The sequence below is a fragment of the Anolis sagrei genome, chromosome 3 (assembly GCF_037176765.1).
Source record: "Anolis sagrei isolate rAnoSag1 chromosome 3, rAnoSag1.mat, whole genome shotgun sequence".
Taxonomy (NCBI): Eukaryota; Metazoa; Chordata; class Lepidosauria; order Squamata; family Dactyloidae; genus Anolis; species Anolis sagrei.
In genome coordinates, this window is record NC_090023.1 from 176,058,041 (window position 1) to 176,130,129 (window position 72,089).

The following is a 72,089-nucleotide window of genomic DNA, read 5'->3' on the forward strand; positions in this document are numbered from 1 at the left end:
TGCAATACCGGCTAAAAAGGTAAAGGTAGTCCCCCGACATTAAGTCCAGTCATGTCTGACTCTGGGGTGTGGTGCTCATCTCCATTTGTAAGCCGAAGAGCCAGCGTTGTCCGTAGACACCTCCAAGGTCATGTGGCCGGCATGACTGCATGGAGCGCCGTTACCTTCCCGCCGGAGTGGTACCTATTGATCTACTCACATTTGCATGTTTTCAAACTGCTAGGTTGGCAGAAGCTAGGGCTGACAGCAGAAGCTCACGCTGCTCCCCGGAATCGAACCTGCGACCTTTTGATCAACAAGCTCAGCAGCTCAGTGCTTTAACCCACTGCGCCACCGGGGCCTCCCCACCGCTTACACTGCTTAGCAATACCGGCTAAGCAGTGTAATTTCCCCAATGGTGTAGGGTGCAGACACCCTGTGATAATGCGGCATGTCTCATTAAAAGCCACATCCACTGTTTTAGCGTGGTGAGATGTGTTCCACACTGGGCATGCATACGCAGCAGCAGAGTAGCATAGCACAAGGACAGATGTCTTCACTGTGTCTGGTTGTGATCCCCAGGTTGTGCCAGTCAGCTTTCGTATGATATTGTTTCTAGCGCCCACTTTTTGCTTGATGTTCAGGCAATGCTTCTTGTAGGTCAGAGCACGGTCCAGAGTGACTCCCAGGTATTTGGGTGCGCTGCAATGCTCCAGTGGGATTCCTTCCTTTGAGATTTAGGGAGGGAATGAAGCGGGGAACACCTTCCTGTCCCCCTCCTTCTAGACTGGGCGGAGCTTAAGCTCACGTCACGTCAAGCGGGACACGTCAGCACGCGGCGACGCCGGGGCCAACGAAGCAGTCGCGGCTCTTTTGCCCCCCCTCACCGGAAGTAGCGGCCATAGCTGCCGCGGGTGGAGATGCTACGTAGTTCCGGCGAGGAGCTGGCGGCTGAGGAGTGAAGGAGTGGGGAGTTGTGCGGGGGAGAGTCTGAGGAGGCCGGCGAAGGGAGAAGGTGAGGCGGAAAAGCGGCGAGGAGAAGGAGGCCGCGGGGCCGGGAAGAGGCCTCAACTTGAGCCGAGGAGAAAAGGTGGAGGGGAGGCGGGCGAGTGACACGCAGGCGAGGCGGGTGCCGGGAGGAGGGGGAGGAGGAGGAGGGGTCTGAGCAGGCCTTGGCCTTCTCTTCGGCTAGGCCTCGTCATTCGCTCGTCTATGTATATGCCTATCGTGTTTGTATTGCCTTTTTGGAACCTGCTCGCCTTTTCTTTCCTGCTCTTACGTGGCTTCACAGGCCTTTCGCCTATTCTTCAATTGCTCTCTCCTCCCCCTTGCTTTTTCTTTTTTGTCTTGAGTTCCTGTATTTTTTTAAAAAAAATCACAATTATGCGTCGCCTCGATGGCTCGAGAGGCGGAAGCGGGTACATAAACAAAATGGGAAACGGGATTGGGTTGCCTTTAGAAGAAGATACCACAATCTTGCCTCCCAGCAAGGGCAAGCAGCCAGCCCCTCTTCCTAACTTGTTTGGCCTTGACCTTCCTCTGAGGCCCCTTCCACACAGCTGAATAAAATCCCAGAATATCAAGGCAGAAAATCCCACATGATCTGCCTTGAACTGGAATATATGTCAGTGTGGACTGAAGGCACTTCCACACAGCCCTATATCCCAGAATATCAAGGCAGAAAATCCCACATCTGCTTTGAACTGGAATATATGTCAGTGTGGACTGAAGGCACTTCCACACAGCCCTATATCCCAGAATATCAAGGCAGAAAATCCCACATTATCTGCCTTGAACTGGAATATATGTCAGTGTGGACTCAGGGCCCTTTCCACACAACCCTATATCCCAGAATATCAAGGCAGAAAATCCTACATTATCTGCTTTAAACCTGAATATATGTCAGTGTGGACTGAAGGCACTTCCACACAGCCCAATATCCCAGAATATCAAGGCAGAAAATCCCATATTATCTGCCTTGAACTGGAATATATGTCAGTGTGGACTAAGGGCCCTTCCACACAGCCCTATATCTTAGAATACCAAGGCAGAAAATCCCACATTATCTGCTTTGAACTGGAATAAATGTCAGTGTGGACTGAGGGCCCTTCCACACAGCCCTATATCAAGGCAGCAAATCCTACATTATCTGCTTTAAACTTGAATATATGTCAGTGTGGACTGAGGGCCTTTCCACACAACCCTATATCTTAGAATATCAAGGCAGAAAATCCCATATTATCTGCCTTGAACTGAATATCTGTCAGTATGGACTGAGGGCCCTTCTGCACAGCCCTATATCCCAGAATATCAAGGCAGAAAATTCCATATTATCTGCCTTGAACTGGAATATATGTCAGTGTAGACACTTCTACACAGCCCTATATCCCAGAATATCAAGGCAGAAAAATCCCATATCTGCTTTGAACTGGGTTATTTGAGTCCACACTCAGATAATGTGGGAATTTCTGCCTTGATATTCTGAGATATAGGACTGTGTGGAAGGGCCCTTAGATAAGCCAGTTCAAAATAGATATTGTGGGATTTTCTGCCTTGATATTCTGGGATAGGTTTGTGTGGAAGGGCCCTGAGCTTGAGGGCCCTTTCACACTGCCTTTTGTCCCAGGATCTGATCCCATGACCTTTTCACTCAGCCATATAATTCATAATATCAAAGCAGATAATCCACAATATCTGCTTTGAACTAGTTTGGAATCATGGGAGTTGTCGTTTTATCAGGTCTTTCACCTTCACTGCCAAAGAGGGCTGATACCTCACCAAACTACCTATCGCACAATTCCATGGCATTTAAAGTAGCCTCAAACTGCATTCATCCTAACAGTGAAAATGCTAAACTAGTCTAACATTTAATCCGCAACACCACTGGCTCACAAGTCAGACCTTGTTGTATGCCTTAAAGTTATTCCCAATTTCCGGGGAGCCAATCCTGGGATTTTCTGGCCGAGGTTTGTTCAGAGTCGAATTGCCCATCTCTGAGGCTGACAAAGTGTGACTTACCCAAGGTCACCCTATGGGTTTCATAGCAGAGCAGGGATTTGAACCTTGGTCTTTAGTGTTCTGGTCTAATGTTCAAGCTACTGCCCCAAGCTGGGTTTTGTGTGACTTAGACCCCTCCCACACAGCCGTATACAGTCCACATTGAACTAGATTATATGGCAGTGTGGACTCAGATAGAATCATAGAATTAAAGAGTGGGAAGAGACCTCATGGGCCATCCAGTCCAACCCCCTGCCAAGAAGCAGGAATATTGCATTCAAATCACCCCTGACAAATGGCCATCCAGCCTCTGCTTAAAAGCTTCCAAAGAAGGAGCCTCCACCACACTCCGGGGCAGAGAGTTCCACTGCTGAACGGCTCTCACAGTCAGGAAGTTCTTCCTAATGTTCAAATGGAATCTCCTCTCTTGTAGTTTGAAGCCATTGTTCCGCGTCCTAGTCTCCAAGGAAGCAGAAAACAAGCTTGCTCCCTTCTCCCTGTGGCTTCCTCTCACATATTTAAGATAATCGGGTTGTGGATTATCTGCCTTGATATTCTGAGTTACATGGCTGTGTGGAGGGGCCCTTAGGGAGCTGGAAAGTCCATAGTTTCAATTATGAGTGTTCTGCTGGCCTGGGGCAAAGCAATTCTTGCTCAACTTCTCTTACCATCATTCCAGCTGCTCAAAAAGAAAGAAAGATGGGAGGGGATTAGCATTGGTTTCTGTGCTATTTCAAATCAGGGACAACACCTCTCTTGGGTGCCAACCATACTTTCTTTTGGGTTTGTAGTGAGGTTTTTGGGTTGTATGGCCATGTTCCAGTAGCATTATCTCCTGTCTTTTTGCCTGCCTCTGTATGTATGTATCTGTGGGCTGGAAAAAACTTTGTCTGTTTGAAGCAAGTATGAATGTTGCAATTAGCAAACTTGATTCTTTCTCCCACCCTGGACATTCTACAGAAATATATACACTCCACTTGCCTCATTTCCAACAGATCTTTGAACAAACATCTGAGGATGCTTGCCACAGACACAAGCAAATGTCAGGAGAGAATGCTACTGGAACAGCCCAAAAAAACTCACAGCAACCCAGTGATTCTAGTCATAAAAGCCTTCGACAACAAATACTTTATTTTGTTTCTCAGCATAAATATCATAGACACAGAAAGGGCTTGGGGGCACTGGCTTTCCCCCAGTTTTCTCTATTCTTGTCCAGCTACTTGTTGAACTTCATTTTATGGATTACCAAAATAATTTAGCCAAAGTGTAGTTCAAAAAGTCCTCTTTAAATGCTGTGTGTGAGTATCCTCTCTCCCTGGGCTGGTATTGGTTTTGTCGTTACACTAGGGTACCCTTATAGGTTTAAAAATGTGTGTGAGAAAATACAGGCTACAACACCAGCAATATAGTATGGCAGTCTATTGACAAGGAATTAGTTCAGTTGTTAGGATGTTATATGGTCGATATTCACAAGATGGCATTCTGTTTTGATGCTTGTGTATAAAACACATAGAAAATAACAGGAGGGTTTTGCTGTGAGCTTTGGAGTATAGAGGACTGGCAACTGTTACCCTTTGTTGTTGTACAGGCATCTTTGTTGAGAGGCTGTTTCAAGCTTTTAAATCATTTATGGCCTTTTGGCCCTCCACAAGTATTGGCCCACAACTTTAACTGTCTTATAATTTCTCCACATGTTTTGCTTCATATAGAGCTAGAAATATATTTCTCCACTCCCAGGAATTGTGTATATTGATTATTCAATGGCTTTCTTGGCATATTAGTTGGCAATATATTTATGTTCATCACATTTATACAGTAACAAGACAGCAGATCCAATAATTTTTCAGTACTTGCAATGGTGTTTAGAATGTTACGGTTTTAAAAGTCTGTTTCAGTACATGAACCCTGCATCAGAGGGATAACTGAAATAAAACACAGTAAAAGACAACACTAGAAAGCAATAGTGACATGGGTATCACTATTGCTTTCTAATGTTGTCTTTTATTGTGATTTATGATTACTTGTCATTGTCATATAACGGCTTCCATTAGGAAGCTTTAAATGATATCTTAATATTTCTGTCTGAACTTATTTTGACTTTCATAGTGGTTATTCTAAACCATTTTTCTGTCATTTAAGCTAATAGATAGACTCAATTGAAGATAATAAGGTATTGATAAGTTGTTTAGCATGCAATTTTGTGCTTTTTGAAGGAGGAGGTGTTGATTTGTTCCTGTTGTGTTTAAACATGTGAAGGATAGACAGTTCGGCCTGCTTTTTCTGTTAGTTTTTGGATGCCTAATTTACCAGATTTCTAGCTCATAGGTAAGTGAGATGATTGAAATTATCTGGTTCACAGCCAAGACTCTTAACTCTGTGTGTGCATTTTTCTAGGCAACTGATTTTCCACAATGTCCTTCTTATTTGAGTGGATCTACAATGGCTTCAGCAGTATGCTGCAGTTTCTAGGTAAGGCTTCAAATACTCAGATGTGAATAGTACTCTTGATCTTACTATTCATCCAAAAATGAAACTCTCCAATACTGGCTTTCACACAGGCAATGCTGATAATTGTGTGATTTGTAATCCATTCCATTACTTTACTTTTCTGCATACCATGTTACACATATAGCCATTACAGAACTGATTGAAGTATAATGGGCAAGTTCAGCATCCCTTATATAGAATTCCAAAATACTCCAGAATGGCTGAGATAGTGATACCTTTGCTTTTTGGTGGTTCAAAGTACACAAACTTTGTTTCATGCACAAAATTAATAACATATTGTATAAAATAAGGCGTAAATGAATTTTGTGTTTACATTTGGATCTCATCTCCAAGATATTGGATCTCATCTCCAAGATATCTCCAAATAAAGATACTCCAAAACACTCCTCTTGTCACAAATTTCGTATGAGGGATATTAAGGCTGTAATATTTCCTGCAAGATAACCTGTGGTTTGCTATTGATTCACACCCCTTCTTTGCTCCTGATTCACTTCATCAAATTTATTTGAATATATATAGGAGCGATTGGCAAATAATTGCATTAGGTGTATTTTATTGTGTTAGAAGCGACTTGAGAAACTGCAAGTCACTTCTGGTATGAGAGAATTGACTGTCTGCAGATACATTGCCCAGGGGGTCACTCGGAGGTGTTACCATCCTGTGGGAGGTTTCTCTCATGTCCCCACATGGGAAGCTGGAGCTCACCCTGTCTCGCAGAGTCAAACTGCCGACATTCAGGTCAGCAGTTCAGCCAGCACAAGGGTTTAACCCATTGCACCACCACGGCTCCATTATGCAGCAGCAAGAGGTAAAAATGCTAATAAACAAGAATCTGCATGCTTTGAAGAGAGAGTTTTCTCTTTTCACAAGTTTACCATATATGCTTTTTCAACTTTTTTGAATATTGTTTTTTATAGCATCTAAAATTTCCCGGTTTCATGAAAGCTCCAGAAATAATTTGAAAATATGGTTAATCTTATGTCACAGATTCAGTCTGTTTAATATATGCTGCTTTTCTTTTCTGCAGGATTATACAAGAAGTCTGGAAAGCTAGTTTTCTTGGGTCTGGATAATGCAGGCAAAACCACTCTTTTGCATATGCTCAAGGATGACCGATTAGGTCAACATGTCCCAACACTGCATCCAAGTAAGGGTTATTTAGCTCAACCCTATCCTTTTAAAATTGTTTTCCATTTTACTAGTATTTAAAATGTACCCCTTATTTTTAATAAAATGTCATAATGATACCTCTCATTGGAGAGTAACGCTTATAACGTCTGTTTGATTTTTTTTATTTACTGTGTTCTAAACATGGATAAGATTATATGCATATGTTTAATATAAAATCTACATTTTATTTGTTTTCACAAAATAATATTAACAAAAATTCCATGCTATATAAAAAGTTGAAAGATTTAATAACTTTGGACTCTAATGATCCTTAAACTTTAGTCTTGCGTGCCTTGAATGGCTTATCTGTTCTTAATCACTGTTACATTGGAGACTGTGCTAATATAACCTCCGCTTAATCTCATAAATAATTTCCCATTTTCTTCAGCATCAGAAGAGCTGACAATTGCAGGAATGACTTTCACAACATTTGATCTTGGTGGCCACGAACAAGGTAACAACTGTTTCCTTCCTAGGAATTTTTACTATCTGCACTTAGTGATCCTATAAAGAGTATCACAGAACTTCTTGTTATTTCATTCATTGGGGAGCTGCGACAGATTTTTTAAAAAATAAATTCTGTGAACTTTTTTCTTAATTACTTTTCTTTATGACAATTGAGAAGTGACCATAAGAATATAAACTTCTATTTCAGAAATACCAGTAATTTATTTAACGTGCATTTTAAATTGCTGGGGAAATATTTGAAGGATATGTTTATTTTCAAAATGATATACTCATAAAACAGCAGTAGTCATTTGATTCTGATGGCAAGGTGTTTTTTAAAAGTTACTCAGGGCACACAAACTGCATTTTTTCTCTCTGGGCATTGTAACTTGTGCTGCTGTTTTGTTGTTTCCCTCATAGCTCGCCGTGTATGGAAGAACTATCTACCAGCAATTAATGGGATTGTCTTTTTAGTGGACTGTGCAGACCAGGAACGTCTTCTGGAGTCAAAAGTGGAACTTAATGTATGTAACTCCCTACCAACACAAAAAACAAGTGCCATTATACAGCTTAGTCCTGATCTCTATGTAGTCTCTTTTTTGTTTCTTGCTAAATTAAAGCCATATGAGAAAATCCCAAAAGCAAACTTTGATTTTGCCATTTTATATAAAGGATGTCATAAGTTCTTTTTAAAACATTAAATAGGTTCTTTTATTCCACTTTTAGTGAGACAGGTTGCATTCGGCACTTCAGAGAAAAAGTAGACACAGACTCCAGTACTGGGTTTTATAATAATTATATTGGTTACATAGACAAAGGGGGAATATTGCATCAGTGTTTACACATATACTCTAATATTCATTCATTCATCAAGCATTCTTACCATTCTTCGTGTTGAAGATGATCAGCTTCTTGAGAGGAGGCGGCTGTTCATGATGGTGTTCAGTTGGTCTGACACACACTCTCTGAGAGAGAAGGGTCCTTTTATGTAGTATTTTCTGTTGATGTGGTTCTGAAAGTTGTAAATTACTGATCGACAGATTCCATCAGTTCCTGGACAGATGTTGATTTTGTTTAATTGGCTTTCCTTATCAAGGAGGCTTGTAAACATTTCTGTAAGGAGCCACAGTGTTGACTTCCTTACTTAAAAGAATTTCTTTGGCAATGTAAACAAGTTGTTTTTCCACCAAGAGTTCATCAAGTCAGAATGTCAATAGATAATTATTTGTCTCAAATCTCATCAACAATTTTAATTAGTCCACAAGTTCTTCACCTCTGTCTTGTAGTTTTCCAGGCCTCATTCCTTAGAATGGTATCTTCAGCTGCATTCGTACGCCTTTCATACAATCTCACTCAAACCATACAGCATATTTTATCATGACAAGGACACAATTTTGCTATGCCATTGTATAAATGTAACTTGAGCATCTGCGGGTCCTGGGACCAAATCCCAGTGGATACCAAGGATCCACCATACTCATTAGCAAGAAATCATTTTGGTAGTATTTACTGATGTTGTGGTTGGAATATTTACTGTGAATCATTGTTTGCATGCTGCATTATACATTGTAATGCACACATACTTTTTTTTTTCTCATAGGCACTAATGACTGATGAAACAATATCCAATGTGCCAATTCTTATCTTGGGTAATAAAATTGACAGACCAGAAGCTATCAGTGAGGAAAAACTCAGAGAGATTTTTGGGCTTTATGGACAGACCACAGGAAAGGTAAGAAATCAAAGTATGGTTCACAAAGGGGAGGGGGTTATGTATTGCAAAATCCATGTCTTTTCCATGCCTTTCTATTTTAAGGTTCACAAATTCTCATGACTATTAAACTAGAATAACAGGTAACAAGCTTTTGTGAAATCTGTGTGTTCTACAGATAGTTAGTTTATCTGTGTAATTTTGCCAAAGTTGTAATAAGGACACAGTGCTTCTGCACAGCTGTAAATGATCCAGTTTTGGGCAATGCGTTTTTCAAAGATGGAAAATAAAATTGAGGCAGTCTAACGGTTAGCAGGTTAAACTTTCATATAGTAGAGTCCACTTCATCAGATACATGAAGTATTTTCCTTGGTTGATGGGTATGTTCACAGGATTGTAGAGGGAAAAATAGTAAACACTAAGGACAAATGGGAGTGAAATGAAAAAAGGACTGCCTGTGAAAATTCTAGTAAAGCTTACATATACTGAAAAAACAAAAGTGGCCATTCACAAAGCAGTGACTGGTAATACCGTAGCATAACAAATAAGACGGAATTAACAACATTTCTGTTGTACAATTTTTAAAAAGAAGATCAAGGTCTTAATTTAAAGTTTACCATCACACTTTCAATATTTTCACTTCAAAGGCCCCCTTTTGAGGTATCTTTAAATAATGCCAATTTTCAGATTAACAGTAGTGACCTGGAAGAGTGAAATATTTTACGGCTGTATCCCTGCTTTTCCACTCTAATGAATGAGATTTGTCACAATTCGTTTAAGCCACATTGATTTCAGCAGTTATGTTCAAGGTAGTGGTAATGCTGAATTAGGTCAGACTGGTCTCAGGCAATTGACCTTCTTGAATTCATGGCATGAGCTCCCATTCCTACTCTTTCGTGAGATACATAAGTAGCCCTGGAGCAAATGGGGCATGAGTCTTTATTTGGGAGACACTTAGCTTCAGGTTTTCCTCTTCCTTTCTCTTGGGATGCACTAAATGCTTCTGGTAATGTCATTTTTGTGTTCTTGTGACTGTTGGATCACTGTCAGGCTGCAAGGATTACCGTACATACTCGAGTATAAGCCGACCTGAATATAAGTCGAGCCATCTAATTTTACCACAAAAAACTGGAAAAACGTTTTGACTCGACTATAAGCCGAGGGTGAGAAATGTAGCTGCTACTGGTAATCATCAGGAGGTTAAATGTTTTTGAGTATTTTCATAAAACTGTAATTTAAGATTCAACCAGTATTCTAACCTCCTTCAATGTAAATGTGCTTACCTATTCCCTATAATGATAGAATAAAATAATAAATGTAATAACATGTAATAAAAACAATAATAGAGTAAAGAATGGAAATTTAACAACAATAGTAATAATAATGAAGTAATAAATGTAATAATAACAATAATAGAGTAAAATAATAAATGTAATAAATATAACAATACAATAAAATAATGTAAATGTAATAATAATAGAGTAAAATAATAAAGGTAATAAAAGTAATAATAGAATATAATAATGTAAATGTAATAATAATAGAGTAAAATAATAAATTTAATAAAAATAATACTAATAGCAGAGTAAAATAATAAATAACCTTGACTCGATTATAAGCCGAGGGGAACTTTTTCAGCCTAAAAAAGGGTCTGAAAAACTAGGCTTATACTCGAGTATATACAGTATATCAAATCACTGTGATTAAGTGTCATAAGTAATTCTACTGTGTTTGCTCTTGACCCTGATCTTGAAATGAGCCTGAAAGCATCCAGCAGCTGAATCCCAGTGAATGAATTCTTCTTTGACCCTCTAGGGTAACGTGCCACAGAAGGACTTGAACACGCGCCCCATGGAAGTGTTCATGTGCAGTGTGCTGAAGAGGCAAGGCTACGGTGAAGGTTTCCGTTGGCTGTCCCAGTATATTGACTGATATTGGAGGGACAGCTCTAACTCCTGGACTGATCCTGTTCGCAGCTTCCTTATGGACTTTTCTATTAGAACGTGGAAGGCTCTCCAACCATATACTGGCATTGACCCAGGGACTCCTGTCTTCAGTTACCCCATATCACAGTGGTGACACAGTTCTTTTCCCTTTGTCTTGGAGATAACATTCTGTACACTGGTGCAAGTTGTCACATCTCTAGGGCCCATTGTTTCCACTGGAAACCTTGGCTTTCAGTTACAGTGGGGCCAGTGAGGTGGAATGCGGGACTCTGCATACAGCACTCTTTTAGCGGCTGGAAAAGAGAACATGTCTCACCACTGTGGCCAATTGACTTAAAGAAAGCAACTATATTTTTTAAAGTGTTCAATGTAAATCCTGTCCCTTTAGATTGTTTAAGTTAACACTCAACTTGTTTGGGCCAGAATCTGTTAAGATTTTTTAAAAATCTGATAATTCCCAAATGACCGACCCAAGTATCATGATATTTGGATAGAAAGTTGGGTTGAATTGCCCTATGAGATGGTGGTTCTGCCACACTGCTTGATGATGAAGATGGTGCTGTTGGGACTGATTTGTGCAATGGTCTTCCCTTTTTCTTGGATAGGGTTTTTAGTTGGGAAGGGAAATGGAACACTCACATGGAGACATACTTGTCTTAGCTTTCCGTGATGTCATGATATGTAGGAATCTATTCACCTTGGCCCGCCTCTAAATGTTGCTATCACTCTTTTGTCAGCAGGCTTTCCTCTTTGCAGCACCAGTGGGGAAGGACTTAGGATGCAGAATGTTTTGCATTTCAAGCAACTTGGGGGAAAAAACAATAGAAATCATGAATTTTGTTGGGTTACTGTAGCATTAAATTTTTCCAACCATTGCATATCATAATGCTGTTAATGTAAACTAACCGTGTTTCTTTTATATCCAACAGAGCTTGTGTTTGAAGTTTCATTATTTGCCTAGTCATCTTCATTTTCGGTTAAACACACAGGCATCCTCTCCATTAGGAGAGGACAATGGTGCTTTAGTTGGAATTATTTCTAGTATTCACTAGCAGATATAGTTCAGTCTATGACAGTGGTTCTCAACCTGTGGTTCCCCAGGTGTTTTGGCCTACAACTCCCAGAAATCCCAGACAGTTTAACAGCTGTTAGGACAGTGGTTCTCAACCTGTGGGTCCCCAGGTGTTTTGGCCTACAACTCCCAGAAATCCCAGACAGTTTACCAGCTGTTAGGACAGTGGTACTCAACCTGTGGGTCCCCTGGTGTTTTGGCCTACAACTCCCAGAAATCCCAGCCAGTTTACCAGCTGTTAGGATTTCTGGGAGTTGAAGGCCAAAAACATCTGGGGACCCCAGGTTGAGAACCACTGTGTTAGGATTTCTGGAAGTTGGAAGGCCAAAACATCTGGGGATCCACAGGTTGAGAACCACTGGTTTCTGGGTACATATGACTCGGAGTCCGAGAACGGTTGTTTGCTAACTCTAAAATGCAAAATGGCTGTGTATTGGCTACAGTGCTGTAGTCACTTAATTCTTTGAAAAGTATGGTATTGTTAAGACATGATGCTAAAACATACCATGACATGTTAACCACTGTGATCTAGCATCCTTCGTCTTAAGCATTGAACGCCTTCGAAGGGAATAAAGTCTCTAGCACAGTGCTTCTCAACCTGTGGGTCCCCAGATGTTTTGGCCTTCAACTCCCAGAAATCCTAACAGCTGGTAAACTCACTGGGATTTCTGGGAGCTATAGGCCAAAACACCTGGGGAGCCACAGCTTGAGAACCACTGCTCTAGCACAACAATTAAAATTCCCAGAAGTTTAGTGTGATATTGAAAATTAATTTCCTTTAACTTTCACGTTTGTCCCTTTTGCCCGTTGCTCTGACATAGCCCTTGAGTAATAAGTGACCACATGGAGTCCTCTGAAGTATGTAATGCAGCTGCTAAACAGGATAATTTTAGTGTTTCTCTGCCAGCAGGAAAAGCTGAATGTACTGCAAACACGATATGTTTAAATTGTACAGGTTGATACTGTCTGATGTGTAATGGTCGATGTACTTCCAAGGTAGTTTAAGCTGGATGGTCATTGGAAGAACTATGAGACAGTAAACTATTTCTGAAAGGGGTGCCTAGTGAACACCTATTTAGAAACGGGGGGTGCTGTTATTCATTCTAGATCTGTTTGCAGCAACTTTACCAAAATTGGCTGCCTATAGCATCATTGTTGCATTCACCTTCAGTCTTTGTAAATACCTTTGGGCTTTACATAAGAAGTTTTTCAATCACTTGTGAATATCTCATAGGGCGAAGTGCCTATGAATGTGGTGCCATGGAGTTGTAGGGAACATAACAGTCTACAGTAATCCCACCTTCACTCTTGATCAGATGCATATAATGTAGCATCTTCAGTACTGAGCACCTAGATTTCCCTGTCAAGGTGCTCGGAATAGATGGCTCTTCTTGAAATAATATGACACCTGGTAACTCTTATTGGAAATGGTATTCTCTGATTCCATGCTTTTAAAAAGACCTACCCCCCCCCCCCAAATAAAAATAAACAAGAGCTATAGGATTGATGCCCAGGAAAAGCACAGCTTTCTATGAAGGTGGTGTCCCAACCGCTGGAGGAAGCAATTGTGACTAGCTCTTAACTTCTCCTCCCACCCCGCTTGCCATGTGTATTGTCATTAGACAAATCTAACTCTTCACAGTGTATGGATATAAAGTTTAATATATTCTTTAGAAATTGGATTGCAGATTGGAGAATTGGGAGAAGAAGTATGTCATTCTGTTAGCAAAATGTTTTAACTTCCCATTTCTGGAAACGTGAAACATGTTTGCAGAGAAGGTTTGTCTGTATCCAAAACATTTTAATAAAAGGTTTTTTTTAAAAAAACAAACAAAACACAGTCATATTCACATGCAGTGGGCTGAAATAGTTACAATCCTGTGATTCATGGTAAACAAGGAACGGAATGTATAGTGCCTGGTCCTAGAAACATTCCAGATCCAGTACTCTTAAATTTGAAATCTAAGGAGAGAAATGTATTGTCGAAGGCTTTCATGGCCGGAATCATTGGGTTGTTGTAGGTTTTTTCGGGTGATATGGCCATGTTCTAGAGCAGGGGTCCTCAAACTAAGGCCCGAGGGCCGGATATGGCCCTCCAAGGTCATTTACCCGACCCTCGCTCATGGTCACCCTAAGTCTGAAATGACTTGAAAGCACACAACAATAACAATCCTATCTCATCAGCCAAAAGCAGGCCCACACTTCCCATTGACATACTAATACGTTTATATTTGTTAAAATTCTCCTTCATTTTAATTATTGTATTGTTTTTAAGTGTTTTTGCAATACAAATAAGATATATGCAGTGTGCATAGGAATTCATTCATGTTTTTTTTTTCAAATTATAATCCGGCCCTCCAACAGTTTGAGGGACTGTGACGTGGCCCTCTGTTTAAAAAGTTTGAGGACCCCTGTTCTAGAGGCATTCTCTCCTGACGTTTCGCCTGCATCTATGGCAAACATCCTCACTACCATAGATGTAGGCGAAATGTCAGGAGAGAATGCCTCTAGAACATGGCCATATAGCTCGAAAAAACCTACAATAACCCAGAGAGAAATGTAGTTAGTAGGCCACATAATGTCTCTTCAGGTAACAGCATATTAAATTGTTTATATACTTTAGGAGCTATATAGCAATTATTAATTGACTTTATAGTTTTGTCATTCATCATTTGGATATTTAAGTCTCACGCTGGCACAAATTTTTTGTTTCAGAAGATAAAATGCAGTTGAAAAAGCCCTTCTAAACGTGGAATTGCCTAAAAACAATGTATTCACATATTTCAACCTTGGTGTTGATTCACATGTTGGAAGAGAAACACGTATATTTGCATATGATACCTCTGTTATTTCCTGTCATTCAAGTGGCCATCTACAGAAGATGAAATCAAACCAATGAAGAGTCCTTAAAGCACACTTTGTGCTACACAATAAATCTTGGCAGTCCTATGAAAGCTGATGAAGGCAGTTCAGGACAATAACAAGTTGACTGTCTATTCTCTGTCTAGAAATCTGGCTGATTACACTAGATGAGAATGGCAGCCGTAAAAGTATTGGTCTTAAATTGAGAAAATAAGAAAATGCCAGTTGTATGCTGCAGTTTTAGGCCCAATTAATTAAGGGTAAGCCCTACTGAAGGAACACCCAGTGGTGCAGTGGGTTAAAGCGCTGAACTGCTGAGCTTGTTGATCGAAAGGTTGCAGGTTTGATTCCGGGGAGCTGCGTGAACTTCCGCTATCAGCCCCAGCTTCTGCCAACCTAGAAGCTTGAACACATGCAAATGTGAGTAGATCAATAGGTACCGCTCCAGCGGGAAGGTAACGGCAGTCCATGCAGTCACGTTGGCCAAATGACCTTGGAGGTGTCTTCGGACAACGCTGGCTCTTAGGCTTAGAAATGGAGATGAGCACCACACCCCAGAGTCAGATACAACTGGACTTAATGTCAGCAGAAAACCTTTACCTTTACCTAAGCCCAACTGAAATCAGCAAATGCCATGTATTCTGGGTTTTGATTGTTTTCTTGCTTTCTGGAAATGAGACAAAAAAAATAGAGCACTTTTTGATTTAAAAAAAGGCTTCAAAAAGTTTAGTTGCAACCAACTTACATGCTCAAAAGTAACTTCTAAAGTTTAAAGAGGACATGTTCCATGTTGGAGTGTGTAAGACAAAATTGCACCACACTTTAAGGGAGATGTTGACAAGCTGGAATGTGTCCAGAGGAGGGTGAGTAAAATGATCTTGAGAACACGCCCTATGAGGAGTGGCTTAAAGAGTTGGACATGTTTAACCTGAAGAAGAGAAGGCTGAGAGGAGACATGATGACCATGTGAGGGGAAGTCATAGGAAGGAGGGAGCACGCTTGTTTTCTTCTGCCCTGGAGACTAGGGCATGGAACAATGGCTTCAGACTACAAGAAAGGAGATTCCACCTGAACATTAGGAAAAAGCTTCGTGACAGTGAGCTGTTCAACAGTGGAACTCTGCCCCAGAGTGTGGTGGAGGCTCCTTTGGAGGCTTTTAAGCAGAGGCTGGATGGCCATCTGTCAGGGGTTCTTTGAATGCAGTTTCCTGCTTCTTGGCAGAGGGTTGGACTGGATGGCGCACAAGGTCTCTTCCAACCATATGATTATATGACTTCGGTCTTGTTCGAACTATATTTTTGAAGCAGCAGTAAAGGATTGCCAAGACTTACAGATCAACAAAACGGGTATACTTGTTTCAAGGCATTTTTAAAGTCATTGTTCTCGGTCTTTCTCCCATTCAACAAGTCAATGAATTGAAAACTTCCTTCCTTATCCTGAAATATAGATTGTGTTGGCAGTGATCTGTTTTTCAAGAGAATATTAATACAGAGCTGTTGAATACATTTGACACACAGCAATATCTTCGCAATGGTTTTCCTGCCCACAACCAGGAAATCCTATCCGATTTGTCATTGATCCTCTCCTTCGGGCTTGACGCAAATCTATCGTTTGCTAAAATATACAATGCTATGCTTTTCCATTTCTATTCAGCCAGAAACCAATAAATATTGGAGTTTAAAAATGGTATCACTGTTTTAAGTTTACAACCATTGGTTAAAAACCATAACTGATTCATATAGGGCAGGCATGGGCAAACTTGGGCCCTCCAGATGTTTTGGAGGGGGGAAAGGAAAGGGCCTGTGGCTTTGAGTAATTGTGGGAGTTGGAGTCCAAAACATCTGGAGGGCCCAAAAGGAAAGGGCTTAAGCGGTTGGGGGTGGAGGGAAAGGAAAGGGCCTGAGGCTATGAGGAATAGTGGGAGTCGGAGTCCAAAATACCTGGACGACCTAAAAGGAAAGGGCTTAAGCGTCTGAGGGAGAAAAGGAAAGGCCCGAGGCTGTGAGGAATTGTGGGAGTTGGGAGTCAACACTTGGAGGACCCAAAAGGAAAGGGCTTAAGCGTCTGAGGGGGAAAGGAAAGGACCCAAGGCTGTGAGGAATTGTGGGAGTTGGGATCCAAAATACCTGGAGGGTCCAAAAGGAAAGGGCTTAAGCAGCTGAGGGGGGAAATGAAAGGGCCTGAGGTGGTGAGGAATTGTGGGAGTTGGAGTCCAAAACACCTGGAGGGCCCAAGTTTGTTGTGGTAAGTCAGCAGGACCCTCGGAGCCCCCAGTGGCGCAGTGGGTTAAACCCCTGAGCCAGCAGGACTGAAGACTAACAGGTCACAGGTTCGAATCTGGGGAGAGTGCAAATGAGCTCCCTCTATCAGCTCCAACTCCTCATGTGGGGATGTGAGAGAAGCTTCCCACAAGGATGGTAAAAACATCAAAACATCCGGGCGTCCCCTGGGCAATGTCCTTGCAGACGGCCAATTCTCTTACACCAGAAGTGACTTGCAGTTCCTCAAGTTGCTTCTGACACGACAATAATAATAGCAGGACCAATTGTGTGTGGGTTGAAGAAAAACCTTATGGAGTTAATTATCATGTGCAGCTGGGAATGTAGGTCAACTAGCAAGACTGGACCACACACAATAGTGTATATCTGTTTGGGTTTTTTAGAATACAGTGTGGGTGATGGAGAGCTTTTTCCTCTGAGATCTATGTTCAAAGGCTTTGCTTTGGGGAGCAGCATGGAGAAGCCACTGAAGGAGGCTATGGTGGAATAGCTATTGACTAAAAAGGTTTATTTTTGCTCTCTCATTTGATGTAAGCCTTATTTTGTGTTACTTACAAAGACATTGCAAGTTTATGTTTCATCTCTGCTGAGTAAAGAGTAAAGATTTTTCTGTTCATTTTTCCTCTTGTTTGTGAGTATTGCATTTGGACTTTGGGCGCTGGGTAAAATCCGCTGCTGCGCAACAAAGTTTGCCCATGCCTGATATAAGGGCTCTTGGTGTGTAATATCACTTGCAGAAGGCGTTGAAACAAGGATGGGAACTTTGTGGTTGGCTTATTAAATTGTGGTTCGATTTGTGCCCACTGATTGTCCAAAATGCCTATTGACAACGATTGCTTTCAAATGCACTGCTGGAATAATATAATGCATTCTTTTGTACTCCCAACAACAACAAAACTATTTATATACCACTCTATCTCCCCAAGTGGGACTCAGAGCGGTTTCCAAGTAATATAATCAATATATACAAAGAAAACAGCATAAACATAAAAATAACAAGACAATATAAGCATTAAAAACCATAATAGCACATACTATTTAAAATAATCCTGCCTGTTCAAGGCAGTTTGAAAGGCCAGGACGGGCTAGTGCGATTTTAGAGGGCCTGGGAAATTAGGTAGAGTCTATGGCTGAACATTTCCAGGGCCTAATAGAAGACAGTGACCTGGGTAATTGGTAGAAAAAGATATAGATAATTTCAACAGTATCTGGGGCAGAGCTAGAACTAGTTGTTCTCAAAGGTTTGTTTAAACCACCAGGTCTTCAGGCTCTTACAAAAGGAGGTTAGATTACTGCAAAGCCCTCTACGTGGGGTTGCCTTTGAAGACTTCTTGGAGGCTTCAAATAGTCCAGCGAGAGGCAGCCAAGTTAATAACTGGAGTGGCGTACAGGGAGCACACAACTCCCATGTTACGCCAGCTCCACTGGCTGCCAGTTTGCTACTGGGCACAATTCAAAGTGCTGGCTTTGGCCTATAAAGCCCTAAACAGCCCTGGCCCAATTTACCTGTCCGAACGCATCTCTCCCTATGAACCATCATGGAGATTAAGATCATCTGGGGAGGCTCTGCTCTTGGTCCCACCACCATCACAGGCACATTTGGTGGGGACGAGAGACAGGGCCTACTCAGTAATTGCCCCTCAGCTATGGCACTCCCTTCCTGATGAGATCAGGACAGCTCCCTCCCTCTTGTCCTTTAGAAGGATAAAAACGTGGCTGTGGGACTGAGCCTTTGGGACTGTGCAATGAGGCAGTGATAGGAACCCTTAGTATACCAACCAAATTCAATATGGTGGTTGAGACAGTTTTAACTAGTGGATTTTAACGTCAAGATAAGTGATTTTAATGCTTTTGTATGTGTATGGTCTAATATGTTTCAGCACTGAATGCTTGCCGTTTATATGTTATAATAATAATAATAAAAACTTTATTTATACCCCGCCACCATCTCCCCAAGGGACTCGGAGTGGCTTACACAAAGCCAAGGCCAACAACACATCAATAAAACAAGAAAGCAATAAACAAAAACAATACAATTAATATAAATCACACATAAACATTAACACACAAGGATTAAAAAAACCTATGGCTGGGCCAAATGAATTGGTTTAAAATTAAAAAATAAACGCTGGGCATGAACAAGGTAGGATATATCTGGGAGGAGGGTTTTAAATAAAGTGAGGGGAGCGCAATCCAACGAATAGTTAAAGTGTATTCTTGATGCCGAGCATCTCCCCCCCTCCCAAGTATTTATAGTTCTGCCAAGGGCAAGGACACCAGACTACACAGCCAGGGACCCACTGCGGCCACCCGTAGGGGTCCCGGGAAGGCGGCCGGGCATGGGTCCCAGCCTCTGATCAGGGAAATGTAGTTTCCCAAAGGACATTGCTCCACAAATCACAACCTGGAAACCTTCCTTGGACTCTCTTGTTTGCCCTCTCCTATTGACTTTCTGCTCCACATCCCGGACTGTCTTCCTGCTGCAACTTTGGACACAAACTTCAGACCAGGCTTGCCTTAAAGAACAAGCAGCCTCAGCCTCCGTGCGCCTTCATCAAGAAGACTATGAATTTCTCCTGATAATAAAATGAATCGAATCTTTTTTAATAAACCTTTGCTGGGGATGGGGATGGGATTACCTCATGAAATGTGAAAATATATGAAATGTATGTAATGAAATATTATGTACTCTGGTTCCCCTCCCTGCCTCTCCTCTTTGACCCTTGCCCCAAAAGGAATGTGACCTAAGGATTACTGTGACAGGGAGGAAACCCTTTGTCCTCCCGAAAATGGTTCATATTTACATTTGCATGGGCCCGTGATTGATCCCTTCTCCTTGCATACTTTCAGAGCAGACAGTAAGCCAGGGAAGGGTCAACAGAAACTTAGGAAGGAAAGATTGATTGACTCATTTTTAGGTATTTGTTGATCCCCCTTGTTTACAAGGCCCTGAGGTCCAAATGCCATCAAAAGCTCCTTTTCATAATTCCTCCCAAATCCAATCATAAACCAGGAAACCCATTGTTCCCCTATCTGTCACCCCGCCGTGTAAAAAACAAAGCCACACAGATGCCCCAAAAGGCTGTCATTTCCTCAGTCTTTGTCAGGCTTCGTCCCGCCTCCTGGCTGCCAATTGGTCCATCTTCCAAGGCGCTAGGAAGGCGCTGATTGGCCCCCTAGAGGCAGCGGAGCCCGCTGATTGGTCAGGAGGCGGGGCGTGCCGCCAAGCCTCCTCCCAGCTGCTCCGCGGCCAGCCAATCAGAGCGAAGCCGGCCGGCAGAGGGCGGGCGGGATTTTGAAACTGTTTTCCTTTGTCTGTGTACTATAAAAATGCTTGGAAATTCTGTAAAATTATGCTTGAGGTGGAATGATCCCTGCAACTGCATCCTTTTCAGCTGAATCGCAGAAATAAACGCCTCGGTCACTGAACCTCTTCAGCCTCTGGTGAGATTAATTTTTAATATTTCTCGTTCTTTGGATTGGCTTTCGCTGGCTGCTCACCGAGGTCAACGGACCCCTTTAGCGGTCTTCAGGGATCTCTCCCGCTGGGAGACCCCCAAAAAGAGCTCGATATCATTCTGAGGACATTTTGCTGGATATTTCCTTATTCCGGGAAGGCACACTGGAACAGCCACGTTTTCAGGCTCCTCCCAAAGACTACCAATGTTGGGGCATGCCTGATATCCCTGGGAAGTGAGTTCCAGAGTCGGGGGGCCACCACCGAGAAGGCCCTTTCCCTTGTCCCCACCAATTGCGCCTGCGAGGGAGGCGGGAGTGAGAGCAAGGCCTCTCCAGATGAACTAAGAGATCGTGTGGGTTTGTACACGGAAATGCGATCACGCAGGTAGGAGGGTCCCAAACTGTTCAGGGCTTTGTAGGTAAAAACCTGCACCTTGAATTGGAACCGGAAAATGAATGGCAGCCAATGGAGCTCCTTAAACAGGGGGGTTGACTGCTCCCTATAAGTTGCACAAGTTAGTAACCTGGCTGCTGCCCATTGTACCAACTGGAATTTCCGGGCCGTCTTCAAGGGCAGCCCCACGTAGAGTGCATTGCAGTAATCCAATCTAGAGGTGACTACGGCATGGACCACCCTGTTGTGGTCCGCCCTGAGTCCCCTTCATTGTGAGAAGGGCGGAATATAAATGCTTTAAATAAATAAAAGAAATAAATGGGGCCTGTCTTATTTCTCCAGGAAAGGCGTTCCAGAGGTGGGGGGCCACCACCGAGAAGGCCCTCTCTCTCGTCCCCACCAACCATGCTTGTGATGCTGGTGAGAGTGAAAGGAGGGCCTCCCCGGAAGATCTTAAAGTTTGCGCTGGTTCATAGAGGGAGATGCGATTGCGACGATAGGCGGGTCCCGAACTGTTTAGGGCTTTATAGGTCATAATCTGCACTTTGAATTTGGCTCGGTAACTTATCGGCAGCCAGTGAAGCTGTTTTAATAGGAGCGTTGTATGATCCCTATAGTTTGCTCCAGTAAGGAGCCTGGCTGCCACCCGTTGTATTTATTTTATTTATTTACAGTATTTCTATACCGCTTTACTCACCCCTAGGGGGACTCAAAGCGGTTTACGCATAACTGGCAAAACTTCAATGCCATACATTGGACACTAACGCGACACAAATCCATAACAACCACAATAATAAAATCACAATTAAGCATAAATCATAGACAGTACATAAGCAATCATTAAAACAATAAATAATAAAAACAGTCTCGCCACTCATATTATCATTCTAGTCCGTGTCCTTTAAACTCTACATACATCTAGTGTCCAAAGGCCCGATCCCAAAGCCATGATTTTCATTTTTTTCTAAAAGCCAGGAGGGAGGGAGCAGATCTTACCTCAATTGGGAGTGTGTTCCATAGGGAGTGTGAGTCAATAACTCATGGCTATATGGATGGATGGTGATGAACAACGATTTTATTGTGACGACTTGGCCATTGTAATTATATGATTGTATTTTTGATATTTTAATGTGTTAGTGTATTATGGAATGTGATGTTTTTAAACGATTGCTTGTGATATTATTGTTGGAAACCGGCCTGAGTCCCTCCACGGAGGTGAGAAGACCGGTATACAACAGTTCTAAATAAATAAATAAATAAATAAAAGGTGAGGGGCCACCGCCGAGAAGGCCCTGTCTTTCGTCCCCGCCAGACGCATTTGCGCAATTGACGGGAGTGAGAGCAGAGCCTCCCCAGAAGATGCGTTCAGACAAGTAAGCTGGGCCAGAATCATATAGAGCTTTATAGGTCAAAACCAGCACTTTGAATTGGGCTGGGAGATGGACTGGCAGCCAGTGGAGCTGGCACAACAGGGGGTGGTATGCTCCTTGTATGTCGCTCCGGTTAGTAATCTGTTGCTCGTTGGACTAGCTGAAGTTTCCGAACCGTCTTCAAAGGCAGCCCCACGTAGAGCACATTACAGTAATCTATTCGGGATGTAGCCAGAGCGTAGACCACCGTGGCCAGATCAGACATCCCAAGTTACGGGTGCAGCTGGTGCACGATTTTTAACTGTGCAAAAGCTCTCCTGGCCACCCCTGAAATCTGGGGTTCCAGGCTCAGCGATGAATCCAGGATCACTCCCAAGTTGTACCAGTTGGAGCTTCCGGGCTGTCTTCAAGGGCAGCCCCACGTAGAGCACATTGCAGTAATCTATTCGGGATGTAACCAGAGCGTGGACGACCGTGGCCAGATCAGACTTCCCAAGTTATGGGCGAAGCTGGTGCACGAGCTTTAACTGTGCAAAAGCTCCCCTGGCCACCCCTGAAATCTGGGATTCCAGGCTCAGCGATGAACCCAGGATCACTCCCAAGTTGTACCACTTGGAGTTGGAGCTTCCGGACCGTCTTCAAGGGCAGCCCCACGTGGAGCACATTGCAGTAATCTATTCGGGATGTAACCAGAGTGTGGACGACCGTGGCCAGATAAGACTTCCCAAGTTATGGGCGAAGCTGGTGCACGAATTTTAACTGTGCAAAAGCTCCCCTGGCCACCGCCGTAACCTCGGGTTCCAGGCTCAGCGATGAATCCAGGATCACTCCCAAGTTGTACCACTTGGAGCTTCCGGGCCATCTTCAACAGCAGCCCCACATAGAGAATGTTGTAGTAATCTATTTGGGATGTAACCAGAGCATGGACGACCTTGGCCAGATCAGACTTCCCAAGTTATGGGCGCAGCTGGTGCACGGGTTTTAACGGTGCAAAGGCTCCCCTGGCCACCGCTGAAACCTGGGGTTCCAGGCTCAGCGATAAATCCAGGATCACTCCCAAGTTGTACCAGTTGGAGCTTCCGGGCCGTCTTCAAGGGCAGCCCCACGTAGAGCGCGTTGCAGTAGTCTATTCGGGATGTAACCAGAGCGTGAACGACCGTAGCCAGATAAGACTTCCCAAGTTACGAGCGAAGCTGGTGCACGAATTTTAACTGTGCAAAAGCTCCCCTAGCCACCCCTGAAATCTGGGGTTCCAGGCTCAGTGATGAACCCAGGATCACTCCCAAGTTGTACCACTTGGAGCTTCCGGGCCGTCTTCAAGGGCAGCCCCACGTAGAGCACATTGAAGTAATCTATTTGGGATGCAACCAGAGCGTGGACGACCGTGGCCAGATCAGACTTCCCAAGTTACAAGCTTTAACTGTGCAAAAGCTCCCCTGGCCACCCCTGAAACCTGGGGTTCCAGGCTCAGCGATGAATCCAGGATCACTCCCAAGTTGTACCATTTGGAGCTTTCGGTCTGTCTTCAAGGGCAGCCCCAAGTAGAGCACATTGCAGTAGTCCAATCTGGATGTAACCAAGGCGTGGACCATGCTGGCCAAGTCTGAAAGGCACCAATTAGGAGAGACTTGACGCTCACAAAAGAGGAAACTTTGATCCATCGATTTCCTGGGAGCAAAGTCCTGCTAAGCCTCAACCTTTGGCAAAGGAATGCTTGGAAAAGTGACTTGGCTGCGAGATCATAGGAGTTGTAGCCCTCTCTAAGCTCCTCCCACCTCCGCTCGCGTTGACTAGGAAAGAATCGCAGCCAATCGGAGGCGGCGCCTGAAGCACGAGCCCTTCCGACCAATCGCAGCCTTTTCCCTGGCACGGGGCAGCCAATGAGAGGCGGCCTCCTCACGACCACCTGACGCGGTGTGTTCTATTCTGGGTCCTATTCCGGATTTCAAAACAAAGGTCTCCTTTGAGGGGAGAGGCTTTGAGAGACTTGGATCCTGAGTGGAGGAGGCGGGCTGTGCACTCCATCGCGATGGGCAAGGGCCTCTCCTCTTCACGCTTTGTAAGTGGCTTCCGGATCTCTAAAGATCCCAGGCAGGGAGGAGTGTAGCGACAGAGGCTTTAAACAGAGGCTGGATGGCCATCTGTCAGGGGTGATTTGAATGCAATATTCCTGCTTCTTGGCAGGGGGTTGGACTGGATGGCCATGAGGTCTCCTCTAACTCTTTGATTCTATGATTCTATGACAGAATTCATGCAGTTTGACCCCACTTGAACTGCCATGGCTCCATTCTAATGAATCATGAGAGTTGTAGTTTTCCAAGGTCTCTCTTTCCCCATCAGTGCAGTCTCCTACTGAATCTTGTACCCTACTGGCTCCAGTTGCTTATCAAACCTAGTTCCTGATTGGATATAGTTTCCTGTTGGATCCTGTTTCCTACTGGATTCAGTTTTCTATTCCCAATTCGATCCATTTCACTGCCGAATCCTGTTCCCTATTGGTAAAGCTAAAGGTTTTCCCCAGCTCCTGGGGGGTGGTGATGGCCGACAGGGGAGCTGGGGGTGGTGACGGCCAACAGTGAGCTCTGGTGTAGACTGGTCCATGAAGTCACGAAAAGTCGGAAACAATTGAACAAATGAACAACAAAAAGGTTTTCCAATGATATGGAGTCTGGTCGTGTCTGACTCTGGGGGTTGGTGCTCATCTTCATTTCTAAGCCGAACAGCCGGCGTTGTCCATAGACACCTCCAAAGTCATGTGGCCTGCACGACTGCATGGAGCGCCGCTGGAGCGGTACCTATTGATCTACTCACATTTGCATGTTTTCGTACTGCTAGGTTAGCAGAAGCTGGGGCTGACAGCTGGAGCTCACACCGCTCCCTGTATTCGAACCTGCGCGCTTTTGGTCAACAAGCTCAGCAACTCAGTGGTTTAACCCACTGCGCCAACGGGGCCTCCAGTTACCTCTTGGTTTTTGTGGCTGTCACAAACCAGGACTGTGGCACAGCTGGCATTAGGATCACTACTGATCGAAAGATCATGAGTTCGAAGCCAGCTTGGGTCAGAGTGAGCTCCCGACCAAAATTGTGTAGCTTGTTGTTGACCTTTGCAACCCGAAAGACAGTTGCATCTGTCAAGTAGGAAAACTAGGTACCACTTTGTGGGGAGGTTAAATTAACTGATTTACGAGGCCATAAAAAATCTCCAGGAAGTATGCAAAGAATGAGGAAGTGACAGCTCCACTGGTGGCCAGAAGCTGGAAAGTTAATATCCTCTGAGTGTCTGTTTATATATGTTGTGTGTTTGTGGCATTGAATGTTTCCTATGTATATGTACATTGTAATCCGCCCTCAGTCCCGGGTGAGAAGGGCAGAATATAAGTGCTGTAAATAAATAAATAAATAAATAAATAAATGATTGAGACTCTAGGACAGTGTTTCTCAATCTTTTGGTCGGGACCCCTGGAGGGATCATGAAGTGGGTGTCAGAGGGGTCGCCAAAGAAATCAGAAAACACAGTATTTTCAGTTAGCATTTTCAGTATTTTCAGTTAGTCCTGGCCCAATTCTATTTTTGGTCGAGTTCAGAATGTTCTTTGATTGTTGGTGAACTATAAATCCCAGCAACTACAACTTCCAAATGTCAAGATTCTATTTTTCCCAAACTTCATCAGTGTTCACATTTTGGGCATATTGAGTATTTGTGTAGAGTTTGGTCCAGATCCATCATTGTTTGAGTCCAAATTGATCTCTGGATATAGGTGAACTACAACTCCAAAACTCAAGGACAATGCCCACCAAACCCTTCCAGTATTTTATGTTGGTCATGGGAGTTCTGTGTGTCTTGTTTGGTTCAGTTCCAACATTGGTGGAGCCCAGAATGCTCTTTGATTGTAGCTTAACTATAAAGCCTAGGAACTACAACTCCCAAATGACAAAATCCTGGATCCTCTCTCCAAATGTCAGCCCAGGTAGATGCAACGGTCAGGAGTGCTTACTACCAGCTTCAGCTGATATGCTAGCTGCGCTCCTTTCAAGATCTGGAGGACCTGAATATTGTAACGCACACACTGGTCACCTAAAGGTTGGACTTCTACAATGTGCTCTACATTGGGCTACTTTTGTACCAAGTTTGGAAACTCCAGAGGGTTCAAAATATGGCAGGTAGATTGGTTATAGGAACATCTAGGAGTGAGCATATCACACTTATCCTATAGTCACTCCACATCCTGCCAAATTAGTTTCCGGGCAAAGAACAAGGTGTTGTTTTTGACTTTTAAAGCCCTATATGGTTTGGGTCCATCTTACCTACAGGATCACCTTCTCTTGTACAATCCACCCTGAACACTGAAGTCCTCTTGGGGGGTGGGTGGTTACTCCAGCCTGCCAGAACCTGACTGACGACTGTCACTCAGAAGACCTTTTCGTCAGCTATCCCAAGACTTTGGAACGACCTGCCAAAAGAGCTCCAACAGTTAGATCAGCTATTGGAATTCAAGACACAAGTGAAAACCTATCTCTTCTGGCAGGCCTACACAGACAGTTTTAATGATGAATTTTAAACCTTCGCCTTTTGTTTAATTTCTGTTTTGTGTATTTTAATATGTATCTTTATTTATTTATTTATTTACGACATTTATATGTCATCCTTCTCACCCCGAAGGGGACTCAGAGCGGCTTACAAGATATATATATACATACCTTGGGAAGTCTGACTTGGCCACGGTAGTCCACGCTCTGGTTACATCCCGCCTTGACTACTGCAACGCTCTCTACGTGGGGTTGCCTTTGAAGACGGCTCGGAAGCTCCAACTAGTCCAACGGGCGGCAGCCATGGTACTAACAGGAGCAGGGCGCAGGGAGCATACAACTCCTCTGCTGTACCAGCTCCACTGGCTGCCGATTAGCTACCGGGCCCAATTCAAAGTGCTGGCATTGGCCTTTAAAGCCCTAAACGGTTCTGGCCCAACATATCTATCCGAACGTATCTCGGCCTATCAGCCCACCAGGACCCTAAGATCTTCGGGAGAGGCCCTGCTCTCCATCCCACCTGCTTCACAGGTGCGGCTGGCAGGAACGAGAGACAGGGCCTTTTCTGTGGTGGCCCCGCGGCTTTGGAATGCCCTCCCTATAGAGATAAGATCAGCCTCCTTGCTGATGGTATTTAGAAAAAAACTGAAGACATGGATGTTTGAACAAGCATTCGGCTAATCCGGTGCGATGAAGTTCATGATCAAGGACTGGCAATCACAGACAACGAAATTGGACTATGATTTTAATTAAGAGATGCATTGGTCTGTATTGGTGGCCCAATACTGTGTATTGTATATGTGTTTTATGTTTTTAATCTGAATATTGTTGCTTTTAAGTGTTGTAAACCGCAATGAGTCGCCGATTTAGGCTGAGATATTAGCGGTATACAAGTGTACTAATAAATAAATAAAATAAATAATAAATAAATAAATAAATACTATATATTATATTATTAGCATAGTACAATATCAGTATTAAATATTAGTAATAGTAATATTACATGTAATATAAATATATAATTATAATATATAAATATGTTTATAATATATAAATATGTTTTAATAAAAATATGTTTTAATATGTTTATTTTAAATAATATTTTTAGGTGAATGTGTGTTTTACAGTTTTGTAACCCACCTCGAGTTGTGAGGAGAGGCAAACAAGAAATAAAATTTTAGTATTATAATGTTATTATTATATCCAGCTCTCTATTGAATGGAATCCTTTCTCTCCCCAGGGCTACTGAGTCGGACGGATCCTTTCCTTTATGGCTGAGGCCCTGTACTTGGCAGCCGGGAAGGCTGGCTGTGTGGTCACGGTGTCGCGTCCCACTGACCGCAGTGTGGCTGTGGGCACCTCTCCCCAGGGACCCTGGAGCGGCAGCGGCGTCTTCTTGACCCTCGACTCAGGCATCATCCTCTGCCACGGCTCCATTTTCTCACCTTTCCTGCTGGAAACGGAGCACCACAGTTCACCCAAATGCAAAGTATTGCTGCCTGAGAGTTTCTCCCCAGATCTCCAGATCCAGGTGCTGGTGATGGATGAAGGCAGCAGCCAACCACCTTGCAGAAGTTTGCCAAGCAGGGATCTGGGGGATAACACCCCAGTGTTGCGGTTCAATCCACTTTCCAGCCAGCAAAAGATCCCCAACAGCCAAAAACACAGAGAAGCCGAACTCATTCTGATGGCTCCTTGCCTGCAGTTCCAGGAGGCTTTTGCCAAAATCTTCAGTGCTTCTGACCAGTGGCATTTTGGAGGGAATGAGGTTGGACAAGAATCTGACTCTGTCGCAGATGAGATGCGTTTCCTGCACTGGTTTGCTTTGCTGAGGATCCTGGACAGCGGTTTCCCCAGTGCCGGGTGGGTGAGCTGTGTGCCATCCAAGTGGCTGAGGAAGGGGGACCCACTCATTGCTTGTGGCTCCCCTTTTGGGGCCTTTTGCCCCGACATTTTCATGAACACCTTCAGCAAAGGGATTGTGAGCAACACCTCGGGAGAAGGCAATGCCCTCATCCTGACAGACGCACGCTGCTTGCCTGGCACGGAAGGCGGCGGGGTTTTTGCAGTCTCAAAGAATGGTTTTCACTTGGTTGGAATCATTGTTGCTCCACTTTGCTGGAAAGCCAATGAGTGGGTTGGCCTGACTCTGGTTTGTGCCGTCGACTGCATCCTGGAAAGTATTGGGCACATCCTTTCTGGGCCCCCTTGGTTTTGCAAAACCTGGTTGCACCCCATGGCACTTGTAACTAAGGCTCGTTATGGTCCGGCAACCAGAGATGGTTTGGTTCAGCAAATGTTAGCCACCGTGGTTCTGGTTGAATGTGGACCAACCTGGGGTTCTGGTGTGATGGTGAATCCTCGGCTTGTGTTGACCTGCCGACATGTGGTCAGTGGCGCCTCCAATGTTTGCGTGAGATTACAGCCCCATCTTGACAAGTAAGTCTGAATTATCATAACATGAGGAACAAGGCTAGATAACAAGTATAGTGTTCTAAATGCTGGACTCCAATTCCCATCATCCTGAACCTTTATTCGTCTTAGACCTCAGGATTGTATACTGTTAATATCCATGGATAACAAAGGTATATAAATGTAGCCCTAGAAGCTTTGAGTCTTTTTTAAGGGAGGAAAATGCAGCATAAATATAGTAATAATATAATATACTAATAGTAAATAAATACATGTATATAGTAAACAGTGCTGCTTCTGAGGCCCCTTCCACACAGCTGTATTATTATTATTATTATTATTATTATTAAACTTTATTTGTACCCCGTTAGCATCTCCCGAAGGACTCGATGCGGCTTACAAAGGCCAAGGCCTCAACACACAATACAACAATACAAACCAAAGGCAAATTAAAAACAATTAAAGCAATATAAACAACAAGCAATAAACAATACACTAAGACACAATAGAACTGGGCCGGGCTAGAGTAATGGGTTCAGGATTAAAAGTGCTGATGTGACAGGTGGAATATAAGGCGTATAGGGCAAGTGCGGTGTGCAGTGTGCGGCAGTCTTAGTTTTAATAAAGTGCTTCTGGGACTTGGTATTGGAGTTTTCCTATTCTGGAAAGGCACATCGGAACAGCCATGTCTTCAAGTTCTTTCTGAAGACAGCCAATGTAGGGGCCTGTCTAAGATCTTTGGGGAGGGTGTTCCAGAGTCAGGGGGCTACCACAGAAAAGGCCCTGTCTCGTTTCCCCACAAGACACGCTTGCGACGCGGGCGGGATCACGAGCAGGGCCTCTCCAGATGACCGGTGTGAGCGCGTGGGTTCGTAGACGGCGATGCGGTCACGCAGGTAGGATGGTCCCAAACCGTTCAGGGCTTTGTAGGTAAGCACCTGCACCTTAAATTGGGCTCGGAAAATAAACGGCAGCCAGTGGAGCTCCTTGAACAGGAGGGTTGACCTCTCTCTGTAAGGGGCCCCAGTTAGCATCTTGGCCGCTGCTCGTTGGACCAGTTGGAACTTCCGAGCCGTTTTCAAGGGTAGCCCCACGTAGAGCGCATTGCAGTAGTCCAATCTGGAGGTGACCAAGGCATGGACCACCCCGGCCAGATCAGCCTTTGCGAGGTACGGTCGCAGTTGGCACACGAGTCTCAATTGTGCGAAAGCCCTCCCAGATACCGCCGACGCCTGTATAAAATCTACATTGAAGTGGATTATATGGCAGATATCCCAGTTCAAACCAGATATTGTGGATTATCTGCCTTGATATTCTGGGTTACACCGGGACTGTGGCGGAGCTGTCTGAGTGTCAGCTGCATTCAGATCACTTCTGCCCAAAAGGTCATGAGTTCAAAGCCAGCCCGGGTCGGAGTGAGCTTCCGACCAATTGTGTAGCTTGTTGTCGACCTTTGCAACCTGAAAGACAGTTGCATCTGTCAAGTAGGAAAGTTAGGTACCACCTATGTGTGGGGAGGCTAATTTAACTAATTTACAAGGCCATAAAAAGAATCCAGCAAAGCACTCCAGCAAAAAGCATGCGGGGAATGCGGAAGTACTTCATCAGTGTCGCAGATGGACGATGAAAGTGACAGCTCTCCTGGTGGCCAGAAAAGTTAAATAGCCTCTGACTGTTTGTCTATATCTGTTGTGTGTCTTTGACATTGAATGTTTGCCATATATGTGTACATTGTAATCCGCCCTGAGTCCCTTGCGGGGTGAGAAGCGCGGAACATAAATACTGTAAATAAATATGGCTATGTGGAAGGGCCCTGAATGAACAAATCTGCCTTGATATATTCATAAAAGAGATCGACAACTTCAGATTATGGACTTCAGTTCCATAATCCTTAATCAATTGTTTTATTTCAGTGGGGCTTTGTGTATAAACCTTGCACAATGTGCCATGCCAAAATAGTATGCATTTGACTGTTTTTTAAAGTTATTCAATGTTGACATTATTGCCTTATTGAAAGTACCCAAATGCCTGAATTTGGAAATGTTACTTCCTGATTTCAGCTCTCAGGTCTCTTCTACACTGCTATTTAATCCAGATTATCAAATCAGATAATCCAAATTATCTATTTTGAACTAGATAACATGAGTCTACATTGCCAGATAATCCAGTTCAAAGCAGATAATCTGGATTTTATATGGCAGTGTAGAAGGGGCCACAGAATCTGCCAGTTGGCGGCCATAGCAGTTATGTTTCTGGGAATTTTCATCTAAAACCATGGCTCCTCCCACACTGCCATATAATCCACATTATCATAGCAGATAATCCAAATTATTTGCTTTGAACTGGATTATATGAGTCTACACTGCCATATAATCCAATTCAAAGCAGATAATCTGGATTTTATATGGTAGTGTAGATAGGGGCCTGTAATGTTTTTAAGGTTTGCGTACATATTTTAATTTTCTTTCTATGTTTGCTCTTAGGGCTTCTGTTGCTAAAGGAAAGGTGATCTTTGCAACCAAGGACTCTTCTCCGTATGATGTGGCTCTGGTTGAGTTGGAGGAAAGTTTGACCAATTTTGCAATTCCTGTTCTTGCATCAGAGTTTTGCCTAGGTAATAATAATAATAATAATAATAATAATAATAATAATAATAATAATAATTTTTATTTGTTACCTGCCTCCCCTAATGGCTCAAGGCAGGCTACAACAGAATCAAAATGTATGAACATAATATAATAAAATATATATAATAAAATACATAGGTAAAATGCATTATTATAAAAAATATACACCAAACCCTGGTCACACTATGAGCAATTTGTTTTGGGTTCTTTCTACACTGCCAGATAATCCATGCTATCAAAGCAGATAATATGGATTTTTTACAGCTATGTAGAAAGGGCCTTGGTCTGAACCTGGATTTATTTATTACAGTTATATCTCAACCTACCTCTAGACCCTTCTTACATTACAATATAATCCAGATTATTAAATCAGGTAATCCACATTATCTGTTTTGAATTGGATTATATGAGTCTACACTGCCATATAATCCAGTTCAAGGTTGATAATCTGGCACCTAATTTTACCACAAAAAACCTGGGAAAATTGATTGACTCGAATATAAGCCGAGGGTGGGAAATGCAGCAGCTACTGGTAAATTTCAAAATAAAAATAGATACCAATAAAATTATATTAATTTAGGCATCAGTAGGTTAAATGTTTTTGAATATTTACATAAAACTGTAATTCAAGATAAGACTGTACAACTCTGATTAAACCATTATTCTAACCTTCTTCAATGTAAATATGCTTACATGTCCTCCAATAATTATAGAGTAAAATAATAATAATAATAATAATAATAATAATAATAATAATAGAGTAAAATAATGGAATGTAATAACAGTAATAATAGAGTAAAATAATAAATGTAATAATAACAATACAGTAAAATAATAAATGTAACAATAACAATAATAGAGTAAAATAATAAATGTAATAATAACAATAATAAAATAATAAATGTAATAATAATAACAACAACAAAATAAAATAATAAATAATCTTGACTCGAGTAAAAGCCAGGGGAGACTTTTTCAGCCTAAAAAAAGGACTGAAAAACTAGGCTTATACTCGAGTATATACAGTATGTATGTCCTAGCTTGGTTAACTGGCAATGCCCAGGTTACTTGAAAAAGGCATTGTTTATTTTTGGATGTTATAAATGGACCCATTAGAAATTGGTTCAGATCCGTGGCTGAAGTGTTAGCAGCCATCTCTGAGTGTGGGTGGAGGTACTGCAAATCCCATCATCTAGGGTCCATCCTCCTCCAGATCTCATCAGGACATAAAGTGGGTAATTGGGGTTCTGTGTGCCAAGTTTCGTCCATATGGATGGATGTGGATGGTGGTACTGCAAACTCCATTGTCCATCCTCCCTCAAACCTCACTGCAACTCCCATTGTCCAGAGTCCAATCCTCCCAAAACCCACCAGGACCTAAAGTGGGTCATGGGGTATCTGTGTGCCAAGTTTGGTCCAGATCCATGGATGATGGGGTTTGTAATAGTATCTGGATATGGGCTGGGTGAAAGTATTGCAATAACCATCATCCAGGGTGCTTTCCCCTTATCGCAAACCCCATCAGAAGTTAAAAGGGGTAATTGGGGGGGGGGGGGGTCTCTATGTGCCAAATTTGGTCCAGATGTGTTGTTAGCAGGAATGACAGTGGTCTCTGAAAGTTGGGGCCATCTTGGAAAATACATCCATACATGCAAACATACATGCACACTTTGACTTGTATTACTATATATATATATATAGGTATTGATATATAAATGTGTTTCTTTCCCCCATTTCCTATCATGCCAATTTCTTTCGTTCAGGAGAAGAGGTGAGTGTTGTTGGCTTTGGGGTCTTTGGCCAGACCTGCAGCCCATCAATAACATCAGGAATCCTGTCTGCAGTCATCACTGTGGAAGAGAAGCCTGTGATGCTCCAGGCAACTTGTGCAGTTCATGGTGGCTCAAGCGGAGGAGCGCTTTTTTCTATGCGCAGCGGGAATCTCTTAGGTATATAACATACCCTTTCTTTCTCGCATTTCCCCTTCCCATCTCCTGATGTCATTGGTAAATCATAAAAATCAGTGCCAGAGTGGGATATAATCCGATGCGAACCACTACTTTTATGGTAGAAATCAAATTTCCAGCATTTAGGGTGGAAAGTAATTACAATAAGAAACTACAGATATTCAGAACACCATTGAATCACCTGACTTCCAGTCCCAGTACGCTATAGAGTTGCCCTAGGAATTTCTGTAGGTTTTTTCTTACGTTGAATTTGTATGTAAGTCGAAACAGGTACATTTTTAAGTTCAGCTCCAGCTACACACACACACACGCATATACACACACACACACACACACATACATACACACACATATCACACATATATATCTTAAACTTATATTTATTTATCTATCTATCTATCTATCCATCTAAATAAAAAATGTAATGTTCGTTTGTGGGATTAACATAACTGAAAAACCACTGGACAAATTGACACCAAATTTGCACACAATACAACTAACAACCCAATGTATGTTCTTCACTCAAAAAAATAGTTTTGTCATCTGGAAGTTGTAGTTGCTGGGATTTATAGTACACCCACAATCAAAGAGCATTCTGAACTCCACCCATGATAGAATTGAACCAATCTTGGGACACAGAAAACTCCCATGATCAACAGAAAACACTAGAAGGGTTTGGTGGGCATTGACCTTGAGTTTGGGAGTTGTAGTTCACCTACATCCAGACAGCACTTTGGACTCAACAGTGATGGATCTGGACCAAACTTGTCACGAATATTCCATATACCCAAATATGCACACAAATGGAGTTTGGGGAAAATAGATCTTGACATTTGAGAGTTGTAGTTGCTGGGCTTTATAGTTCACCTACAATCAAAGCGCATTCTGAACCCCACCAACAACAGAATTGGGGTAAACTTCCCACACAGAACCCCCATGACCAACAGAAAATACTTAAGGCCATCTAGTCCAACTCCCTTCTCCAGGGCAGGAAAACATAATCATAGCTCTCCTGACAAAGAGCCATCCAGCCATAGATATAGATAGATATATATGATTCACACACAGAGAGATAAAGTATCATAGATTTGAAAGGGAGCCCTAAAGAAGGACAATGATATGTTGCATATTCCAGAGTAGGCAAACCAGAATACTGTTTACCCACAAACATAAATTACATATATTAGAAACCAACACTTTCACATTACTTTATTTTCCAGATCACCAGACTGGGCCACAGCAACGCGTGGCAGGGGACAGCTAGTATATATAAATAAAAATGTAATGTTCATGTGTGGTATCCACAGAACTCAAAAACCCCTGGACGAATTGCTGTCAGAGGACGGCATATATGTGTGTGTGTGTGTGTGTGTGTGTATGTATGTATATGCACGCACACACACACACACTATATTTATAAAAGCTTTAGATAGCATAGGGAAGGGTCGACATCCCTATGGTGTTTGTTTTGCTATCTGTATCCCTGTTGAGAAGATTTCGCCTCACTTTCTATCCCTGTGATAATTGGATTTTGAAAAAATTGACTTGTTGTGGGAACAAGGATTGATGATGACCCTTCAGTGCATACACCTTTCCCCCATGATAACTTTTTCAGGAGTGCATTTCCCTCCTGAGAGGTAGATTTCTCTAAATTCCTGAATGTTTGTAACTTGGGGACTGACTAAATCTGGTACTATATGCTGTATTTTTCTCCTCCTTCCACCCTCTTTATCTGTCCCGTTCCAACTCCAGGTATCGTGGCCAGCAACACCAGGGATAACAGCATTGGGGTGACATACCCACACCTCAACTTCAGCATTCCTATTACTGTTCTGCAGCCTGCCATTTGGGAATTCATCCAGGAGAGACGCCTGCATGCCTTCCAAGAGCTAGATAGGGTCGGCAAGAGGGTCCAGGTTGTCTGGAGGCTCCAGAGAGAACCAGAGGCGATGTCTCTCAGCAAGCTATGAGGATCTTCAGAAGCAAGAGGGAAAGTGTGCACAAGATTCAAAGTCCGAAGCTCCTATTCCCTAGACCAGGAGTCCTCAAACTAAGGCCCAAAGGCTGGATACAGCCCTCCAAGGTCATTTACCCGGCCTTCGCTCAGGGTCAACCTAAATCTGAAATTACTTGAAAGCACACAACAACAACAACAACAACAACAATCCTATCTCATCAGCCAAAAGCAGGCCCACACTTCCCATTGAACTACTAATAAGTTCATATTTGTTAAAATTGTTCTTCATTTTAATTATTGTATTGTTTTAAAGTGTTTTTTGCACTACAAATAAGATATGTGCAGTGTGCCTAGGAATTCATTCATGTTTTTTTCAAATTATAATCTGGCCCTCCAACATTTTGAGGGATTGTGACCTGGCCCTCTGTTTAAAAAGTTTGAGGACACCTGATCTTGTTATGAAATGCACATTCAATTTTGAATTAGGTTTTTTTTTAAATCCTAGCAAGACTTTCCTCAATTGAACTCCAGAGTGTGGAAAATTTAAAAAATTGAACTATATGTCCCAGAATCCTTCATTCAGTATGGCAGTTGTAGTCTAAGCAACAAAAATTTCTGTACAGTTTTTAACACACGGCATTTCCGAGAACTTTTTATCTTTCCTTAAAATGAACATCAGGGAATTTAGAAGTTGCCAGTTGTTTGAAACTGGAGTTCCCACAATCCCTTGCTATTTGACTAACTGGCTGGGTCTTGTAATCTGAAGGCCCAACATTCCCAACTCCTGCCTTAAACAATTCTGCCTCTTATCCCCATATGTTGTTCCCATCTAGCTGCAATCATCCTGCTTCAAAATCCACTTTTGTGTGTAGAACACCTCCAGTTTTATTCTATAATTTGCTTTCCATCCCATAAACTGCACTTGCCCAACATCTACGCTTCGCCTCTCTCTCACTTTCCTACACTGTTGGAATTTAGATGAGGATCTGAAGGCAACGCCATGTCCTTAATTTTACTTGGGGTGCTCAATAATTAAAGAATAAGCTTACATGTGGATTAGGTGTTAGTGATTGGTATTCATTGTCTCCCGTTGCCACCAGAAGTTGCATAGTGATTCGGAACAAATTTGTACAGAATTAAGAAACATATTTTGGGATGTTGGACATTTAACAGAATACATAATAATAATAATAATAATAATAATAATAATAATAATAATAATAATATGCAAAAATAGTGCAATGCAAAACAATTAGCATTGTACTATTAGCATTGAATCCTTGCTGTAAGCAGGTCTGAGTCCTTCTATGGAGGTTGAGAAGATCGGGATATAAAAGTTTTTAATAATAATAACAATAACAAGAAGAGGAATAACACTGTTGCTCAGATGATTCATTGGAACTTGTGCCACAAATATTATCTGCCTGCAACAAAGAACTGGTGGGATCACAGCCGGAAAAAGTTACAGAGAATGAACACATCAAACTCCTCAGGGACTTCTGAATTCAGACAGATAGCGTTTTGCAGCACAATACTCCGGACCTCACAATCGTGTTAAAAAAGTATGGATTGTCGATGTTGCAATCCCAGGTGACAGCAGGATTGAAGAGAAACAACTGGAAAAACTGACACAATATAAGGATTTAAAGATCAAACTGCAAAGACTGTGGCACAAGCCAATAAAGATGGTCCCAGTGGTTATTGGCACACTGGGTGCAGTGCCTAAAGACCTTGGCCTGCACTTAAACACAATCGGCGCTGACAAAATTACCATCTGCCAGCTGCAGAAGGCCACCTTACAGGAATCTGCACGCATTATTTGCTGATACATCACACAGTCCTAGACACTTGGGGAGTGTCCGACATGTGATCCAATACAATAGCCAGCAGAGTGATCTTGTCTGCTGTGGACTCATCTTGTTGTGTTTCTAACAACAACAACAATACACCAGACATCACAATTGTGGAAAAGAATAAGTCTGGATTATTGATGTTGCCATACCAGGTGACAGCCGCATTGAGGAAAAACTCAGCCATTATCAAGACCTCAAAATCGAACTGCAAAGGCTCTGGCATAAATCAGTACAGGTGGTCCTAATGGTCATCGGCACATCCACCTATTGATTATTTATTATCGCCTTTGTTTATTGATGTGCTGTGGGCTTGGCCACATGTAAACCGCACCGAGTCCCTTGGGGAGATGGTAGCGGGGTACAAATAAAGTTATTATTATTATTATTATTATTATTATTATTATTATTATTATTATTGGATGCCGTGTCAAAAGATCTCAGCTGGCATTTGGAAACAATAAACAATGACAAAATCACGATCTGTCAACTGCAAAAGGCCACCTTACTTGGATTTGCGTGCATCATTCGAAAATATATCACAGAGTCCTAAACGCTTGGGAAGTGTTCGATTTGTGATTTTTTGATACGAAATCCAGGATATAGATCTCGTTTGCTGTGACATACTGTGGCTTTGTGTCGGTAAAATAATAATAATAATAATAATAATAATAATAATAATAATACATTTATGTTCAGCCTCTCCTTGCGTCTTGAGGCATGGTACTACATTGTTAAAACAAAGGCCCAGATAACCCAGGTTACCAAAGCAGAAAATCCACATCTGATTTGAACTGGATTATCTTTGTCTACACTGCCATATAATCCAGTTGAAAGCAGAATGTGGATTTTATACAGCTGTGTAGAAGGGGTGTAAGAGATACAGCACTATTAAAATACATATAACAAGATACACAGAGTTAAAATATAGGTTGGAATTCACTGATAAAATGCAGTGATTTTCAATTCATTAATAGCCAGCTGAAAAGCACAAAATGAAAAGCACAAAACCCTTTAAAGCTCCACTGATTTCCTCAGGCAAAAGATGTTTGAAAAAATCACACGGGAAGAAAAGTGATGATGGCAGAATCACAGACCAGCATTTTGTATCAAATGTTGTTTCTGTTGCAACTCAAGTTGTTCTGGAGGGAACTTAATGCAGGCAAAGGCCATTCCTCGGGGATCAGGGACAAAGGGCAATAAAAGACAAGTAATAAATATTTCAACTCCATGAGCAACAGGAAAGTAGTCTCCTTTGAGACCCAGCTTATACACAATCAGTATGCCAAGGCTGTTCCTTCTGCTTCGTTTTATCAGAAGTTTGACCTGTTTGTTTTAAGTAAACTAATTTTCCCTGAGCGGTGGCTTCACTAGGGCTGGTGTCACCCAGTGCTGTAACTCGTGGCATCATGCTCATGAACCTCCTCCAGAACCAGACCATAAAGAACTTGTTTTGTACTAGTATTTCTCATAAATCCCACCTAACACTGAATGTAATTGCAATAGTAGTGGCATAGACAACTAGTAAAATTAAAATCACACCTTTGTGATACATTATCATCTGTACAGCCTAAACGTATTGAGGCTTGCATTGTGTAGGTGTTCCTAAAACAATATCTCACCCAGCTTGTTTTAAAAGCAGGCTGGATTAGAAGGTGGCAAGAAGAGGCTCTGGAAACTACATGTTTGTACAGTGTGTGTGTCACTTCGCATGTAGGTCACTGAACACTTATCTGCAGGAGATGCCTGGCTGGACATGGCATCAGGAATATATGTATTTTAAATTAAAAGAACAATAAATTTATTCTGAGATAATGATTTTATAGACAGTCATTTTGGTGTTGTGCTGTGGTCCAGGCTCCCCACATCCACCTAATGAAGCCCTGGCCCTGAGAAGTTGCTTCCCTGACTACAGATTGGATGCTTTGCATACAAAAATGGTATGAAAGTGGGTATCTGTCAATAAACGGGTATTAAAGTGGGTATCTATAATGAAGCAGCGGGTAGTAGAGAAGATTTTAATTTATATATGGGGAATTATCTATAAAATAATCCCAACGCTGCTCCGCCAAATTATAACGATGATACCTCCACTACAGACTAGCTCACCAAAATATAGAGGGAGTATGATTGCTGAACCAACTGTCCACCAACTGTCCACTTAAAAGTTAGGAACTGGGAACCACTGGAACTGAGAGGCTTAAAATGGTTCTTCAAAAGATTTCTGCTGCCACCATATTAATAAACAGGCTGAGATATTATTGTGAGGTTGTTCAGTAACACACTCTGTGTCACTATAGTTTTCTTGGAGGCTGTTACAAGCTGACTTGAATAATGCTTTGACCACAAAGGTATTCACACTGAGGCTGGTATAAGTTGATAAAAATAACAAGAACGTTTATTAAACAGGCTTGAATTATTCAGGTACAAATGCTTAATGGTTTCAATAAAATACTGGCATAAAAAGCTTGTGGTTGCGTTTGAGTAAAGATCTTAAAAACTTCTGGGTTACAAGTCTTAGAAGTTCCAACACAGAAAATTACTTCAGGAAATGAATCTCTGAAAGCCACTCCCAAAAATCCCCCTTCGAAATCTAGCCAAAAACCCTGAACTAGACTTCCTTAGGAAATGAACAGACCACTAACTGGGTACTGCTCCACACAGTATTCTAGCTATTTGCTCAATAACAGTTTTGAATACTACACAAAAGACTGACCCAAAATACTTCTTCAAAACCCAAACTGCTCTAGCTAACACCCACACATCTTCTCACTACCCGTTCCAAACTTCAGTTGGCAAACTGTTGAATCTGCAAAGTGGAGGACTGACTGATACTTCAATACTAGTAAGCAAATCTGTTCTGGGCTGGGAAGAAATCCCTAAATTGAAGTTCTATTGGTTAAAGACATTCAATGAGATAGCTGTTCTAGCTTTAAAAAAATGTTTTTATAAAAACTTTTAAAATCCCCCCCCAAAAAAAAACCAAATCCCCCAAAATCAGTAGATATACAAATATTTCTGACACTTGGGGGGAACGATCCCCTGTTCTCTTGTGTCATTGTATAGAAAATTCAAAGGAATAGCTCTTGTAGTTTTTTAAAAAATGTTTGTAAAAACTTTGAAAATTTCCCAAAAATCCATGGGCAAGTGAAACACTCTGAAACTTGATGGGCTAACAGTGGTAGATGTGTTCTATGATCATAGCAATAGTTGTAACAATGAGGGAGAAAGAAAACTTTTAAAAATTCTCAAAAATTAGTAGACTTATGGATATTTCTGAAACTTGGGGGGAAATATTTCCTGCCATCTTGTGTAATTGTATAGAAAATTCAAGGAAACAGACCTTGTAGATGATTGTAGAACACATTTACCACTGTTAGCCCATCAAGTTTCAGAACATTTCACTTATCTATGGAATTTTGGGGAGTTTTTACAAATAATATATATAAAAAACTATAAACTATATGGAATTTCTATGCAATTACACAAGATAATGGAATAATTCCTCCCAAGTTTCAGAAATATTCATACATTTACTGATTTGGGGGATTTTTAAAGAAGTTTTCTTTCCCCCTCATTGTTAGAGCTATTGGCACGAAACTTGCTATGATTATAGAACACATTTAGCCCATCATGTTTCAGAATGTTTCACTCATTGATTGATTTTTTGGGGAGTTTTTACAAACTTTTTTAAAAAAAGTTTCATGCCAATAGCTCTAACAACAAGGGAGAAAGGAGCCCCTGAAGTTTCCCCATTGGCACAATTACTTAAGAAGTAATGAAAAAGTAGTTAACTCATTATAGTTATGATATGGGCCCTGTCCAATTTCAAAAACACTTTAGAAATGATTTTTCCCCTACCCCCTAATTTTGTAATGAGCATCGAAACTTTTTTTTCATTCATCGCACAGACCTAATATGTATAAAGTAAAGGTAAAGGTTTCCCCTGACATTAAGTCCAGTCGTGTCCAACTATGGGGGTTGGTGCTCATTTCCATTTCTAAGCCGAAGAGCTGGCGTTGTCTGTAGACACCTTCAAGGTCATGTGGCCAACATGACTGCATGGAGCACCGTTACCTTCCCGCCGGAGCAGTACCTATTGATCTATTCACATTTGCATGTTTTTGTACTACCAGGTTGGCAGTAGCTGGGGCTTACAGTAGGAGCTCATGCTGCTCCCCGGATTCGAACCTGCAACCTTTCATTTACCAAGTTTAGCAGCTCAGCGGTTTAACCCACTGCGCCACTGGGGGCTCCCACCTTTACCTAATATGTATATGTATGGATAAATGGATACAGAGAATCTTTTTTGCTTGTGGTAACTTGCAATGGGATGGAAATCAAGCAGTTAACTGATGAAACTGCATGTGTCCAAAAGCCAGGGCTATGGACTGAACTGTTACCTTAAAAAAATGCTTTGTTTCTGTCATGGATTCCCGCAGATGCTTTCTTGGACCATTTATTGCTCACTGCATTTCTGTAACCTTCAAAATGCACTGCTGATCCTTTTGTTTAGTCAGCTAAAAACATACAAACACACGACAATTAGCTTCCAAAGGTCACTGGCTTCTTCATCAGGTGACGATACATGCAAAGAGGAGATTGACATTGCTGTAGTCACAGGCTGGGGACTACCTATTGTTCTGTTGTTCCAGAATGTGAGGCAGACAAAATGCTTTAGAGTCTAGACCCTGCCCCATAAAAAGAAAGGCAGAGAAGCGACAGAGTAAGCAGCATTTTTTTTAAAAAAAAAAACACCTCGTAACATGTCTAATAATAATAATAACAACAATAACGATGATGATGATGATGATGTATGAAATCCATGTATGGATAGCCTACCCTGCTTCTGTTTGCATACAATATTAATTGCGTGAACCCCATTTCCCAGTGGAGTGATGCAGATGTATACATTGGCTCGGTCACATATTATGCAGACTGGAATAATAATAAAAAATAATACATTTTATTTATACCCTGCCGCTAACTCCCAGAGGGACCTGGGGCAGCTTACAAAGCAATCAAAGGTGCAAACACATAAAATACAAAAATTGCAGAAACAATAACATAAAGCAACTAGCGGTCCCCTGCCACACGTTGCTGTGGCCCGGTCTGGTTATATAGAAAATAAAGTAATTAGAAAGTGCTGGTTTCTAATATATGTAATGTCTTTATGCTTGTGGGTAAACAGTATTTCTTGGTGTTTCTTTGACAGTGTTAACGTAGACATTGTCTGGTTTGCCTACTCTGGAACATGCAACATATAATTGTCCATCTTTAGGAGTCTCTTTCAAATCTATAATACTTTATATCTCTGTGTGTGTATCATATATATCTATCTATATCTATAGCTCTCTGTAAGGAGGACTTTGATTACGTTTTCTTGCCCTGGTGAAGGGAGTTGGACTGGATGGCCTTAAGTATTTTCTGTTGGTCATGGGGGTTCTGTATGGGAAGTTTTCCCCAGTTCTGTCATTTGTGGGGTTAATTCAGAATGGTCTTTCCATTGTAGGTGAACTATAAATCCCAGTAACTACAACTCCCAAATGCCAAAGTCTATTTCCCCCAAACTCCATCTGTGTTCATATTTGGGCATATGGAACATTCGTACCGAGTTTGGTCCAGATCCATCATTGTTTGAGTTCGCAGTGCTCTCTGGATGTAGGTGAACTACAACTCCCAAACTCAAGGTCAATGCCCACCAAATGCTGCTAGTATTTTTTGTTGGTCATGGGAGGCCTGTGTGCCAAGTTTGGATCAATTCCATCGTTGGTGGAGTTCAGAATGCTCTTTGATTATAGGTGAACTATAAATCCCAGCAACTACAACTCCCAAATGACAAAATCATAATTTTTTGAATGATGGTCACTCCTTGTGTAGTGAGATGTTTTGTTGCCAAATTTGGTGTGATTTTGTTCATTGGTTCTTTTGTTTTTCAGGTACTCATTATGCACAGAGCATTTATATATATATAGATAACATCCAACATAAATATTTCACTTCACAAAACCCCCTGGTTAAAATCAGTAAAATAGTCTAAACTGGATGTGGATTCTAATGTACACCTGAAGATTGAGGTGTAGGCCATCTGGACATACAGACATACAGATTCTATGCAACTACATTGGATTCACAATTACATTGGTTAACAAACAAACAAAGGGGAATTACATTTTCACTCAACATTCATACACATGTACATGCATTTATCCACATGCATCCAAAATATAACCATATCCTTTTTTCCCTCCTTAGAGAAGCACCTCTTAGGCCAGACCCTGCTTTCCTGCAGCCTGCCAATGCATAGTTCCATAATGCCAAAAGCTCTTTCCCTAAGAACAATGCCAAGAACCAGATCTCTGTTTTCCATACAGCAGAACCTGACTCCCTGCACAAAATCCAAGACTCCAAAAGCACACTTCTTCCTCTTCCCTTGAGAAAGAAGCCCCAAAGTGACCAGAGTGCTCCTGTGCAGATCTGCCACTATCCATAGGTACACTATCTCTCTCCTTCCCATGGAGCAGAGCATAGCGGGTGAACCAGACTCCTCAGGACTGCCACACTTTGAGCATTATTAGACCGAGTCTTTTATAGGAATATTCTGTTGATGTAGTCCCAAAGTTGTAAATTAATGATAGGCGTCTTTCATCCTGGCTCCATCTCAGTTTCCTGGCCAGATGTTGATCTTCTTGATTGGTGTTGATCTTATGTTGACTTCCTTCTAAACGACTCCAGCCCAGTCTACCTGTCCGAACGGATTCTCCCCTATGAACCATCAAGGTTATTAAGATCTTCCGGAGGGGCCCTGCTCTCGGTCCCACCACCCTCGCAATCGCGCTTGGTGGGGACGAGAGACAGGGCCTTCTCGGTGGTGGCTCCCCGGCTCTGGAACTCCCTTCCACTAGAGATCCGATCTGCCCCCTTCCTCCTGACTTTCAGGAAATTACTAAAGACCTGGCTCTGGAATGTGGCTTTTGAGGACTGAATCTATGATGAACTGTGACTATGACTACGACTGTGATTGTATTGACGTTCTGGCCTGGGTAATTGTAATGATGATGTTTTTACTGTATTTTATTGTTGTGTTTTAATCTCTAATGATGTTGCACTCGGTTGTATTTGTATATTATTGCAATTGCATATATGCTGTAAACTGACCTGAGTCCCTCGTTTGAGGTGAGAAGGCCAGTATAGAAAACTTCCAAATAAATAAATAAATAAATAAACATAAGGAATGTTGCAAACATTTCCTTAACTTGAAAGAACCATTGTCACAGTTCATTAGCAGGTTTTGATCACAGTTCTAGCAAGCAGGTAGTTAGCCATTGCAGGCCTTAATATTATACTGGTGTTTCCAAAATTATTAACTCCAACCACACATCCTTCCATTCATTCATATTCATAAATTCATATTTGTCAAATCTGCACATTGAATTTCTTGTGACACCTAGTGGCCACGCATTTGTGCAACATGTGGGTTGAACCCCTATGGAAGCTGTGGGGTGTAAATCTCTATGTGTGAAGTGAACATGTTGGGACCTTAGAACTCACTGATAGGGGATTTCAAGTAACCCTCCCTTGACACTCACTCCAGGACTCCAAAGGATGGAGCCATGACAGTTAAAGCGGAATCATAGTGTTATAACTGTAAAGTTTGAAAGAACTCCCACAGGACTCTGGCTGTTATGCTTGGTTGCACAAAGTATTATGTTATTGTTGTTGAAACTTCAAATATGATGTCGTATGACAGGTTTATTACTTATAAATACAATTTATTTATTTATTTCGCACATTTCTACCCCACCCTTCTCAACCCCCGAAGGGGGACTCAGGGTGGCTTACAAAAGGCACAATTTGATGCCAACACAAACAATAGGATAAAACATATATAAACAGCAATTATAAAACAATTTAAAACAATCAATTATACATCACAATCAATAAGACCAATCTAATGCTCAACGTTCGCCAGCTCAGAATCCGTAAGTTCATTCCACAATGTCAAATCCTAACAATTCTAGTCGTCGTTGCCCTTTGTCTATCTGCCAGATTACCCAAAGGCCTGGTTCCATATCCATGTTTTTAGTTTCCTTCTAAAAGAGAGGAGGGATGTCGATGACCTAATTTCCCCGGGGAGTGAATTCCACAGGTGAGGGGCCACCACCGAGAAGGCCCTGCTCCTCGTCCCCACCAATCTCGCAACTTCTCTTGTCATGGATAAATGTCCATATTCATGTAGATGAACATAATAGTCCAATCTGATGATTTACAGAGTCACTTGTAGATGTTTCAAAGGATTATTTGTGGCATCCAAGGTTGTGTCAGAGAAGAGTTCTACACGGTGACCAGGTTACAACAAGGTATCCTGAGTGTAGTTCCTTGTTTCGGTGTTGGTGATGAAATACACCTTCTTCGGGTAATGAATTCTTTTTAATATTTCAACAGGAGACAAGTCTCTGGTACTACAATTACATGTACGAAAAGAACAACAACAACAACAACAACAACAACAACTAATAATAATAATAATAATAATAATAATAATAATAATCTTTATTTATACCTGGCCACTATCTCCCCAATAGGGACTCGGAGCGGCTTACATGGGGCCAAGCCCGAACCACATATTACATCAAAATAAAACCAAAACATAAGCAACAAGCAACATCATCAAAATTACATGAAAAAAAATACAATAACAAAATAGCAATACAGTAAACAAAAAACATACAGAAAAATAGATATGCTATAGCACCCCTATTGTTATATTAACATTAAAACAATGTTATGTTAGGTCGGACTAGGTCTAAACTGTATAATTCTACAGTCCGGTTAGTGATCACAATACTATGTATTACAATTTGAAAAAAAATGTTCCTGGTTTGAAAGTATTATTTCTCGTTATTTTGAAAGTAGTTGTTCTACTACAGAAACTTAAGTTTTTGTGGCTGCCACAAACTATGTTGAATTGGTTGAGGCTCTATCAGATATTTATTGAAAAACTAGAACAAAATGTGCTGCAGGATGTCCCGTGAAAATAAAGTTTTTGTAGTTAATAAATTTCTTCCATATTTTTTAATGATACAACTGATTAAGAAAAAATCATGTTATAGCTGGACTATAGGGAAGGCTGGGCAAAAGAAGATAGATGCTTTTGAACTGTGGTGTTGGAGGAAAGTTCAGAGAGTGCCTTGGACTGCGAAAAGATCCAACCAGTCCATACTTCAGGAAATAAAGCCCGGCTGCTCTTTGGAGGGAAAGATAGTAGAGGCAAAGATGTACTTTTGCCACATCATGAGAAGAAAGGAAAGCTTAGAGAAGACAATGATGCTGGGGGGAAAGGAAGGGAAAAGGAAGAGGGGCCAACCAAGGACAAGATGGATGGATGGCATCCTTGAAGTGATTGGATTGACCTTGAGGGGGCGGGGGGTGGTGACGGCCGAAAGGGAGCTTTGGCGTGGGTTGGTCCATGAAGTCACGAAGAGTCAGAAATGACTGAATGAATGAACAACAACAACAACAACATTGTATTAGTGCTTTTATATTCATTACCAACTCCTTGCCAAAATGTTCAGAATTCTGTACAAATAAAAATATATAATGCATTGCTTACTGTCCATACAACATTTAGAAAGACACAGAATATGGCTATGGTTTCATGAACATCATGTAGTAAAAATATGCTTGTAATGAGGTCAAATGGTGTGACATAAAGAACATCGTGTAATTAAACATGCTTGCAATTGTATTGAATGAACATTGTGTAATTATGATCTGGTTGCAATGAGATCAAATGGTGTGATGTTATGAACATGATGTAATGAAAACATGCTTGCAATGAGGTTGAATAGTGTGACGTAATGAACATTACAACACTATGCAGGTCAGATGTCAATCTCCTTGAATTAACTGGGCTTTTATTGTTGTTGAGTGCCTTCTGGTCATTTCTGACACGGCCACCCTAAAGTGAAACTATCACAGGGTAGTTGAGTTTGAGAGTATGTGATTCACCTAAGGACACCTAACAGGTTTTCATGGCTCAGTGAGAAAGCAAATCTTGGTCTCCAGAGTGGAAGGCCAATGTTCCAATCATTACACTGTGCTGTCTCTCACTTGGGCTTACTTCCAGGTAAACATGTATAGGATTGCATCCTGTAAAGACCATTTGAAAGCAGACTTTTCAAGATCATTTCAATGGCTTGTTTCGCCAAAAAAAGGGAAAGCAATGAGCATTAAACCAAACTTCAACTTGTTGTCAAAAGCTTTCATGGCCGGAATCACTGGATGGCTGTGAGTTTTCTGGGCTGTATGACCATGTTCCTGTAGCATTCTCTCCTGATGTTTCACCTGCATCTGTGGCAAGCATCCTCAGAAGTCTGTTGGAAATACGGCAAGGGGAATGTGTATATATCTGCGGAATGTTCAAGGTGGGAGAAAGAACCCTTATCTGTTTGAGGCAAGTATGAATGTTGCAATTAAGAATCTTGATTAGCATTGCAGTTGCAAAGTCAATCAGTGAGGGTATTTGCATAGAGGTAGCATGACTATTGTTTCTGGAGGCATCCTTTGTTTGGGGGGAGGGTGTTAACTGGCACTTGGTTGTTTGCTGTCTGGAATTCCCCTCTTTCTGAGTGGTGTTCCTTATTTACTGTCTTGGTTCTGGTGGTTTTTTATAACAGGATTTTGTCCATTTTCATGGTTTCTTCCTTTCTGTTGAAATTGTCCACATGCTTGTGGATTTCAATGGCTTCTCTGTGTAGTCTGACATCATCGTTGTTAGAGTAGTCCAGCATTTTTATGTTCTCAAATACTATGCTGTGTCCAGGTTGGTTCATCAGGTGCTCTGCTATGGCTGACTTCTTTAGTTTAATTAGTCTGCAGTGCCTTTCATGTTCCTTGATTCATGTTTGGGTGCTACATTTGGTGGTCCCTTTGTAGACTTGTCCACAGCAGCAAGGCATATGGTAGACTCCAGTGGTTGAGGATCCTTCTTATACTTTACTGAACATAGTGTTTGTTGAATTTTCTTGTTTTGTTTTTTGGTCATGTCAGGAGCGACTTGACAAACTGCAAGTCGCTTCTGGTGTGAGAGAATTGGCTGTCTGCAAGGACGTTGCCCAGGGGATGCCCGGATGATTTTGATGTTTTCATCATCCTTGTGGGAGGCTTCTCTCATGTCCCCACATGAAGAACTGGAGCTGATAGAGGGAGCTCATCTGCCTCTCCCCGGATTCGGACCTGGGACCTGTCGGTCTTCAGTCCTGCCGGCACAGGGGTTTAACCTACTGCGCCACCGGGGGCTCCTAATTTTCTTGGTGATGTCATGTATCATGTTCTGCAGTTCTTGGTGGCTGGTGGTGGTAGGCCTAGCAGTTTTTCCTGCATCTCATCTTTCGGACGACTCCCCCAAAACATGTTATCTTGGAAGCCACTCAAAACAAACACAAACGGAGCTGGGTGAGTTTGGTTCCGTGGCGGAGAAAAGTATTCTGTCACAATGCCAGGGCTCTGCCTTTTCAGAGGCAGAGATGAACCAAACAAAAACCCAGTTTGTATAAAACAATTTAATTAAAACAGCACTCACTTTCTGGCCGTTTTAATACTCCAAAATATAAAACATAAAGATTGCATTCAGCCACAGAATATAAAACAAAAACAGCAAACACTGCTGCAGGTTCAAGATAACTCCGTAGTCAAAAGGTCAGTCCAGTGATCAAACACCAAGAGTTCAATAAACAAAAGTCCAGGGATCAAGAGTCTATACCGCAGTCAAAAGCCAGTCCAAAGGTTCAAGGTTCCAGGATTCCAAAGGTTCAGGAGACAGGTCAGGACACCGAAAATCCACGAACCTGGGGGAAAACCAGCAGCATCTACCACCAAGATAACACAAATACATTTCTCCCAAAGATCAGTCCCAAGGCTAGCTCCTTATATCCAGAAACACCCAGCTGCAGCCTATCTCTTGCATACCTCCACCCTTAATTGCTTTCACCTTTGAACTTTTACTTACAGATTACTCAACTCTTTAGAACTAAGACTTACATTAGCCCTTCCATCACCAACTGCTAGGCCTACCACCACTAACAACTGCAGAACATGATACATGACAGGTGAGTCTGTAGATTGTTTCTAGGTTGCATTTCTTCATCAGCTTCCCTATGCCGTCAGTGGTTCTCCTGATATATGGTAAGAACACTTTTCCTCTAACTGGATCTTTGTCTTTACTCTTGTGGCTTGTTCTCGGCTGTGCAGCTCTTCTGCTGCCTGTTGTAGAATTACTCATTGGCCTGTAGAGACCAGTTATTTATTTATCATGTCATCAGCAACCAGACATTTGTATTACATTTTTAACAAAAACAAACAAACAGACAGACAAAACACAGAATTTGCAAGCTTGGTAGTTGATTAAATGTCCTTTGACCAGTAGCTGGCCACTTGGAGTGCCTCTGGTGTTGCCGCAAGGAGGTCCTCCATTGTGCATGTAGCAGGGCTCAGGTTGCATTGCAGCAGGTGGTCTGTAGTTTGCTCTTCTCCACACTCGCATGTCGTGGATTCCACTTTGTAGCCCCATTTCTTAAGATTGGCTCTGCATCTCGTGGTGCCAGAGTGTAGCCTGTTCAGCGCCTTCCAAGTCGCCCAGTTTTCTGTGAGTGAGGAGGGAGTCTCTTATTTGGTATCAGCCATTGATTGAGGTTCTGGGTTTGAGCCTGCCACTTTTGGACTCTCGCTTGCTGGGGTGTTCCAGCGAGTGTCTCTGTAGATCTTAGAAAACTATTTCTTGATTTAAGTCGTTGACGTGCTGGCTGATACTCAAACAAAGGATGGGCTGGAGATGTCACTGCCTTGGTCCATTGAGACCAGTTTAGGTGGTTCAGCTCACCTTGGAGGAAGTGGGGTTCGCAGATCCAGTTAGTGTGGTCTACCAGGGCTTTGATTGTACTTTTTTTTAAATCTGGGTGATGGTTGGAGTTTTGATGTAGTTTTATTAATGTGTGTAGGCTTTCTGTAAACTGTAATTTGTAAACAAATTTCAATTGCTTCCTTCCTAGATCAGCCCTCACAATTTCTTAATTGTGGAAATAGGTTGTGAGTATCCACTAGAGGGCAGCATGATCCTTCAAAAGTTCCCTGGCACTGGCCAGATGGATCTCAAGTGTACTGCAAGGACATTGGAAACTATTATCAGCACAGTGCTGCATTTGTGAAAATGGCTCCATCAAAGGGCAGTGGGGTTGTGCCATGATTTTTTGAATAGCCAGAGGACTGAACAAAATGCCGCCTTCTCCAATAGCCTTTGTTAGAAATAATCCTACATTTCTGCCTCCAATTCGCAGCTTGGAGCTCGGTTCGATTGTCTGCTTACAGTGTCAGCGGGAGCTTACTGAAGCTGTCCTTCAGATTCCAACTTTTTCTCCTCTGCAGGTTTCTAAGATTGAATTCTCTTTATAGAGAAGTTTTAGAGGCCTTGATGCCTCGGGCTTTGTGAAAATGCCACATTCCCCTACCCCTCTGGAAATCTAGGGCAAGGAACATGATGCACATCCCGCTAGGGCTTCTTACATAGGATTCTTCTCCCAAACCTGTATAAATATGTTTTTTTTAAAAAAATTGAGGTTTTGATATCACTCTACTGCATGGCACTGAGATGGCCATGGTCGCCTTGGTGGATGACCTCTGTAGAGAGCTGGACAGGGAGAGTGTGACTCTGTTGGTTCTCTTGGACATTTCAGTAGCTTTCGATACCATCGACCATGGTATCCTTCTGGGATGACTCTCTGGGATGGGTCTCGGGGGCATAGTTTTGTCGTGACTCCGGTCCTTCCTGGAGGGTCGATCCCAGATGGTGAAGCTGGGAGATGCCTACTCGGACCCCTGGCCTTTGACCTGTGGGGTCCCGCAAGGCTCTATTTTGTCTCCCATGCTTTTTAACATCTACGTGAAACTGTTGGGAGAGGTCATCTGGAGTTTTGGAGTTAGGTGCCACCTCTATGCAGATGACACACAACTCTACTACTCATTTCCACCTAATTCCAAGGAGGCCCCTCGAGTGCTGGACGAGTACCTGGCCACTGTGGCTATCTGGATGAGGATGAACAAGCTGAAGATCAATCCCGACAAGACAGAGGTCCTCCTGGTCAATCGTAAACCAGACCGGGGTATAGGGTGGCAACCTGTGCTGGACGGGGTTACACTCCCCCTGAAGTCACAGGTCCGTAGTTTGGGAGTTCTCCTGGATTCATCACTTACGCTTGAGGCTCAGGCATCGGCGGTGTCCTGGAGGGCTTTTGCACAACTAAGACTTGTGCGCCAGCTGCGACCGTACCTCACAAAGGTTGATTTGGCTGGGGTGGTCCATGCCTTGGTCACCTCTAGATTGTATTACTATAACGCGCTCTACGTGGGGCTGCCCTTGAAAACGGCTTGGAAATTCCAACTGGTCCAACGGGCGGCGGCCAGATGTTAACTGGTGCTCCATACAGAGAGAGGTCAACCCTTCTGTTTAAGGAGCTCCATTGGCTGCCTTTCGCCTTCCGATCCCAATTCAAGGTGCAGGTGCTTACATACAAAGCCCTAAACGGTTTGGGACCTGCCTACCTGCGTGACCGCATCTCCATCTATGAACCCACGTGCTCCCTTCGTTCATCCGGAAAGGCCCTGCTCGCGATCCCACCTGCGTCGCAGGCGCGTTTGGTGGAGACAAGGGACAAGGCCTTTTCTGTGGTTGCCCCCGACTTTGGAACACCCTCCCCAAAGACATCAGACTAGTATCCATGTTGGCTGTCTTTAGGAAGAGCTTGAAGACCTGCCGATCTGCCTTTCTGGAATAGGAAAACCCCAGCACTATGTCCCAGAAGCATTTTATTAGGGTTTAAGACTTTCTGCACATTGTACTTGCCCAGGAATCCAACATGCCACCTGTCACACCCAAAACTTTTAAATCTGTACCCATCACTTGGCCCGGCCCTGGTTTTTACTGTGTTATGCTGTAATGTTGTTGTTATTGCTTTATGTTTTTTTATTTGCTTTGAATTGTATTGTTGTTGTTATGCTGTTGTTGTTGAGGCCTTGGCCTGTGTAAGCTGCATTGAGTCCTTCGGGAGATGCTAGCGGGGTACAAATAAAGTTTAATAATAATAATAATAATAATAATAATAATTGCAGGCATGGGCAAACTTCCGCCCCCCCCCCCAGGTGTTTTGGACTTCAACTCCCAGAAATCCCAGCAGCATAGTGCACCTTGCTCCTTCCATAACTGGCTGCTACTTTCTGGTGGATGTCAGGTTGTACGATACCAGCTAACCAATAAATAAATAAATAGTTAAATTGGGAATCGTATCCCTATAGTTGCAGTGTAAAATGGTGCCTGGTTTCTAGAGAAACTGAGGCCCCTTCTACATTGTCATTAGGCCTGGGTAACAACGGAAAAATTTGTTTCTAAAATTGATTCGGTTTTTGGGGTTTTTTTGTGTTTCGATATTTAAAAGAATTCTGAAATTTTCCTTAAAAAAAGTTCGATATTTACGAAATTTCGTAAATGGTAAAAAAAATTACAAAACAATAACGAAACAATAACGAATCGATTCGTTCATGGCGGCCGCGATCGCGCAATACGCTAAAAAAACTTCTGAAGCTTCCCTCTCCCTCTGTTGTTGACTGTTGGTGTGATATTATAATTTTTTTTCACTAATTAAACAAAAAACAACTATAAAACTTGCCCCAGACATGCGGAAATAATAACGAAATGACCTCAAACCAATAACGAAACGAATACATAACAAAATACGAAGCATTTACGAAACGAATTGAAAAATTCGTTTCGTTTTTAAGTTGCTCCAGAATGGTTCGTTATCGCTTCGTTAACAAAAAAAATAACAAATTTTTAACGAATTACGAATTAACAAAACAAAATCGCCCAGCCCTAATTGTCATATAATCCAGATTATCAAAGCAGATAATCCATATTATCTACTTTGAACTGGATTATATGAGTCTACGCTGGCATATAATCCAGTTCAAAGCAGATAATCTGGATTTTATATAGCAGTGTAGAAGGGGCCTGAGGCACATCCCTCAACTGCCTCTAAACAAAGTTATGACTAAACTAAGTTGTCTTCGACAGAGGAGTTGCAGATTTTAAAAAAAATTAAAACAGGAGTGGAATTTGTTTTTGTTTTCACTTTAAATGTGAAATATGAAGAAGGACAAGTTTACATCCATTCACATTATAGAGCAATCGAAAAGAATGGGCTTGCTCCAGAATATGTTCTGAAGGGAAGGCTACATTTTTTGAATAACATCTTGCTCACCACGTTCCACATATAGTTGGTCACTTTGAAAATGAATTCTTCAAAATAACGGTATTATTAAGAGGAGAAATATTAGACAACTTCGTTAACAAATGGCAACCTTAATGTAAAGTTAAATTAAAAATGTATATTGAGGATCCTATAAGACTGTAGACAAGGAAGAAGTGGATGTAAAGTAAGAATCTATATCTTTTTATGTATTATTTAGATAGTAGACTGTGACCCCTTAATAGAAATATATTATCATATAAAGGATTATAGAACATTAATAGATAGAAAGTATTGCACTATATGCAACAAACACTTGCAAATGTATGTTTACTTAAATAAAACAAAAATAAAATTCGGAAAAAAATGAATTCTTCTTGTTATTGCATTTTTTGTGAGTGGAGGGAGTGGTGACACATAACAACTGAGTGCCAATATTTTAAAATCTGGGGCCACGGTGGTGCAATGGTTTAAACCTTTGTACTGCTGAACTGCTGATCTGAAGGTTGGCAGTTCAAATCTGTGAGATGGGGTGAGCTCCCGCTGTTAGTCCTAGATCCTGCCAACCTAGCAGTTTGAAAACATGCAAATGTGAGTAGATCAGTAGGTAACGCTTCAGTAGGAAAAGGCAAAAGATGCTCCAAGCAGTTATGCTGGCCACATGACCAGGAGGTGTCTACGGACACAGTCTCCTCAGGTTGGAAATGGAGAAAGAACACCTCCCCCAGAGCCAGGGATGAGCACTGCCTCCAGAGCCAGAAATGAAAGGAGAAGCCTTTGCCTTTGTCTGTGTATCTGTGTCTCATTGAATGTTTGTATGGTCTGCATATATACTGTAATCCGCTCTGAGTCCCTTGGGGAAGAAGGGTGGAATATAAATAAAGTGTTATTATAAAGTGTTATTATTTCAGATGTGTTGTGAATCTAGTAGTCCTATATTGGCCCATTCAAACTGCCATGTTACATCCCCTAGATTGGTGACATTGTCAGCTTTCCTCCCCCTCCACCCTTGTCTCTCAAAGTTACTGTATATACTCAAGTATAAGCCTAGTTTTTCAGCCCCTTTTTAGGCTGAAACAGTCCCCCTTGGCTTATCCTCAAGTCAAGGTCATTTATTATTTTCCTTTGATATTATTTTTATTACATATATAATTTTACTCTATTATTATTTTTATTTATTATTTTACTCTATTATTATTACATTTATTTATTTATTTATTTATTTATTTATTTACTTTATTTGTATACCGCTGTTCTCAGCCCTTAGGTGACATTTATTGTTTTACACTATTTATTATTGTTACTACATTTATTATTTTATGATATTATTACTAGTATTATTACATTTCCATTATTTTACTCTATTATTATTATTATTATTATTATTATTAAAGTTATTATTTTACTCTCTTTATTATTATTGGAAGGATACGTAAGCACATTTACATTGAAGAAGGTTAGAATAACGGGCAGTCTTATCTTAAATTCCAGTTTTATGTAAATATTTAATCTACTGATGCCTTAATGTAGGGCCTTTTCTGTGGTGGCCCCTCGGCTATGGAACGCCCTTCCCATGGAGGTAAGATCAGCCCCCTCGCTAATGGTGTTCCGGAAAAGATTAAAAACCTGGATGTTTGAACAAGCATTTGGTTAATCAGTGCAATGAATGTGACGTTATAGGAATGGAAAATGGACGACGAATTTGGATTACGACTCCAGTGATGAGATGCATAGTGTTGTTATTGTTGTGTTAATTTTGTATTGTGCTTTTACGGTTTTAAATTGTATATTGTTGTTTGATTATCTTGTTGTAAACCGTGTTGAGTCGCCAGTTAGGCTGAGAAACGGCGGTATACAAGTAAAGTAAAGTAAATAAATAAATAAATAAATAAATTTTATTGGTATCTATTTTTATTTTGAAACTAGCTGTCCCCTGCCACGTGTTGCTGTGGCCCACATGGGGGTTCTTTGTGGGAGGTTTGGCCCAATTCTATTGTTGGTGGGGTTCGGAATGCTCTTTGATTGTAGGTGAACTACAAATCCCAGCAACTACAATTCCCAAATGTCAAGATTCTATTCCCCCCAAACTCCACCAGTGTTCACATTTGGGCATATTGAGTATTTGTATAGAGTTTGGTCCAGATCCATCCTTGTTTGAGTCCACAGTGATCTCTGGAAGTAGGTGAACTACAACTACAAAACCAAAGGACACTGCCCACCAAACCCTTCCAGTATTTTCTGTTTGTCATGGGAGAACTGTGTGCCAAGTTTGGTTCAATTCCATCGTTGGTGGGGTTCAGAATGTTCCTTGATTGTAGGTGAACTATAAATCCCAGCAACTACAACTCCCAAATGATAAAATCATTTTTTTTTAGTGAAGGACATACATTGGGTTGTTAGGTGTCTTGTGTCCAAATTTGGTGTCTATTTGTCCAGTGGTTTTTGAGTTCTGTTAATCCCACAAACGAACATTACATTTTTATTTATATAGATTTACCAGTAGATGCTGCATTTCCCATCCTCGGCTGATACTCAAGTCAATACATTTTCCCAGTTTTTGTGATAAAATTAGGTGACTCGGCTTATATTTGGGTCGGCTTATACTCGAGTATATACGGTACTTGAACAGCAGATATTGCTAGGACAGGATGTCCACTCCCTTATAGACAAAGCCTAGATAACATTGATATTTGTGCTCTGAGATGTATTAAAGCTGATGCTTCCTCCAGATCAAGCTGCTTGTCTTTTAGTCCTGGTCAATTGGCAAACCCATGTAATGAGAAATTGCGAAAAAGACGAAATCATCTTTCCCATCTTACAAGAAAGGTGTTTCCAAGGAAACACGGTTTGAACCTGTCCCTCTGAACTGCTTTGCCTTCAGCGACTTGGTAAAATCTCCTTCCAAAAACTGGCAAATGAGTCATAGAGGTAGTGAAGCTGCTTTATGCTCCACGAACCACGTTGCCAAACAAATGTGCTCCCTCCCCATCAGTTTGTACCAATTTCCCCGTTCTCCTTTTTCACCTCTGGAGAGCAGATGAAGGTTTATGTTTCTGAAACACAGGGCCCAGTTCTGTTCTGGTCCTTCTTGCTTCCTCTGCTTTGGATTTACTGAGCAGATATCTTATCTGCCAGCTTCGCTTTGAGCATGCCTTCGCCTCCTTAATACGGGCCATATTTCAGACTCTAGTGGCTTGGACCGTGCTGGGGGAAAGGCAGAGCAAGATGCAGAGCCAGCCAAAGGATGGTAGTATTTTGCGGCTGTCAGGGTGCTATTTTAAGTTTGGGGGTTGTGAGTGGATTTACTACTTGTTATTGTGGCTATTATTCTGCCTGATGTATCGCTAGAGTCTCCTGGCAATCGGAGGTGCAGCTGCTGCCATTCCCTGTTAAGGCTTTATAGCTTTGCTTTCCCAATGGAGCAGGGCACAGAAGGAACAAAGCAGGCACAAGGCATTGCATCCTGTATTTTGGCTGGATGGGGATAATGTGGGAGGCAGGTAATTATGATGTGCCAAGCCAAACTGAACAATACATGATGCAGGAGGTGGGAAATCCCAGTGGTCAGTTCATAGGAACAATCCTGATTTAGCAGGAAGATCATGGGAATGAGATCAGAGATGACCCCCCCCCTACTCTGTAAAAGATAGTTCAAAATCAGGGAATTCATAGTTTTGCCAAGGACACCAGGCTGGAATGATCCTGTTGTTGTTGTTCATTCGTTCAGTCGTCTCCGACTCTTCGTGACCTCATGGACCAGCCCACGCCAGAGCTCCCTGTCGGCCGTCACCACCCCCAGCTCCTTCAAGGTCAGTCCAGTCACTTCAAGGATGCCATCCATCCATCTTGCCCTTGGTCGGCCCCTCTTCCTTTTGCCTTCCACTTTCCCAGCATAATTGTCTTCTCTAGGCTTTCCTGTCTCCTCATGATGTGGCCAAAGTACTTCAACTTTGTCTCTAGTATCCTTCCCTCCAATGAGCAGCTGGGCTTTATTTCCTGGAGGATGGACTGGTTGGATCTTCTCGCAGTCCAAGGCACTCTCAGAACTTTCCTCCAACACCACAGCTCAAAAGCATCGATCTTCCTTTGCTCAGCCTTCCCTAAGGTCCAGCTCTCACATCCGTAGGTTACTAAAGGGAATACCATGGCTTTGGCTAGGCGGATCTTTGTTGCCAGTCTGATGTCTCTACTCTTTACTATTTTATCGAGACTGGATATTGCTCTCCTCCCAAGAAGTAAGCGTCTTCTGATTTCCTGGCCACAGTCTACATCTGCAGTAATCTTTGCGCCTAGAAATACTTCTCTGGGGAAGGCAATGGCAAACCACCCCAGTATCCTTGCCAAGAAAACTAAATGGACCAGTACAACCAGAGATATGTCGGAATGATCCTACGAGGGGTATTTTTAAAGTAAGGCCTGTTTGAACATAAGTACACAACGAAAGTTTATTTCAAAAAAGTAAATTTATTTTCAGAAAGTACATACTTCACTCTATTTTTCGACATAGTTGCCAAGTTTGTTCAAACCCTTGTCATACCTCTGAACCAATTTTAAAATACCCTCTTCACGAATCCTTGCTTCAACTGAAGCCACCAAATCTTCTGCAATCAAAGAAGGGCGACCAGAGCGGTCCTCATCATGGACGTTGTCACAGCCATCTTTGAATTGTCATACCCACTTACGCACTTTGCTTTCACTCCCAACAGTATCACCGTACACTTCACAAATCTGTCAATGAATTTCTGTAGCAGGCAGGTTCCTTACTGACAAAAACCGTATCACTGAGCGAACCTCACATGCGGAGGGTGAGTTGATAGTCTTAAACATTTTTAAAGCACAGAACAGAACCGTACAGGTTAGCTACAGAGCGGAAACTGAGCACAGTTGTTCCCAAGGCATGCCGGTACACGACGCACACGCTCGTTGCAGTATGCACGCGAACTACTCGTGTCTACAACAAAACGGACGTTATTTAAAAAACATCCCTCGTATAATCCCCTATCTCTCCCCCATGTGGGAACCTAAGGCTTTTTCCATGACCCCATGGCCCCACATAGCAACACCCCTGTAACCCAAACTAGCATCTGACCAATTTGGCTATCATTTATTAATTTGATTCCTTTTTCATGAACGAAACTATTTAATGAGTGGACTCTGGCCCCTCAGTGCTCTCTCTGACTTCCATGCGCTCCCCATTAACTTTTGGGCGCTCTTGTGGACTTTCATATTTTTTCCAAGGACTCTTATGAACTTTTTCCAACTTCTGTAAACTTTTGGGAACCTTTATCAACTTTTAAGGACGTTTAGGACCTTTAGGAACTTCCACGGACTTTTTGTCAAATCTCTATGAACTGTGAACTCTTATGAACTCCTTTTGTCAACTTTTCCAAACTTATATGAACTTCAATGGACTTTGGGGGGCTGACGTGACTTTCCCTTAGACCCTGCATGATTCCCCCTCTCTTCCTAGGAATTCCTTGTATGTTCCCTTGCTCCATTCTCCATCCCCTATGTATATGTATGTTTATATGAAAATATGAAGTAAAACTTTTCCCCTCCCCTCATAAACCAGCAACTCTTGACTCTGGAAACCCCCACACTTCCTGAGCTGGTAATCCCTTAACAAAAGATTTCACCAAGCCCACTTGCATGGACAATAAGGATAAATAGCTCTTATCAGATCAGACGGGAGGGCGAAGCCAGATCATCTGGGATGATACGAGTCATGGACATTTACATTACTCAACACAAATGGTATCTTCCTATCTGCGAGGAACCAGGCATTTCACCACAGCCTTTCCATTGTGTCAACCCCAACCGACCAAAACCAATCTCAGGATTTCATCAATGAACTTCATATCCCAGAACTATAAGACAAAGGATCTAGCCCTTTGGGGCTAGACAAAAAATGATGATTCAAAGGATTCAAACAATAACTCTGATCTGGCTTGAGGGCTGAAGCTATCGTTGGGTCATTTGGCAAACATTGGTCACCTTAATCCTGACAACTAGACATTTCTCCATTGTTTCCCTGTTGCCCATCTCCCTTCCACCTCATTGGCTGAGCGGCCAAAGTAGGGCTCAGGCTGCCATTGGCTCTCTGCTGGTTTGCTGATGTCAAAGCGAATCATACAAAGCTATCTCGGGGGGGGGGGGATTGGTGGGCATGGGCATTTTTGAATCTGAAGGCTATAAATATTGTATCTCTCTGCCCAATAGGCATGTCGATTTTTGGCAGGCTACTACAATCATCATCCTTTCCAACTGGAATGAAATAAAAACCTCGATGGGTTTCTCTTCAACTTGATGAGATTTATTCTGGAATACTGGCTTTTTTCCTCACCAGGCAACCTACTATGGCTTGGATCTCTCTACTCACAGCCATTCTAAATTGCTCGACAACAGGAAGGGGTCATTTTACAGCATATATGGGATATGCCACCTCTGCTACTGTTTTTTTATTTGCTTCATTCCTACCCCGCCTTTCTTGAACCTGGAGGGGACTCAAGGCAACTTACGAATCTGACAAAAAATTAATGCTACACAGATAAACAATAAAACACATCTCATCAAAATATAAAACCATCTAAACATATAAACAGTTAAAATACATATCGATCAATCAAACAGATTAAAACCATCTAAAATGCTGAGTCATGATCTCATATTCAACTTGGGACCCTACAGATATGTTAGATCAGTGGTTCTCAACCTGTGGGTCCCCAGATATTTTGGCCTGCAACTCCCAGAAATCCTAACAGCTGGTAAACTGGCTGAGATTTCTGGGAGTTGTAGGCCAAAACACCTGGGGACCCACAAGTTGAGAACCACTGGGATAGACTATGAGTGTAGACACACTATAGAATTATTATTTGAAACATAACAAGATGAATCCACAGCAGACATTCTGCTAGCTGTTGTATTGGATCACACGTTGGACACTTCCCAAATGTCAAGGACTGTGTGATATATCGCCAGTAAGGTGCAGATGGCAGCTGGTAATTTTGTCAACGCCGATTGTATTTAAGTGCAGGCCAAGGTCTTCAGGCACTGCACCCAGTGTGCCGATCACCACTGGGACCACCTTGACTGGCTTGTGCCACAGTCTTTGCAGTTCGATCTTTAAATCCTCATATCGTGTCAGCTTTTCAAGTTGTTTCTCTTCAATCCTGCTATCACCTGGGATTGCAACATCGACAATCCATACTTTGTTTTTAACATGATCGTGAGGTCTGGAGTATTGTGCTCCAAAACTCTGAATTCGGAAGTCCCAGAGTAGCTTGACGTGTTTATTCTCTGTAACTTTTTCTGGCTTGTGATCCCACCAGTTCTTTGTCGCAGGCAGATGGTATTTGTGGCACAAGTTCCGATGAATCTGTTATGCCTCTGCTTGTAGTCTGTCTGCGCAATCTTCTTACAGCAGCTGAGTAGGTGATCTATTGTTTCATCTACTTCCTTGCAGAGTCTACATTTGGGATCTGTCATCTACTTTTCAGTTGTGGCTTTGATGGCATTGGTTCAGGCCCTCCGTCTCCCTTTTCAGAGTTCCACTTGTGAGCCACATCCATGTTTTTTCTTTGACAATTTGGCTCTCAATTTTTCCCAGGAATTGTCCATGGAGAGCCTTCTTTCACCAATTTTCTCTTCTGCTCTGGATTGTGTTTTTACGGTATTCACTCTTTGTTGTTGTTGTTGTTGTTGTTGTTGTTGTTGTTGTTGTTGTTGGTATTATTATTATTATTATTATTATTATTATTATTATGTCTATTTATATACCCTGCCTTTTCTCTCCACAAGAAGACTGGCACACTTTTGGGAAATCTTATAAAACTACCAATGAATCCTTTCTTTGTATTAACACCAATACTGGGAAATTACATTTAAAAAAAGGATTTAGCTGTGATAGTTTAAAGCAACGGTTCTCAAACTGTGCTTTAGGGAGCCCTTGTGGCTCTGCAAGAGGTGCATAGGGGCTCCGTGGACGTTCCACCTCCTCTGAGGTTTCTGCTATTATTATTATTATTATTATTATTATTATTATTATTATTATTCGATACACAACAAGATTGATATTTATTTATTTATTTATTTGGGGTTCTTTTACCCCGCCCTTCTCACCCCGACGGGGACTCAGGGCGGCTTACAAAAGCAAAGGCACAATTTGATGCCTGCATCATAAAGACAATCAAACACAGAATTACATCAATACACAGTTAACAACAAATATACATTATAACCATAAAATCAATAAAATCAATAAAACCAAATACAAACCCAATTTCTCCTCTTACATGGTCAGCGTTCGCTACTCATAGATCTAGTTTTACGTTCCACTTCATCAATCCTGCTGGTCTTACTCGCCTGGTTGTCTGATAAAAATATGGAACGCTTCACGAATTTGCGTGTCACAGCAAACAAGATAACTATGCTGGCTTTTGTATTGGATCGCACGTTGGATACTTCCTAAGTGTCTAGGACTATGTGATGTATCAGTGACTAATGTGTGCAGATCCGAGTAGGGCCACTTTTTGCAGCTGACAGATGGTGATATTGTCAACGCCAATTGTTTTTAAGTGCTGGCCAAGGTCTTTAGGCACTGCACCCAGTGTACCGATCACCACAGGAACTACCTTTACTGGCTTGTGCCAGAGTCTTTATAGTTCAATCTTTAAATCCTCATATCATGTAAGCTTTTCCAGTTTATTATTATTATCACAACAAAGGCTGTCTGACCATCTGTAGGTGCTTTGATTGTGCTTTTCCTGCATGGCAGAAGGAGGTTGGACTGGATGGCCCCTAGGGTCTCCCACTAAAATATTGTTAAGTTTCTGTTAGTTAAGATTGTTCTATATATATATATATATATATATATATATATAGAGCACTTTGTGAATTAGTTTACACAAACATCTGCCACTGGCTGGCCCATGCCTATATATACATACACACATATAATATAATATAATATAATATAATATAATATAATATAATATAATATAATATAATATAGCCATACTATACTATACTATTACTTTTTTCACTTACTTATACTTAGGCGATCCCTCCTAGTCCGAGGATGATGGTCTTCCAAGTTCGGTGTCCTGGCGGTGGGTCCGTAGGTGACTGTGGAGCCCTATTCTTGATCTGCATCTTCTTCCACAGTGAGGGCTGTTGGTTTCCAGGTGGTTTCCAGTTGGAAGGCGGTCACAATTGGGGTTGACTTGATAGGCCCCCCTCTTGGCACGTTTCTCTCTTTCACCCTCCATTCATGCCTCTTCAAATTCTGCAGCACTGCTGGTCACAGCTGACCTCCAGCTGGAGCACTCAAGGGTCAGGGCTTCCCAGTTCTCAGTGTCTATGCCAGAGTTTTTGAGGTTGGCTTTGAGCCCATCTTTAAATCTCTTTTCCTGTCCACCAACATTCCGTTTTCTGTTCTTGAGGTCGGAATAGAGCAACTGCTTTGGGAGACGGTGGTCGGGCATCCGGACAATGTGGCCGGTCCAGCGGAGTTGATGGCGGAGGATCATCGCTTCAATGCTGATGGTCTTTGCTTCTTCCAGCATGCTGACGTTTGTCCGCCTGTCTTCCCAAGAGATTTGCAGGATTTTCCGGAGGCAGCGCTGATGGAATCGTTCCAGGAGTTGCATGTGACGTTTGTAAACAGTCCACATCTTGCAGGCATATAGCAGGGTTGGGAGGACAAAAGCTTTATAAACAAGCACCTTGGTATCCCTACGGATGTCCCGGTCCTCAAACGCTCTCTGCTTCATTCAGAAAAGTGCTGCACTTGCAGAGCTCAGGCGGTGTTGTATTTCGGTGTCGATGTTGACTTTGGTGGAGAGGTGGCTGGCTGCCAAGGTAGCGGAAATGGTTTAGGTTTTTTTTGGTCGTGTCAGGAGCGACTTGAGAAACTCCAAGTTGCTTCTGGTGTGAGAGAATTGGCCGTCTGCAAGGACGTTGCCCAGGGGACGCCCGGATGAATTGATGTTTTAATCATCCTTGTGGGAGGCTTCTCTCATGTCCCCGCATGAGGAGCTGAAGCTGATAGAGGGTGCTCATCCACCTCTCCCTGGATTTGAACCTGCGACCTGTTGGTCTTCAGTCCTGCCGGCACAGGGGTTTAACCCACTGTGCCACCGGGAGCTCCTAGGTAGCGGTCTAGGTAGCGGAAATAGTATATAGGTATGGTCAAGGTAGCGGAAATAGTATATAGTATACTATACTATACATAATATAATATAAACATTTATTGGGGCTTAACAATAAACTCCAAAAAGGGCTCTGTGGCAGAAAAAGTTTGAGAACCCCTAGTTTAAAGACCTCAAGAAGATAGTAAGATCCAAGGCAGCAATTGTCCAAAAGGAATGCTTTATTTCCCTAAAAGTAATCAAAATAGTAAATGTAATATTTAAAAAATTAAAAGCCATTGAACTCGTTCCTTTGCTTTACTATTCCATTAGTGAAACTACAACTAGCTAGACATTGTATTTGAGATGCGGGAGAACAGAGTTGCTGGATTACAGTTTTGATGCAATGTCCGAAAACCTTTATTAGAAAAAAGGAATTAATATCAGATAACATGTTAGTGGTAATTCATTCCCTTCAGGATCTGGGCAGAGGAAGAGCTGTGGTTCTGAGAAGGGTTCATCTCTGCAGTGTGATAGATACGCCTTAAAAGAGGGCAGGCAGAAAGCCCCCCTGCAAACCAGTTCTCCAGGAATCAACACAAAGTGACAAGACTGAATCTCATCTGCAACCGAGAAGACCTCTTTGTAGCTTATTTGGCTTTTGCTCCATTTTACTCGTTCAGGGTGAGGCACTGGAGGCACTGGAAGCATGTCAGGCGGATGGAAATGTCAGGAAGTGACAGCCTGTTGTGGCTCCAGGGACAGGGAAGCTGCTACTAGCTTGCTGCCCCCTCCACCTTCAGCTGGTTTCCCAGGAAAGTGGATTTTAATAGCTCACATCACAGCTGCAGAATGGAAAGGCAAGGCTGCTGGGCATCGCTGGCAGATCATTTCCTTTGCCATCATGGTCTCTTTCTGGGCAGTGTCATAAAGCCAGCTGGATGCTTGGCTGGCCAGCCAAATGCTTTCCTTTGCAACAACCTTCTCCCAGCACAACTGTAGTATGCCTTGGTATCCATGCTTGGAAGCATTATCGTTGTGTGCCATAACTCCCAGAAGGCTCCATCTGACAGGATCTCTGAGAGATCGGTGGCTAAGGAATTTGGAGAGTTTTAATCCAACTCTCTGAATTCTTTAGCCATCCATCTTTGAGGCCGGATCCAGACAGGCCTTTATTTATTTATTTATTTATTTATTTATTTATTTATTTATAGTATATTTACATACCGCCATTCTCAGCCCGAGGGTGACTCAGGGTGGTTTACAAACAGCACAATTCGATGCTCGCAATGACATAAAAACAATTAAAACATTAGTTTTAAGAAGAAACCTGAATATTATCTTCTGGGATTTACGGATGAGGATTGTAAATTGGATGAGAATGAAGATAAATTATTTACCTACTGCACAACGGCGGCTAGGATGGTTTTTGCCAAATACTGGAAGAATGGTGAGGTTCCGAGTATTGAAGACTGGTGGAAGAAAATTAAAGAAATAAGAGACATGGACGAATTAACTTTTTTGTTGAGAAGAAATGAAGGAAGAGTTTTGAGGAGGACAGATTGGTCCCTGATATATGACTATGAAAAGAAAGTTGAAATAACAACGGGATAAGAAAAGATATTAAGGTGAAGAATTATTTTGAAAAGACCCTGAGGTTGGAGTGGAAGTCATTTTAGAATAGTATGAGTAGTTGTACTGTATGTATTAGATGTTAGTTAGACATGGTGGGTTTCTGTTTTTTTTGTGTGTGTGTGTATTTCTCCCTTTCCTACTGTTCTATCTTCTTGTTTTTTGTTCTCCCTCTTTCCGTGTGTGGATTGTGAAAAATTTAATAAAAATTACTTTAAAAAAACAAAACAATTAAAACATTTAACATAAGTAAAATTCAATAAACAATAAAACAGTAAAAAAAAATTAACCCTCTGCGTCTCATTACTAAAATCATAGGTAATTTTCAACGGTAAGCAAACAGTATTATGGTGCCCCCAACCAATCACTGATATATATTTTCTGTTCGTCGTGGGAGTTCTGTGTGCCATATTTGGTTCAATTCCATCATTGGTGGAGTTCAGAATGCTCTTTGATTGTAGGTGAACTATACATCCCCGTAACTACAACTCGCATATGTCATGGTCTATTTTCCCCCAAGAGCGCCTCAAGAGCACCCCTGTGCAAAATCAACTATACTGCAAATGCTTACTTTGCGTAATGTTTGAGCCGCCCCTGCCAATCGCATTGTCCAGTCATTTCGAAGATCAGAGTTTGTCTGCTACACTGCGTTTGGGAAAGCTTGCTCAAAAAGCCAGGTTTTAACTTTTTTTGTGAAATGTTAGGAAAGTGGGGGCCTATCTGATATCCCTAGGGAGAGCGCTCCATAGCCGAGGGGCCTGTCTCCTATTCCCACCAACCGCATCTGTGAAGAAGGCGGGACCGAGAGCAGGGCCTCCCCAGAAGATCTTAGAGCCCTAGATGGTTCATAAGGAGAGATACGTTCGGACAGAAAAGCTGGACAGAACCGTTTAGGGCTATATAGGCTAAATCCAGCACTTTGAATTGTGCTAGGTAGCAGACTGGCAGACTTATCTCAGACTTATCTCAGAAGCATCCACGTTAAAAAAGATATTTCTGGTGGCCTGTCCAACCCACCCCAGAAAGTGCACGCTTTCTGGGGTGGGTGTCCAGACGTCCTCTCGAGACTAGCTTGAGACAATGTGTGGAAGCCCTCCCCCCAAACCCCCAGACCCCTAAGAAAACTAATAAAAACATACATGGTCTCCATTACAAGCCTCGGCTGGCTCTCCTGGCGCATACAAATATTGCACCAGGAGAGCGGGGGGGGGGGGGAGCTATTTTCCTCCCTCCTCCCTCCCTCGCTCTCCTGTCACATCATTTCTACATGCCGGGAGAGCCAGCCAAGGCTTCTAATGGAGACCACGTAAGTTTTTATTAGTTTTCTAAGGGGTCTGGGGGCTGGGGTGGGGGGGCTAAATAAGCGTGGCAAAAGGTGGGAATTTTTTTGCCTTTTAAGTCCTTCTAGTATGTTTTTCAGTGTTTTTATGAGTGATGGTCACTCATTGGCCTGAGAGGTGTCTTGTGTCCAAATTTGGTGTCAATTCGCCCAGCGGTTTTTGAGTTATGTTAATCCCACAAATGAACATTACATTTTTATTCATATAGATATGCGGGTACACCTCTAGGAAAGGGGTCTTTGAGGTCCTGGAAAACCTATGGTTGGGTTGATTCCCATCTGGGCAAGCCATATGCAATATGTGATGTGGTGGGCCATTACCACAAAATGTTTGCACAGCTGATGTCCATAAGGTTGTAAAGACATAAATGTTTATCAGGACACAGAAAGCAGCCAAGCGCAGGTCCCCAAAAAGCTGGTTGAATATGTCTAGCACATTTTCTCTCACCCACAAATATGTCATGAGCAGACAAAAATGATTAGCCAGCCGGGACTCTAGCCAGGGGATCACAGCCTCTTTGCATGGTGCTAAAGCCCTTGAGCCATGAACTCTGCAAAGCAGCCCCCAGAGAACCAAGCTAGCGGCTGGTCAGCAGTTAGCATCTGCTGCCTTTGGAGGCTTTTAAGCCTTCGATGTCTGGCAGGGTCCCCTTTGGAAAGAGGCACACCAGCACCAGTCCACTGACATTCAGTGAACATGCTGGCAGGGAATCAAGGCCAGCCAAGCGATGCAGTCAAGGACGGGGAAATGTCCTTTTTCTATCTCCCCATCGTCACAAAACATAGGAAAATGTACTTCTTCTGCTACAGATTTCCCCCCTTATGCCCCATAAGATTGCTCAAAAATCCCTAACATGAAGATCTAAATATCTTTGGTGGCAAAGAAGTGTTGGTGGTTGGTTACCCTCACTGTGAAGATATTTGGTCATGCCCTGTTCTTCTGACTTTTAGAAAGACAGGGCAAGTATGTATCTTTAGCGCTTGGCCTTTGGAGTTGCCCTTCTTCTGACAAAAGTGTTTATTGTCAGTTATAAGGAGAGGCTGTTTTCTCTGGCAGCTCTGAGCAGTACTAGCTGCCTCAAGTGTTTGGAGAGAGCGTGCATAAGTGACATGGGAAGACATTGCCGGTGCCAGGCTTTCGTGGGAAATGTTTTAAGGAAACTCACCAGACAAAAAGGGATGAGCTTCACCTGATATTTGATATTGCTCATGAAAGCTGGCTGTTCAAACAAGCCCTTCCACAAATGAATGCCAAGGAGCCAATATCAACAAAGAGCCCAAATTTATCTCAAAAACAGATACTGTTGGAGTTCAGCTTGTGAATGTGTTCCAGGATCAGAGAGCTTTGGATATGAAAAGTGATGGCAATGAATTTCAAGATGGCAATGATACTGATGCAGAGAAGGACCAGGAGAGTGCAAATTGTAGTTTTCCGTGAGAATGTCCCTGAAGGCTCTGGGGATGATAGTGTACTCCCTGAATTTTTACCAGAGAGTTCCCAGGATTTGGGGCTTGAAAACAACTGAGCACCTGGCCCAGCTGCAAAACCTAATGAGCAAATAGATAGACGGCAGGAGATTAGTCAAAACAGGCAAGCCGAACAGTGGCTTTGACGGTCTGCCAGGATCCGACAGAAAAAGATAAGGGAATCTCAATTAAAAAGATAAGGGAATCTCATCTCACTACCTCTGAGGATGCTTACCATAGATGCAGGCAAAACGTCAGGAGAGAATGCCTCTAGAACATGGCCATATAGCCCAAAAAAGCCTACAACAACCCAGTGATTCCGGCCATGAAAGCCTTTGACAATACAATCTCAATTAAAGTGAAACCATTTTCTTTTTTTCTTTTTTTTAATTTATTTTTATACAGTTTTCCTTTACAGTGAAAGAGGGGGAACAATTATCGTGATAGAAAGCTATGGAAATTTGACAGACGTGTAGGATAAGTTATAGGTAAAGGTAAAGGTGGGGAGTAAATAGGGAAGAGGGGGTAGGGAAAAGTAAAGCAGGGAAATGTGATAGACAAAGTTGAGTCACTTCCGTTCAGTCCACAGAGAAGTAATTATCTCACTTCACCATTTTTTTTCTTCCCCTTTCTCCTTACATCTCTTATACTTCATACCCGTAGATCTTTATATGTCCAATTTATATTTGTTTTTTAAATATTCATTCAATAACTTCCAGTTTATTTGCTTAGTCTTACTTTGTTTTTCTACTTGATTCGATAGTATATCACAATCCCTGAGGTCTGTTATTTTCTTTATCCAATCTTCGTTCGATGGGATTTCTTTGCTTTTCCATTTCTGTGCTATTAATATTTTAGCCGCCGATGATAGATAGAACAAAATTTTTTCTTCATTTTTCTTCAGTCCCAAGTCCGTTATATTTAATAGGTAGTATTCGGGTTTGATGTTAAACTTTATTTTCATGATGTTTTGTGTGTGTTTGTGGACCATCATCCAAAACTTTTTAATCTTCTTGCAGTCCCAGTATAGGTGGAAATAGGTTCCCGCCTCTTTTCCACACTTCCAACATTGGGTATTGTGGTTGTTACCAAATTTTGCCAGTTGAACAGGTGTCAGGTGCCATCTGTAGAAGACTTTGAACCAATTCTCTACTATGCTATTGGCTTTGGTATATTTCAACTTGATCTTCCACACTTGTTCCCATTCGCTTAATAATATAGAATGGCCTATATCCTTAGCCCACTTGACCATGTTTTCTTTCACCAACTCCTTTTCGTTGTTCCATTCTAAGAGCTTTTGATATAGAATTCTAATCAGTTTTTTCTCTTTTTTCATAATTGTGTCCCAGCATGATTCCTTTTCACTGAACCCCACCTTTTGATCTTCCCTTAAACATTCTTTAATTTGCATGTATTGTAGCCAATTCATTTCGTTATCCTCTTTCTTCAGTTCCTCCATAGTCTTCAATTGCCACTCATTATTAATTTTGCCCAGCAGTTGCCTATAACTGAGCCATCTGCTTTTTGGTATTTCTCTTTTATGGAATGCCTCTCCCGGTGATGTCCACATGGGTATCTTAGCATACATGAAACCTTTGTATTTATTCCAGATCCTTAGCAGGGGGCCTCTAATGTAATGATTTGTGAAGTTCTTTTCTATCTTTGCTTTTCCATAGCAGAGATAGGCGTGCCACCCTCGTCTAATATCATGCCCTTCTATAGTTAATATCTTTTTTTGCTCTAAAGTGGCCCACGTTTTAACCCATGATAGAGCACAGGCCTCAAAGTAAACCTGCATATCTGGCATAGCCATTCCTCCCCTACTTTTGGCATCAGTAAGGTTCTTCATCTTTATCCTAGCTTTTTTCCCATCCCATATAAATTTTATTATATCCTTGTTCCATTTTTTGAAGCATGTGTTAGATTTAATAATCGGTATCATTTGAAACAAAAATATTATTTTGGGTAACACACTCATTTTCATGGCTGATATCTTCCCCAATATGGATAGGTTTAGGTACTTCCAATTGTTAAATTTCTTTCTTATGTTGTCCCACAGTTTCTCATAATTGTCCTTAAATAGGTGTATATTTGAGGTTGAGATTGTAATGCCCAGGTATTTAGTTTTTTTAACCACTTCTATTCCGGTGTTCACGCGTATTTTTGTCTTTCTTTCTTCCCTAACATTTTTTGTGAGGATTTTTGTTTTGTTTTTATTTATCTTGAGCCCCGCTAATTTGCCAAATTCTTCTATTTTGGAGATCCATTTTTGGGTCAATTCTACCGGGTTTTCTATAATGCAGACCACATCGTCTGCAAAAGCTAACGTTTTGTATTCTTCTGATCTTACTTTGAGGCCTTTTAGTTCTTTGTTCTTTCTAAGATCTTCTAATAAAACTTCCAACACCAGTATAAACAAAAGAGGGGAGAGGGGGCATCCTTGACGTACTCCTCTTTGTATTTTAATCTCCTCTGTGCGGGTGCCATTAACTAATACCTTGGCTGTTTGTCTGGAGTACAAGGTCCCTACTACATTTAGTATTGGGTAGCCAATATCCATTTCCTTCAACAAAAGTGGCAAAAAATCCCAGTTCGTTTGGTCGAAGGCTTTTTCTGCATCTAGGAAGAGCAGGCCTACTTCTGTTTGATGGTTTTTTTCATAGTATTCTATGATGTTAAGAATTGTTCGGATGTTGTCCTTCATCTGCCTTCCCGGTAAGAATCCTCTTTGATCCTCTTTGATTTTCTCTCTTAGTAATACTTTGAATCTTTCTGCTATTATGCTTGTAAACATCTTACAATCGCAGTTTAAAAGGGAGATAGGGCGGTAGTTTTTTAGTTTAGTTGCCTCGGTGTTTTCCTTATGTATCAACGATATGTATGCCTCATGCCACGTTCCTGGCATTCCCTCCCCTCTCAAAATATTATTCATTACTTCTTTAAGACAAGGCATTAACTCTTCCCTAAATGTTTTGTAATATTGTGCCGTCAACCCATCCGGGCCAGGGGCTTTATTGTTAGCCATCCTCTTTATAGCTCTTGTAATCTCTTCTACTTCTATTTCCTTATTCAACAGTTCTCTTTCACCATCAGTTACCTTGGAGATTTTTTGGTCTGAAATATATTTCATTATGTCCTCTTCTTTGACTGCGTCTTTTTCATATAGTTTTTGATAGTATTCTTTGAACTTATTTGCTATCTCCTTTTCCTCCGTGTAGTTCTTGCCTTCTTCTATTATTTGTGTTATATAACTCTTTTGTTTTCTTTTGGCCAGCATTCTGGCCAGGAATTTACCCGGCTTGTTGGCTTTCACAAAATATTGGGCTCTTAAATATTTTAATTTCCTAGCCATTTGATTAATTTGTGTCGCGTTTACTTCCTTCCTTAGCATTTCTATCTCTAGTTGGATTTTTTTATTACCCGGCCGTTTCTTTAATTCGTTCTCTTTCTTTAACAATTTCTCTACTAATTTCCCCTGTTCTTCTTTCCTTAGTTTGTTTTTAACAGCCCCTTGCTGTATAAGATGTCCTCTTATAACCGCCTTGCTGGCGTCCCAAACTATCCCCAATTTGGTTCCTTTGTCCATATTATTCTCAAAATATTCCTTTAATATTTTTTATTCTCTTTTATATCTTCCTCTGATTGTATTAATAACTCATTTAACTTCCATCTTCTCTCTTGCTGTCTAATTATCAT

The 72,089-nt window shown here is 41.9% G+C and overlaps 2 protein-coding genes across 2 annotated transcripts; both read left to right on the top strand.

The window, feature by feature from the left end:
• Positions 1-827: 827 nt before the first annotated feature.
• On the top strand, positions 828-11,707 carry SAR1A (secretion associated Ras related GTPase 1A). Its single transcript, XM_060768832.2, has 7 exons — positions 828-994; positions 5,371-5,445; positions 6,512-6,631; positions 7,043-7,108; positions 7,522-7,625; positions 8,702-8,833; positions 10,628-11,707. Exons 2-7 carry the CDS (start codon positions 5,388-5,390, stop codon positions 10,742-10,744), a joined length of 597 nt encoding a protein of 198 aa, XP_060624815.2. The 5' UTR covers positions 828-994; positions 5,371-5,387; the 3' UTR covers positions 10,745-11,707.
• A 12,382-nt stretch (positions 11,708-24,089) lies between these two features.
• On the top strand, positions 24,090-36,615 carry TYSND1 (trypsin like peroxisomal matrix peptidase 1). Its single transcript, XM_060768830.2, has 5 exons — positions 24,090-24,253; positions 27,961-29,159; positions 31,616-31,746; positions 33,523-33,708; positions 35,479-36,615. Exons 2-5 carry the CDS (start codon positions 27,991-27,993, stop codon positions 35,694-35,696), a joined length of 1,704 nt encoding a protein of 567 aa, XP_060624813.2. The 5' UTR covers positions 24,090-24,253; positions 27,961-27,990; the 3' UTR covers positions 35,697-36,615.
• Positions 36,616-72,089: the final 35,474 nt, after the last annotated feature.

Excerpts from the sequence above, each read along its gene's own strand:
- TYSND1 (XM_060768830.2), top strand. The coding sequence starts at position 27,991 with ATGGCTGAGGCCCTGTACTTGGCAGCCGGGAAGGCTGGCTGTGTGGTC. Across the intron at positions 29,160-31,615 it reads TTACAGCCCCATCTTGACAA|GGCTTCTGTTGCTAAAGGAA; the intron begins GTAAGTCTGAAT and ends GTTTGCTCTTAG. Across the intron at positions 31,747-33,522 it reads TGCATCAGAGTTTTGCCTAG|GAGAAGAGGTGAGTGTTGTT; the intron begins GTAATAATAATA and ends TCTTTCGTTCAG.
- SAR1A (XM_060768832.2), top strand. The coding sequence starts at position 5,388 with ATGTCCTTCTTATTTGAGTGGATCTACAATGGCTTCAGCAGTATGCTG. Across the intron at positions 5,446-6,511 it reads CAGTATGCTGCAGTTTCTAG|GATTATACAAGAAGTCTGGA; the intron begins GTAAGGCTTCAA and ends TCTTTTCTGCAG. Across the intron at positions 7,626-8,701 it reads AGTCAAAAGTGGAACTTAAT|GCACTAATGACTGATGAAAC; the intron begins GTATGTAACTCC and ends TTTTTCTCATAG.